This window comes from Echiichthys vipera, assembly GCF_963691815.1.
Source record: "Echiichthys vipera genome assembly, chromosome: 9".
Taxonomy (NCBI): domain Eukaryota; kingdom Metazoa; phylum Chordata; class Actinopteri; order Perciformes; family Trachinidae; genus Echiichthys; species Echiichthys vipera.
Window position 1 is genome coordinate 3302023 of NC_139834.1, and position 72089 is coordinate 3374111.

At 45.2% G+C, this 72089-nt stretch overlaps 1 protein-coding gene across 1 annotated transcript; it reads left to right on the top strand.

The window, feature by feature from the left end:
• Positions 1-15951: 15951 nt before the first annotated feature.
• Positions 15952-58236, top strand: ntsr1 (neurotensin receptor 1 (high affinity); the record flags this gene model as incomplete). Its single annotated transcript, XM_083920135.1, has 4 exons — positions 15952-16614; positions 43892-44093; positions 48450-48534; positions 57981-58236. The coding sequence occupies 4 exons, from the start codon at positions 15952-15954 to the stop codon at positions 58234-58236; spliced, it is 1206 nt and encodes a 401-aa protein (XP_083776261.1).
• Between the last annotated feature and the right edge of the window lie 13853 nt (positions 58237-72089).

A 72089-nucleotide genomic window follows, 5' to 3' on the forward strand; every position in this document is an offset into this window, starting at 1 on the left:
GCGTATGTTTTTCTGTATTTGTCTTGGATTGGTAAATCTACAAGCCCGGTAAGTCGTGACCCGTGGAGACGTACACGCCTCGCTGTAGCACACAAAAATGAAAAAGTAAGACAAATATCAGCGTTTACCACAAATATAAAGTGTCAGTATTGGATACACCAGTAATTGGCCTCTGTATAGGCATTATTAGATTTACTAGAAATAAATCTAAATAGGTACTAGATTACAATAGGCTCAGTCTCAAACAGATGCAAACGTGCACATTTTAGGTATTTTTCCGTGAACACTGGTTAAGTATGGCACGCTAATGTTTGCTTATTCATTAGTACCAAACACGAATATAGCTAAGGACAATATGAATGAGAGGATCATTGGACAAATACAAATTTTGACCAGTAAATGGACCTAGAAGTAAAGTTAAGTGAACAATTCATCCTCATTCATTCATTCATCTTCAACCGCTTGTCCCTGTCGGGGTCGCGGGGGGGCTGGAGCCGATCCTAGCTGACATCGGGCGTGAGGCGGGGTCCACCCTGGACAGGACGCCAGTCTATCACAGGACACAGAGAGACGAACAGAGACAGACAACCATTCACACCTACGGGTGATTTTAGAGTCATCAATGAACCGAACACCTGCACGTCTTTGGACTGTGGGAGGAAACCGGAGAACGCACGATGATGCGATGTTTGATAGGGAGACAGTGCAGTTGTTAGAAGACAGGGGTGACGTGTTCGATAGATGGGGTTTTGGTGATGAGCCGGGCAGCTGCGTTCTGGACCAGAAACTAACTTTTTAAAATGTAACAGTCTTCGGTAAATAACAGATTAGCAACACAGAACTGAATGAACTTTTCAAATAATGAAATAAATAAGCTCAAATAAAGAAATTCATGTGGTAATAAATGATCTGTGCTTCAGTAGTTTTCCAAAGAGAAAAAGTCCACAGGTAAAAACAGCAACTGAGGGGCGAGAAGGCACCTTTAGGTTGTTGTTGTTGTTGTTGTTATCAGAAGCTAAATGAAGTAACTTGAACATTAAAGGTAGATTTTTCTTTACAATGAGGAGCATCTCTGTCTTTTTCTCATCTACCTGTTTCTGTTTATAGTTGTTGTGGAATCCGCCTGTAGCAGGTCAAAGGGTGCACCTGAATGCACCGTGAAGTCCCGTCCATGCACTATCGTTTGTGGTTTGTTTACATAACTCCCAGAGCAGGCAAACATGTTTCCACACCGGTGACTTAAGGGAAGCAGGAGGATAAACCGATGTTTGGCCAGTTAAAAGCCTTTAATGTGAAGCTGCAGCTGTATCATGTTGCATTAGCAGTAACATGACTGCGCAATAAAGATACAGTAGCTTGTTTGATAAAAGGTTTAGAGACCTGTTTTATAGGAAAGGTAAATTACTTCTGTTGTGATCAGGCGCATGTTAGACCTAGGCGTTTGAGGCTATAGCCCCGGACCTCTGTGCCGTGAAATGAAATAATAATAATAATAATAATGATGAAAATAGCCCCGTACAGTAGACTTTTATGTGTTTGCATTACCATTAGCCACAGATGCAACATTGTAGTAAGTGAAAATTGACTTCAGCACATCTGCGCCCACAGAACATCACTAGTTTCTCACACTGCTTTGGTTTGATCTTGGTCCGTTCTTCTTCAGTCTCTTTCACAGTTCAGTAACTGTAGTGGGTTTCTTAGACACTACTTTGTTGACAAGGATTTTCTAGAGATTCTCTATTGCAGGGTGTCAAAGTGATCCAGTAAAGGGTCGCTGTGGCTGCAGGTTTTCATTCCAACCAATCAAAAACACACCTGGTCCAACAAATCAACTGTGTGAAGACAGTTCAGTTGATTGATTAAGTTGAGTAAGGTGTGTTCTTGCTGGGTTGGAATGAAAACCTGGAGCCACAGCGGCCCTCCTTCCTTACACACTTTGGGTTCAATTGGATGGATAACTTTGGAAAGCTTGCAATCACAGGTGATCAGGAGCTGCTGGGTGCTGAGTGGTGATCTCCCTCAGCTAGGTGCAATGAGCCAGGTGACTGCAATTAGTCACCCTGGGTATATAAGGGAGTCGCAGATCCCTGTTCAGGGTTTTGGGTGTGTCCAGAGAGTCAACGTCATCAGTTGGCTCTATGGCTTTTGTGTTTGAGTGAGTGCTGAGTGTGTGGTATTAGTTAAGCCATTTGTGTCCCCCTGTCTAGTGACTCCCACTTCACCTTTTGTTTTTCTGGGTCAGATTATTTTGGTCATTTTGATCAGATCAACTTTATTTATGTGGCATTTTTTTTATACTTTACAGTAGCACAAAGTGCCCCACAGAAAATAAAAGCAAAACAATATATGAACAACAAAGAAACACCCTGAAAACCCAAACTTCCCACACACACAAATAAACACAAAGTCATACACTCACGCGCATACAGTGCATAGCCATACGCACAGACGTACACACTCACATACACTAGCTGTTGCTGAGGATACATGGCTAGGAACCGAGATCTGAGGAGGGCAAAAAAAAAAAATCTACCTTTGGGGGCCGCACACACCGAGAGGAGTCGTGTGGGTGACTGTGGTTTTATTTTTACAGTCACCGTGTCAAAGCCCACTTGTTGACCTGGGGTTCGTTTCACAAAGGGAGGTGACTGTGGCTCAGTGAAAGAGTGGGTCATTCTCCATTTGAGAGATAGGCGGTTCGATCCCCACCTCCCCCGGTCGAAGTGACCGGTCTGTAGATGTCCACGGCCATCCGTGTGAATGTCTGCGTGAATGGGTGAATTTGGCAAACACTGTGAAAGCGCCTTGAGTAGTCAGAAGACTAGAAAGGCGCTTTATAAGTCCATTTACCATTTAGGTAACTTCAACCAGAGAAAGAGGGGTAACTCCGGCCTGTATCACAGTGAGAGGTACCTTTAACCTCTCGTTCAGTAACCATGGTAACATACTCTATGAACCTAACCTGGTCGGGACCAGGTTTTTCTCAGCAAACCTGGAGTTACTCTCTGTCTCTGCCCTCTTTCAGCCACACGCGGTGTTTGATTTCCTCATTCATTCAGTCAGCAGGCGAGTTTTGGCGTAGTATAGTTCTGTCGTCTGTTTTCTGAGGAAATCATTGCAAAAATCAGTCAGTTGGCCGACATCAGAAGTTATATTAGGTGGCGACTATTTTCACTACCTCTATGTATCCAATATATCTGCTGGGTGACAGGGGTTACCCATGTCGACATAGGCTGCTGAACCCTTACCCTGAACCAGGCCCCCAACAGAACTTCAACAGGGCTCACTGCAGGACGAGGGCCTGGGTTGAGATGACCATAGGCCTGCTGAAAACCTGTTTCCAGTGCCTGTGACCTCAGAGTGACCCCAGAGAGGGCCTGTGATATTATTGTGGCATGTGTTGTTCATTATATTGCCACTATTGGTTTTCAAAATCCCTTTATTTCACTATTTTAGAGAAGACACCAGGTGATTTTCACCTCAAAACACAATGAAATTAAACCATTAAACATCAATAAACAGATATTACAAATGAATGCTCAGCTCCCAATCGCTCCTCACAGAGCACAGCACCTCCCCAACAGCCCACATGTGGCTGAAGGCCTGCACATTATCCATCATTGTATAATAGGTGTGTTCCACCCTCAGTCTGGCTCTCACCAGTCCTGCCAGAACAGGCACCGGCTCCACACAGCCAGCTTCCTGGACCCGGGTCCTGTGGGTCAGCCAGATGGCCAAATTAGCAGCACCAGACAAAAAGTTAAGCAGGAGGTGCACAGCCTTCTTCTGAACAGAGTATTTTGGACCAAAAATAAACAAAGCAAAAGAAAACTCCTCCCCAAAACCCTCCACCCAACTTTTTAAAAGGTGAAACAAGGCTGTGAGACGAGGACATTCGACAAACAAGTGTTTTAAAGTCTCAGCTTGCGAACAGAACACACATCCCTCCTCCAGCTCCGGATCAAGGTGTGCTCTGTACCTGTTTGTAGCTATCGCCCCGTGCACAACCCTCCACTGGAGGTCAGCTGTCTGCTTTTCAACGGGCACCTTGTACAGGCAACGCCAACTGCCTTTCAGGGAAGAGTCCGGACCAAAGAACTCAGTCCACCTCGACTCCTTTACTCCTTCCAACGAAACAAGGTTCAACAGCTTCACCAGAAGTTGGTAAAGTTCTCTCTTTCCTGCTTCTTGGAACTTCTCGAGGAGAGGGGTTTTAAAAGAGAGCAGCTGGCCTCCTCCTTCCTGCCAGTCCCCCACAGTTGGTGTGATCGACAACGCAGGGAAACTGTAGTTGCCCTCCTCTATCCACTGGTCACACGAGGTGGCATCCTCAACGAAAGCCTTTAGGGATTGTGGCAGGGCGGCACGGACCTCTCCCACCACTCTGGTGACCAGCCTGAGAGAGGAGATGCTGCAGTGGGCTCTCATGTCATCTACGGACGATGTTCTCATCAGATGGCCCACCATTGTAAAACCAGCCTCCCTCAGACTGTTCCGCAGGTTTGCAGACTCCAGTATTTGTGGTCTTAGGCAGTTGTTAAAAAACAGCAGTTCTTCAAAAACCCACATACCTGGAACTCCATCCAAGGAACTTGCAGTCTTAACCGCCTGCCACGCCTGCAAGACCGAGAAGTAGAAAGGCGTCAGTGCGGTCAGGTCCACCTCGCTGAGCTGCAGAAGAAACAGCTGTTTATCGTAGCCCAACCTGCCAGCTCGTCTTAGCAGAATCTTGGCCGTGTCCAGCCAACCTGGGCCACAAGCATACAGAAGTTTCTTTGCGGTTTGCAGCCTAAAAACAACAATCTTTGCCTGGATATTTACGGGCTCCTATTGCCACTATCAGAGGAGAGCAACACCTTGCCCTACAAACTGAAGACCTTGATGATGACCAGCTGTGCTGGTGATGGCAAAGCAGTCAGAGACACAATATGCCGTCACTTTAGTGATTGAGTCAACACCACCACTACCACCACAGCAGTCACATAAAGACATACTGCTTCTTTATTTCCTGCAAATAAAAGAGCAGGTATAGTTAATGTTCCCATAGTTAACATAATTAACATGATTCACCTGTGACCATGCACCTACCTCTAACTTGTGCTCCAGTATTTGAATTTCTAGGTCTGCCTTCCTAATCTGCCGGTCCAAGAAATGCATTTCTTTGTCTGTTTTTTTGTATTTTTTTCAGGAGGTGAATTTTGTAGATGTCTTTGACCGGTAACTGGGAACACATACAAGGAGGATATTATACAGTTGCACATGAATTCCACAGAACGACTCTCTGGTGTTTACTGAACGTCCATCTCACTCTGTCAGTCTGTGCAGTGGAAGTTGAGGGACCCTCCTGCTGCTGCCCAGCCATGCCCTGTTAATGTGTTAATACTTCAGTGTAGGCTTAATGTCACAATCAGTAACAGATCAAGATGTTACCTCTACCTGTAGGCCACTCTGGATCCCCCTCTGTAAAGGCAGCAGATACTGTTTCCTCTTCATCTACGTGAGTGTTTCACTATATTTAAACCACCATTTGGCAAAATCGTTGGAGTATTGCCTACTTACAGTTACAAGGTCTGTTGTGGCGTGAAGGGGCTCCATGAGGCAGATAGCACCATCAGAATCTGTTGGGAAAAAAACTGAAAAAGTCATGAAAGGATAATATATATATATAGGCATATTATATTTTATAAAAGCACTTGTGTCTTGGGGGGTGAGCTAAGAGGATAAGCTCCCTCCAGGGATTCCCTCAGCCACTGGCCTTCCTATATACTGGCTTAGGTCCAGCTCCTCTGCCTGCGTTAGAGGTGGCGATGCTGGGCCACCACCCGTTTTACAGGCGTCTGCTTTCTTTCTGTTGGCTGAGTAGAAGTCTGTGTTAGTTTAAATAGGCTTGAATCATTAACAGAACATGATATAGATGAGAAGACATTTGTGTTTGTGTGAAAACCGCATTATGTTGGGGATAAAACAACTGTACCATGATATTTTGTTTAGGTTTTACCTGTTTGAACAATGTTTTTATGTTTCATCTTAAGCTGCTGCCAAGTGCGCTTCTGCCCCGCGGGGTTGCACGTAATGAAATAAATCAATACGCTCAAGCAGTTTCCCCTGTAATATTATTGTGATTGCAAAGGACTACATTTAAACTTACGCACTGACCCGAGCAGAAATATTCTCCCACGCCGTCTCCCTCTCTTTAGCTGCAGCAGCGGTGTTTGTTACACTTACGGCAAAAAACCTGCTCAAACTCACCGTATGAGTGCATTAATATTTCCAATTCTAGTGATGTGAAAAAACGTAGCACAACTCTTCCCTGTTGCCATGGTGACTCGTCGAATCAGGGCTCCATTGATGCTGTCTCTTCATGCTTGTGGTGCAAGCGCGTAACGCCAGATGAAACTACTCCGAGTTGATGAAACTAACGCAAATCAGCTGTTCTGGAACCCTCTGGCCTTCAGGCCTTTGTCCGGGATCTGAAATAATCAATTTTCCAAGTATTTTGACTTGTTCACTGAAAACGTATTACTCACTGGATCCTTGGATCCTTGGATCCATCAGTAAACACTTGCCTATACAGTGGAAGTTGAGGGACCCTCCTGCTGCTGCCCAGCCATGCCCTGTTAATGCGTTAATACTTCAGTGTAGGCTAAATGTCACTCCTTATTCCACCAGAATGGTAAGAAATGTAAAGACAATCAGTAACATAACATACATAACACATCGAGATGTTACCTCTACCTGTAGGCCACTCTGGACCCCCCTCTGTAAAGGCAGCAGATACTGTTTCCTCTTCATCTACGTGAGTGTTTCACTATATTTAAACTACCATTTGACAAAAATCTTTGGAGTATTGCCTACTAACAGTTACGAGGTCTGTTGTGGCGTGAAGGGGCTCCATGAGGCAGATAGCTCCCTCAGAATCTGTTGGGACAAAAGTGAAAAAGTCATGAAAGGAAAATATATATATATAGGCATATTATATTTTATAAAAGCACTTGTGTCTTGGGGCGTGAGCTCAGAGGATAAGCTCCCTCCAGGGATTCCCTCAGCCACTGGCCTTCCTATATACTGGCTTAGGTCCAGCTCCTCTGCCTGCGTTAGAGGTGGCGGTGTTGGGCCACCACCCGTTTTACAGGCGTCTGCTTTCTTTCTGTTGGCTGAGTAAAAGTCTGTGTTAGTTTAAATAGGCTTGAATCATTAACAGAACATGGTATAGATGAGAAGACATTTGTGTGTGTGTGAAAACAGCATTATGTTGGGGATAAAACAACTGTACCATGATATTTTGTTTAGGTTTTACCTGCTTGAACAATGTTTTTATGTTTCACCTTAAGCTGCTGCCAAGTGCGCTTCTGCCCCGCGGGGTTGCACGTAATGAAATAAATCAATACGCTCAAGCAGTTTCCCCTGTAATATTATTGTGATTGCAACAGGACTAAATTTAAACTTACGCACTGACCCGAGCAGCAATTTTCTCCCACGCCGTCTCCCTCTCTTTAGCTGCAGCAGCGGTGTTTGTTACACTTACGGCGAAAAACATGCTCAAACTCACCGTATGAGCGCATTAATATTTCCAATTCTAGTGATTTGAAAAACGTAGCACAACTCTTCCCTGTTGCCATGGTGACTCGTCGAATCAGGGGTCCATTGATGCTGTCTCTTCATACTTGTGGTGCCCGCGCTTAACTCCAGATGAAACTACTCAGAGGTGATCAAACGAACGCAAATCAGCTGTTCTGGAACCGAAAACTCAGAGTTTCCTATCTCAGAGTAGATCGACTCAGAGTTCAGGGTTAGACTCAGAGTTTGTTGAACCTGCTTCGTGAAATGGACCCCTGTATTTGTGTTATTGTGCCGTATTTTTGTGTTTTGTCATTGTTCCAAATCTGCACCCTCTGGCCTTCAGGCCTTTGTCCGGGATCTGAAATAATCATTTTTCCAAGTATTTTGACTTGTTCACTGAACACGTATTACTCACTGGATCCTTGGATCCATCAGTAAACACTTGCCTATACAGTAGTTACACTTCTCTAAACATGTCCTTGAACCAAACCTCCAGTGTTTTCCTCTTTCATTTCAAACTATTGTCTCGTCCTCCAAAGGTTGATAATCAAACACTGGGCACTGGACAAATCTATGGAGGAACAGTACCCCACACAGTATCAGGGCCCTAGTATAACACATTTAAACCATACTCTTCAGGAGATGTATTAATATCCCCACCAAATCCTTTATGTTTCCGTTGGTTGTGCATATCCCCATCAATCACCCAGCACCTTAGTGGCAGGCTGTTCCACTCCAGACCCCTTTAACTCTACTGTACTAACCGTACAGGTCAGGCCCGCGTGTGTCTTCCCTGTGTCTGGGTTAAGATTTTCTTTGTAGTGCAGGTCATCACTGATGCAATTCCAAAATGCGTTCAGATCATCCGGGTATCTCCACATGTTGCACGTAGGTCTTAATGACATAATTTTAAAAGTCTGAGGGCGCAGTCACACTGTCCCTCCGTCCCGTGCCCCGTGCTTTAGGGTCCTTGTCCCCCCCTCCAGGCCCGTTTGTACTCACACTACCTGGGCCTCGGAGAATGCTTCTTGCTGCCTATACGTCATCACGCCGTAACACGTCACACGCATCGATGACATCATCGCGTTGCGTGGCTTTGTTTACAAATCTTTCCATAGACCTCAGAGTTTTTGTGCGTCTTGTCGACTGTTTTTGAATCTTTTCATCGACCAAATCTGCAGTAAACACTCCACCTCCGCATCACACCAACGTGAACCTTTCACCGCCATTGTTTTAAATGTCCGCGCATGGTCCCTCCTTCTTTTTTCTATGTCCCAACAGGCGCACAGGAAATTACGTCAGAGTAGGTAAAGACCACACTCTATGACTTATTTATGATTTACATAGACCCAACAATTCCCCCGTAGAGTACGGTGGCGTTGAAAACCTTCACTATAACAGACAGGAACGTCAGACAGACCCAGCTCTGTGGAGGACGCACATCTGTCTGCACCGGAGAGAGGAAGAGAAGGAGAGAAAGACAGACAGATGGACAGAGAGAGACAAAGACAGACACAAAGACAGAGACAGACACACTTCCAGAGATGCAAGCAACCAAAGCGTAACAGTAACTATAATAATATCTATAGTAATGTGAATATATCGTATATGTTAAGACAGTTAATACAACAGAATAAGAATCGTCAAGCAAATAAATTCAGTGTTGATCCGCGAACCTCCGAGTCCCCATTCCTGCCTGGGCCTGACACTCAGAGCCTGCTTTACAAACTTGAGGAATGATGGTTGAGAGAAGTGACAGTGGGGTGGGGGTGGTGAGGGGTCTACGGACCGATTATTTCACTTTGCATCGTGGGAAACGTAGGGTTGATCTGTTTTGCTTTGTTTACTCTGTTATCTCAAAACCAACAAAGATAGAATTGAATCTATTTTGAACCAATCCAGCCCATTGAGAACAGTAGACATGAAGATCTCCGTTAATAACATGGCTCATTAATTGTTCCCGCTCTGGGACTTCCCTTCCGATGTGTACATTAACTGTATGCCGTCGGTCTGGCATGTTTTCTTAAAGGCTGCAAAGGAAATGACTGCAAGTGATCCAGATTAGATAGCAGATCTTCAGTCGTTCGTCTTCCGTTGCTGCTGTCAGGAGAAAACCAGGTCAAGGAATTTTCATTGTTCGTGAGTCCAGTTATGACGACTATCGGGCTCCTTGAGCCATTTGCCAGCTGCTAATTTATATTTCATATTATTAACCATAATTTAAGGACACATGAATTTGGGGGCGGTGATTATGTAACATCACTGAAATGTAGCCTGTGTGTATTCACTACACATTGTGGCACAAAGAAAAGAGGTGCACACTTAAAACCGTATGACTTACACCAAGTTAGCAGCTGATGCACAAGGGAGAACGTTAAATGTGTATTAAGTGTTATATACAATTATATATTATTCATTCATCATTCATCTTGAACCGCTTGTCCCTCGGGGGACGTCTGGGTCGTGGGGGGACTGGAGCCATTCCCAGCTGACATCGGGCGTGAGGCGGGGTCCACCCTGGACAGGACGCCAGTCTATCACAGGACACATAGAGACAAACAGAGACAGACAACCATTCACACCTACGGGTGATTTAGAGTCATCAATGAACCGAACACCTGCACGTCTTTGGACTGTGGGAGGAAACCGGAGAACCCGGAGAAAACCCACGCAGACACGGGGAGAACATGCAAACTCCACACAGAAGGGCCCCAGGCGGGATTCGAAACAGGAACCCTCTTGCTGTGAGGCGACAGTGCTAACCCAACACACCACTATGTCGCCCAGAATAATATATTATTCTATACATTAACTGCATTTGTCGATTTGATCTGCATAAACCACCTAATGTGGGGATTGGGTAACCACATGGGTCAAAAATCCCCATATTTTTTGTTTACAAATTTTCAGTTTCGGCCTGATCTGGGTTTTTTCGCTACTCCGACAAATTTTGAGGAATCATCAATGAATGAATGAACGCTTTGTGCCACTGCAACCACATTTGGTGGATATGTGTAGATATGATGTCTGAGTGGACGTGACACAGTTGGTACCATTTGGACATATACTGTATATATATTTATATATGAAGAGCTCTTTTCCAAAACAAGATAAAAGCCAAATTTAAACAAATGAGTTTGAGCCACTTTGCTGTTACAGGACCTTTTCACTGCTTCATCAGTGTTTCTGCCAAATCTCTATATTTCCTTGTTTAAAATGGTCTCAAGATGCAGTTCCTTTCCAAACCGCGAACAGCGCCAAACCTATTTTTAGCCTAAATGCGATACGTCCTCTCGACCAATCAGAATTCAGTACACGTTCTATGCGATCCAACATGGCGGCGCTCTGAAGCAGGAGAGTTTTTGGTGTCGTCCGTCTGTTCAACATGTTAAGACTGAGCCATAAAAAACACTTTGAGATAAGAAGATAAAGTGAATATTAACCAAATGTGTGGGTCTAGGTAAAAAATGTTATTTTCCTGAAAACTATTAAAATGGATTAATAGCGTTTTGGAAAAGAGCTCCTCAAATATTGGTCATAAATATGCAATTTTCATCCACTGCTGCACACATCATACTGCATTTGTTCTGGCAAATAGATATTTCACCCCATTTATTAGAAGATCGGGGGTGTCTGATGATAGAGATATATATATATATGCATATTTGACTGTCCTACCTATACCTTAAGAACAGTAAACAAAAAACTTCTACTCCCAACAGAACGATGAAGAACTCCTGGATTGCGCTCTTCTTCACGCCAACAGCAGGTAGATAAAAGATAAAAAAAGTGCAGGAACTCAGGTTGGGTTTGAAAACGTTTAAAGCCCTTTATTTTAGTGGGTCAAAAACACCAACACGTGTTCAGGGTGTAAGGAAATGCCTGCATGTATGTATGTGTATGGTGTATGTAGCAGGTAGATAAGGTTGAGTTGTGCTGTTCATGGCATCAGTGGTGGTCCTGGATGTTTGTTCCACTCTAAACAATAAAATATTTAGTTAAGTTTCACTGGAATAGAAAAGAATAAATACTTAATTGATCCCTCAAGGGAAATGTGGAGAGGTGGTGGAGTGAAGGACGGCCACGTAGCGGCACCCTGGTTGGGGTTAGGGGGGTTCGGTACCTCGGCAGTGCCCAGGAGGTGAACTGGCACCGTTCAAGCTACCAGTCCACCTTTCATACTTTGGTCCATGTTGGATTAGAACCAGCCACCCTCCGGTTCCCAAGCCAAATCCTCACAGTCTAAACTACTGCCCCAAGACATGATGAGGGAGAAATATAGTGTTTTCTTCCAACTTTACAAGAACAACAGCTGTTTCAGAAAGTAAAGTAAAGAGAAAAACACTCATGTAAGATATAATTCAAACCTTCTTCAACACGACAAGAGGCTTCTCAGCTTGGGATGCAGACACCTTGTTAGGCCTTTTCCACTTATTTGATTAAACAATCATTTTACAGTTTAAAACAACCATTCCTTTAAAGTTAAAGCGTTTAAGCAGGTCAAAGTTAAAACCATAGAAAAAGATTATTAGGAAAATTAAAGTAGCAGAGGCAATAATGTCAATGACGTAGCCTCTGCACAATAGATCAGCTCTTCAAGGTCGCCTGAGGAAGGGAAGAGAGTCTTACTCTGCTGGAGAAATATTTTATTAATACAACATGGAAACAAGGGTGACACGGTGGAGTGGTGGTTAGCACTGTTGCCTCACAGCAAGAGGGTTCCTGGTTCGACTGGCGCTTCCCTAGGGAGGTGTTCCAGGCACGTCCAGCTGGGAGGAGGCCTCGGGGAAGACCCAGGACCAGGTGGAGAGATTAGATCTCCACACTGGCCTGGGAACGCCTCGGGATCCCCCAGTTAGAGCTGGTTAATGTGGCCCGGGAAAGGGAAGTTTGGGGTCCCCTGCTGGAGCTGCTGCCCCCGCGACCCAACCCTGGATACACTCCTGCTACACTCGAATGTGGCTGAATTTATAAAAAATAAAAATCTTAGCTCATAAGCAAAATAAAGAAATCATTTTGGAATAAATCAAAAGCATTTTTTTCTCATTCCGCACAAAATGTGTACTGAAACAGACCCAAAACCGTAACCCAAGAAGCAGAGTACATATAGAGCTGTGGACTGCCTTTATTGTTGCATCACTAGAAAACACCTCTCTAATGTTCAGTCATCTTCAACCACTTGCGGGGGGGGCTGGAGCCGATCCCCGCTGACATCGGGTGTGAGGCGGGGTCCACCCTGGACAGGACGCCAATCTATCACAGGACACATAGAAACGAACAGAGACAGACAACCATTCACACCTACGGGTGATTTAGAGTCATCAATGAACCGAACACCTGCACGTCTTTGGACTGTGGGAGGAAACCGGAGAACCCGGAGAAAACCCACACAGACACGGGGACAACATGCAAACTCCACACAGAAGGGCTCCAGCCAGGATTCGAACCCTCTTGCTGTGAGACGACAGTGCTAACCACCACATCACTACATACAAGTCACTATAGTCAGTAGAGGACAGAAACAGAAGAACAACACTTTTTTGAGTCGAGCGGGACATTAAGGTGCTGCGAAGATGCAACTAACCTCCTCTTATCCATAACTGTAACTGGAAACAGTCCACACAGGGACCAGCTGACAGTCACCAGTGGTACACGTTGTATTCCTCAGTGACAGCCTGTCAGCGAGAGATTTTCCATTTAAGAAGAAGAACATTACAGTCTGAAGGATTTCACCAACGGGTTGTCGATTCCAAGCAGAATCATCATTTTGATCAATCAATCGTTTTGAGTAAAAATGTATTAGTTTGTGTTATTTTGCAAAGATATTTCACGTCTGGGGTGTGAACGGGTGTGTGTGTGTGTGTGTGTGTGTGTTTGAGTGCGCATGCGCAGCCTGGTATCACCAAAAGGCGTGTGAATGACACGCTATTTCTCTCAAGCCATCTTGCGTATAATTACAACGCATTTCATGATTTTTGCGTGTCAATTCATGATTTTTGCGTGTCATTTTTATGATTTTTGCGTGTCATTTCATGCCATTTAGTCTCAATTGACTTGTATTGTGCAGAGATGGCGTTGTCATTTCACGCACAAATGTCATCGAGGGAAAACCCACGTGTTCGTATTTCTCCGCAAGGTCTCCCATGAGACCACGTAGGCATGCGTGCTTGAGGGAGAGAGAAAGAGACAAGCTGTTTGTTGAAGGCAATACACTCACAATTTACCACGAATAAGTTTGATATTCAAACAATTCAGTTCAAGAGCGACTCACTCTCTTTCTGTTACCGTAACAACAAGCAACGTACAAAACGCCGCTGACACGTTTACTCAAACAAAACTATAAAGACCGATCAGGTAGGTGAGGTTATGTTTGACATTCAGGAAAAACAAAACAACAAAAGAAGCCTTAACAAGGACTTTCCCCTCCGCGTAAAGATGTTATTACACTGCAGCATTTTAACAAATCCGCGCTTTAACGTGTTCCGGTGTGTGAGCGCCTGTGCATGCAACACACACGATTAATAATGAGCTCCGAGGCGGAGAGACGTGCCCACCAAAAGGGTCGAAATCATATGTATAAATGAACATTAGCATCATTTGATGGACCACTTGGTGTTAAACTATTCTAGAGAGAGATGAGTGTGCGCGGTGTGTGTCGGAGAGAGAGGGAGGGAGGGAGGAGGACCTGCTTTGCTACATTGGGTCCCAGCAGTGGCAGCTGTGAGGAACCATTAGAGGGACGTTTCCTCTCCACCCATCCAGTGATATTTCTCCAATCTGAGACGGGATCATTAGTGCTGAAGGCACAGTCCTAAGCGCGGCCTCTAACACAACCTGGTATACCGTAGAGAGGTCTCCTGCTGTTGCCCAACATTACTTCTTACCACTTGTGTCCAGGGGTGCAGATTCAATGTCAGGATTAGGGGGGGGCACAATAGGGATAGGGCCCGTATGCAACCATGCCAACATAAATCACAACTTCATAGATGCTCGCCATAATATGGCCATATCATTCAAAATGTACTGCAGGTGGAATCATTTACTGTGCTCACCTCTCTCTTTTATTTGTACTGAACTGCCGACAGCTCGTGTCACTGCTTACTTTACCGTAGGTGTGAATGGTTGTCTGTCTCTGTGCGTCTCTGTGTGTCCTGTGATAGACTGGCGGGCTGTCCAGGGTGGAACCCGCCTCACGCCCGATGTCAGCTGGGATCGGCTCCAGCCCCCCGAGACCCCGACAGGGAGAAGAGGCTGAGGATGAATGAATGAATGAATGATTATTATCACTGTCTACTCACCCCAGTTCTTCTCACCATCTTCCTTTTCTCCCAGTGTACGGGATTATTTTATCATCTCATCTTTATCCTCTTATCCGGGGTCGGGTTGCGGGGGCAGCAGCTTTAGCAGGGGACCCCAAACTTCCCTTTCCCGGGCCACATTAACCAGCTCTAACTGGGGGATCCTGAGGCGTTCCCAGGCCAGTGTGGAGATCTAATCTCTCCACCTGGTCCTGGGTCTTCCCCGAAGCCTCCTCCCAGCTGGACGTGCCTGGAACACCTCCCTAGGGAGGCGTCCAGGGTTCATCCTTACCAGATGATCCTGAACCACCTCAACTGGCTCCTTTCAACGCAAAGGAGCAGCGACTCTACTCCGAGTTCCTCACGGATGCTGAACTTCTCCCCCTCTCTCTAAGGGAGACTCCAGCCCCCCTCCTGATTAACTGATATGGATGAATATGAAAATATGAAGCCATAACCAAGTTGTGTAAACTAAGTGATCATGTTTGTACAGTGCTCAGCAGCTCTTAGTAACACCGTTCTCAGGGCACACAAAAAACACACAACACAAGTTGACACAGCAAAAGGATTTGTTCCAAAATGTCAATCATTGCTTTTTAGATGTGTATTGAAATGTGTTCAATTTTGAATTATATCGGGTATTTTAATTGGGGGGACAAGTCATGTTTTTCAGATACTGGAGGGGGAGAAACCTGATGCATGCACACACACACACAAACACACACACAGTGAGAGAGTTCAGTGTCATACACAAAAAGAAAAAACTGAGTCCCTAAGAAAGTCTTTCTGAAATGAAACACGGTTTTCAGTTTGTTGGTGTGTTTTTTCTGTTATTTCCAAGGTGAAACATGAACGGACACATTTGCGAGGCTCAGCTCCCTGAATGGCCGTGCGTCACTGCGGAGGATCCAATAGCGAGCCCGCCTCCTGTCGTGCCCAATATAAAAGCTGCTCTCCTCCGACTCACTGTCACAGGCGGAACCCGTCCTCCTGCTGCTGCTGCTGTGGAAGAAGTGCAAATGAACACGTCCACTCAGTTTAAACAAACATACTTTGTGTTCCCGTCTGTTCACACATGTGAATCCGAGGCGTCATGGATCTAAACTTCACTCTCTCCGGTCGAGACCTGGGCGCGCTGGCTCAGAGACTCTTTGGGAATAACTCACTGTTTCCACTTGATAACAGCAGCACTGTTGATCCCAACACGGAGGAGGAAGACTTGGAAGTCAACACGGACGTTTACTCCAAGGTGATCGTCACTATTATCTACGCTGCTCTGTTCGCCGTGGGCTGCCTTGGGAACTCCATCACCCTGTACACGCTGCTGACCAAAAAGACCCTGCAGAACCTCCAGAGCACCGTGCACTACCACCTGGCCAGCCTCGCCATCTCCGACCTGCTCATCCTCGTCCTCTCCATGCCCATCGAGCTCTACAACTTCATCTGGTTCCACCACCCGTGGGTGTTCGGAGACGCCGTGTGCAGGGGTTACTACTTCCTCCGGGACAGCTGCTCGTACGCCACCGCGCTCAACATCGCCAGCTTGAGCGTGGAGCGTTACATGGCCATCTGCCACCCGTTCAAAGCCAAGAGCATCATGTCCCGCAGCCGCACCAAGAAGCTCATCAGCGCCATGTGGATCGCGTCCTTCGCGCTCGCCGCGCCGATGCTCTTCATCATGGGCCAGGAGGTGCGTAAAGGCGAGAGGATATGCACCGCCATCGTCTCCCCTGTCACCATGAAGACCGTGCTACAGGTGGGTGTTGGAGAGAGCGTCTGTGGTTTGTGTTTGCTCTGCGCACAGATGTGTTCACACACTTGGATGGATTAAAGAGGGGGTGTTGATGTCACTCTGGAGCCTCATGTTGTGCGCGAGGTGGTAGATTACTTAATTTACAGTGTACACACACGTGTGCCATAGTCCTTTACGCACTGTACGCTTTACGCACGTCTCCAAAATCCCGGTTTGTGCGCAACGATGTGGATTTGAACTGGGAACCTCATAATTAAACTATATCATAGCCCACTCGAAATAAGATTGTTATTAATGTGTATTTAGGCCTTTCGGTTTCTGGAGAAGTAACGCAGCCTTATCAGTAATTCCACTTCAGTGCAGGTTCATTTCTGAGTGGAGATGAGCACAGCAGACTCTCGCCAACGTCAACAACGTGATGATTTCGGCCAAATCAGAGGTGGAAGCCGGAAACACTGCAAAAGAAAATATGTGCACACGTTTGGCAGCGTGCAGGGTGCCACAGGTGTGATGTTGTCTGGAGTTGATGTGTCCTGTTGGCTCAGCTCCAGGGCATTTATTTATGTTTTGCCCAGTGACTGGTGATTAATCTATTAATCCCTGACATAAAATCAAACTATTTTAGTTATAAATCAATCATAAGAGACAGATGTTCCAAAGATCGGCTCCTGAAGTGTGAGGATGTGTTGCTTTTTCCTGTTTGTCCATGATGGGTTTTGGATAATTGGTCAGGCGATTTGGATTCAGCCACGTTGGTCTCAGGCCTCAGTCTGTGCCTCTTGTCATGATGATGCTTTCCCTAAGAATGAATACAAGACATTCATTGAAAAAGCCAGAAGGTCATTTTATCAACAGTGTTCTCAAGATGTGGCGACTGTGACTCAGTGGAAGAGTGGGTTGGGTCGAGAGATCGGCGGTTCTATCCCAACCTCCCCCTGTCCATATGTCGAAGTGTCCTTGGGCAAGACACTGAACCCCGAATTGCTGCGCATTGGTGTGTAAATGTGGTGTGAATGATTAGATTAGTTGGTCTGTAGACGTCCACTGCCATCAGTGTGAATGTGACAAACACTGTGAAAGCGCCTTGAGTAGTCAGAAGACTAGAAAGGTGCTTCATAAGTACAAGTCCATTCACACTGGTTGGAGCTCCTCCTCTTCATCTTCCTTCTCCCTCAGCCTCCTCTTCCTCCTCCTCCTCATCATCTTCTTCCTCTACTGCTCCTCTCTTCCTCCTCCTCTTCTTCCTCTTGTCCCCCTCCTCTTCTTCGTCCTCCTCCCTCTCCTCTCCCTCCTCCTCCTCTTGCTCCTCTTCTTCCTCATCCTCCTCCTCTTCCTCCTCCCCCTTCTTTTGCTCCTCTTCTTCCCCCTTACCCCCTCACCATTTACCAAGATGTTTCCGAAACCCTCAAAAATATTTTTCTCTGTTTCTCCTAATCCAAACAAAAACGGTGACCAGAAATCACCTCCTCATTCAATAAAACTGTGAAACAAAATTCAAACTTTTTTAATTTTAAACTATCTTTTTTCTGTCAAACTAAATTAAAATGTATTTTATTGACGCTCTCAATAAACATACACCGAAATAAAATAAAAAAACAATGAGCTAAAAACAAGGACAACAAATGTATCGAAGGTAAACAGACTTCAACTACTATATACAGATATACCCTCAGCGGCCACTTTATTAGGTACACCTGTCCGACTGCTCGTTAACACACATTTCTAATCAGCCAATCACACAGCAGCATCTCAGTGCATTCAGGCATGTAGACCTGGTGAAGGGTGTGTGTGTGTGTGTGTGTGTGTGTGTGTGTGTGTGTGTGTGTGTGTGTGTGTGTGTGTGTGTGTGTGTGTGTGTGTGTGTGTGTGTGTGTGTGTGTGTGTGTGTGTGTGTGTGTGTGTGTGTGTGTGTGTGTGTGTGTGTGTGTGTGTGTGTGTGTGTGTGTGTGTGTGTGTGTGTGTGTGTGTGTGTGTGTGTGTGTGTGCTCGTGTGTGTGTGTGCTCCCTCTTCCTTCTCCTCCTCCTCTTCTTCCTCTTCCTCCTTCTCTTCCTCCTCCTCCTCTTCCTTTTGCTCCTCCTTATCCTCTTCCTCCCCTCCTCCTCTTCCCCCTCCTCCTCTTCTTCCTCCTCCTCTCCAGACTGGTTGGAGCTCCTCCTCCTCCTTCTCTTCCTCCTCCTTTTGCTCCTCCTTATCCTCTTCCTCTCCTCCTCCTCTTCTTCCTCCTCTTCCTCCTCTTCAGACTGGTTGGAGCTCCTTCTCTTCCTCCTCCTCCTCTTCTTCCCCCTCCTCCTCCCCCGTCCTCCTCTTCCTTCTCCTCCTCTTGCTCCTCTTCTTACCCCTCCTTCTCCTTGTCCTCTTCCTCTTCCTCTTCCTCCTCCTCCTCTTCAGACTGGTTGGAGCTCCTTCTCTTCCTCCTCCTCATCCTCCTCTTCAGACTGGTGTGAGCTGAGAGCATCTGTGAACGTACAACACCACCGACTTTCTACAGAGAGGGAACAGCAGCAGACGACCACACTGACTCTTTATTAAGCAGCAGGTGTGCCTAATAAAGTGGCCGCTGAGTGTACGTATAAGTTTAGGGTGATCACATTGTAAACAAGGGTGCAGGGTGCTGTAATACATATGGGATTGTTGATGTTACAGATTGCTGCATAGTGATTTTAGTAGGAGCTATGGGTGTGAACTTCTCATCACAGCGACAGCATGCGGGAAGAAACTGTCCCTGTGTCTGGTGGTTTTTGTGTACAGTGTTCTGTAGCGCCTACCAAAGGGGAGAAGTTGGAGCAGGTGATGTCCAGGGTGGAAGGGATCTGCAGACTCCTCCTCCTGACTCTGGAGGTGTACGGGTCCTGGGTGGTGGGCAGGTTGACACCAATGATCTGCTGACTCTGGAGGTGTACGGGTCCTGGGTGGTGGGCAGGTCGACACCAATGATCTGCAGACTCTGGAGGTGTACAGGTCCTGGGTGGTGGGCAGGTGGGCACCAATGATCTGCAGACTCTGGAGGTTTACAGGTCCTGGGTGGGTGGGCAGGTGGGCACCAATGATCTGAAGACTCTGGAGGTGTACGGGTCCTGGGTGGGTGGGCAGGTCGGCACCAATGATCTGCAGACTCTGGAGGTGTACAGGTCCTGGGTGGTGGACAGGTGTGCACCAATGATCTGCAGACTCTGGAGGTGTACAGGTCCTGGATGGTGGGCAGGTGGACACCAATGAACTGCAGACTCTGGAGGTGTACAGGTCCTGGGTGGTGGACAGGTGTGCACCAATGATCTGCAGACTCTGGAGGTGTACAGGTCCTGGGTGGTGGGCAGGTGGGCACCAATGATCTGCAGACTCTGGAGGTGTACGGGTCCTGGGTGGTGGACAGGTGTGCACCAATGATCTGCAGACTCTGGAGGTGTACAGGTCCTGGGTGGTGGGCAGGTGGACACCAATGATCAGCAGACCCGAGTGTCCGTTGGCGCCTGTTCAACATTTCTGCGGTTTGCAGAAACGATAATGACAACATCTTGTTTATGGCAGCTGGGCCGCCTATGTTTATCCACCATCAGTTCTGGGCTTTTATAGCTTTGTCACTAATAATAACCACAGCTGCTCGTTGCCGCCAAACAGCAAATGTAAATATGGATCGTTAAGCTGCTCGGAAAACTGAACAATGCGCTCGTTCTTTATGTGAGGATGATCCGTCAGAACAGCCGTAAGTGGTGTTCGATGTGTTTTTCAAAGCAGCTTTTATGTTTTTTAGAAAATTAGATTTGACTCTGATTGAATCAATGATTTAAATAGTGCACACAATGGTGAGAAACCAATTACTGAGGGAGCATGTGGCTTACTTCATCCATATTAATCCAGGTCTGTGTCACGGCGTTGTGTTCAGATGAACGATGTTCGGCGAGTCTATGTAGAGCAGGGATGTCAAAGTCAAACACATCAGAGGGCCAAAAAAGCAAATTTGCTACAAGCTGAGGGCCGGACTGGTTCAATGTTTATTAAAACATATTAAAATGATTGCATATCACCTATTGCACCAAGACCTAACACGGAGCCGTACAAAAATGTTTGGATTTTTCATTTATTTATTAAATAAATTACGGTACACTGTCAGTAATTTCTGGTGAAAACATTTTCAACAGGCTCACAGACAAAAACAAACTTGTCCTGTACATTACATGAATAAAGCAAGATTTTCTTATGACTTTAGTTATTTCAAGGAAAACATTTTCAACAGGCAAACAGCAAAAAAGTCCTTCAAAAATAAAATGTGTTCCTTAATATTGAGATAAAGACACACAGCTTTGCCTGTTACCTCTGTGAACATGCACTCTGCCTCCCACGTAGCTTGAAACACCCTGTTCTCATCATCCACCTTCAGTTTAGCCATTATTGGGGGTGCTGAAAGTTGACATCTGCCCTGAATGCTGACGAATAATGAAGCCGAGGCGACCCACTTGCGGCGCTGCAGTGAGTTACCGTTACCGCTACCGTTGCATTATGGGTAATGTAGTTTTGCTGCGTGAAAAACACCAGCAGGCGGCTGTGGCGTGTAGCCGGTTCTAATACTAATCAAATATCATCCCGGGGGCCAAGATAATTCATTCGCGGGCCGGATCTGGCCCATGGGGCCTTGACTTTGACACCCATGCTGTAGAGGAAGTCCCTGAGCAAGGGAGCATCAGCACGTCATCACTCTCTGCAGCATCTCCATCCAGTGGGTTTGGGGAAATCTCTGTGGAGGAAGTCCCCTGAGGAACAGAATCAGAGACAGACCAAACACCATTCATCTGGACATAACGTCCGAAGGGCTGCAGCCAGCGAGTCTTTTTGTAATTGAGTATTCTACCGATTTTTCCATCGAGTAATCGGATAAATATATATATATGAGCGTGTGTGTGTGTGTTGTGTTTGAGTGCGCTTGCGTGCTTGAGATCGAGAGAAAGAGACGAGATGTGTGTTGAAGGCAATACACTCGCAATTTACCATGAATAAGTTTATTATTTAAACAATTCAGTTCAAGTGGTGCATACGATTCTACTCAAAAAGATTTCAAAGATAAATAGATTGATAAGAGATGGATATCATCAGGAAGAGCCACTCCCTCACTTCCTGTTACCGTAACAACAAGCAACGTACAAAACGCGGCCGACACGTTTACTCAAACAAAACTATAAAGACCGATCAGGTAGGTGAGGTTATGTTTAACATTCAGGAGAAACTCAACAAAAGTGAGGCCTTCACGAGGACAGCTACGCATTCTCTTCCTATTTTTAACATCTGCCGTCACTACGGCAACTGGACTGGTTAAAAACGGGCTGCTTTGGGCTCAGACGCTGAATCATCCGTGGTGGTAGAGCAGTTCTAGTTTGCAGTTGACACTTTGCACCTTTTTGGCTTCTTTTTTAAGTGTGAAATGATCCCAATCTTATTATTATCTTATTATCCTGTGAATGTTCTCATTTCAGTCAGAAGCACAGGAGGCCTCCTGTGACTCCAACGACTGTCGTTCAGACTCAATGGAGCACTAACGAAGTCCAAACCTACTTTCCACCAACGACTGTCACTCTAACGACGGTCGTTGGCACTTGGAGCACAAAGGGTTCTAGTGACATCATCGGCCTTGTGAGAGGTTAAATAACTGCATCTCACACCAGTAAGGGCGCACTCACACTGTCCTTCCACACCGCGCCCTGGGCTTTAGGGTCCTTTTCCCCCCCTCCCTCTCCCCCCGCGCCCCAGGCCCGTTTATACTCACACTACCTGGGTCTCAGCGAATGCTTCTTGCTGTCCATACGTCATCACGCCGTAACACGTCACACGCATTGATGACGTCACCGCGATGCGTCGCTTTGTTTACAAATCTTTCCGTAGACCTCAGAGTTTTTGTGCGTCTTGTCGTCTGTTTTTGAATCTTTTCATCGACCAAATCTGCAGTAAACACTCCACCTCCGCATCACACCAACGTGAACCTTTCACCGCCATTGTTTGAAATGTCCGCGCATGGTCCCTCCTTCTTTTTTCTATGTCCCAACAGGCGCACAGGAAATGACCTCAGAACCACCGTAGGCCTCGTGCTCGTACACGTGCGCACGCTCGTGCTCATACATGTGCAAACGCGCTTTACAAAAGCCCACCTCTCCTAAACGGGCCGTGGACGGCCAGCTTGCTGCAGCTACGCGTGGAGCGGGTGCACTCACACTGGTCAAACGCGCTAGGCTTTAGCCAAAAAAACCTGTTTTGGTCCGGTGCGGAAGGACAGTGTGAGTGCGCCCTTAGTTGGACCAGTCCAGTCAGCCGGGTCCTGGTCCTGGTCCAGTCCCAGCCTGGTCAGATGCGTACATGAACTGATGAAGCCTCTTGGTTATTTGTCAAGGAAGACGTTTCACCTCTCATCCAAGTCCAGTTGCTTTTGACTGAAATTGCTTTGAGGATCTTATTATCTTATTTTCCAGATGTAGTGGCGTGTATCCGCAAAAAGGTCCATGTGGAACAATGATCCCTGCGCAGTACAGGCCGCATAGCGCGCAAGAAAGGAATTAATCGAGTCCCAGAGGCAGAGATTTTGCCTCGAGGATTTTTTGTAATCTGTTACTCGAGTAAATGTTTAACCATGACACAGACCTGGATTCAAATCTCCAAATCATCTCTCTAATGTAAAGAGCCTGTGAGTCATCAGCAAGTGCAACAGAGAGAGGCTCTTCACACATGTCTTCCATTCTCTGAGCACAGCCCCCCCCCCCAACAAAAAAGCCCATTTCTCAAGTCTGTCCCCTCTGCTGCCCAAGATAAATGGTATTGCGCGGGAGGTCGTAGGTCGTATAAATGATTAGGACAATCTGCCCCGCTTTGTTTACAATACACATACTTGGCAATGACTCCGAAGCCCCAATGTTGTGATTTGGATTGTGAAGGAATCGGAAATGATTAGACGGGGTGTTTTGTGGACGCGCTGTCGCTCCGGTGCAGCTTCACAGATTACAGTCACCATCATCGCTATCGTCTGCCGTCTGTTTTAGCTGTTTCATGCTTCCCTACACCGCGCTGATATTATAGCATCAGCATCTGTTTGCCTTGTCGTTTGTGGCTCCTTCCATGTCTCATCTTTTGTTTTCAATTTTTATGCCTTCGCTATTCATCACTCCTGCACGGCAGTAACCAACTGAAGTGCTGCCAAGGCTAATGATTGTTATCTTCTGAGGCTTTCATTGAGGCTATTGGCGTTCAGCAAATGCTCCGTGAGAAAAGAAACATTTTTCCACACAAGGTTTTACCCTATAAATATCACATAGGATGTATCAGTTTCCTCACTTTATGTAAAAAAAAAAAAGCAGAACAATCGTTAAGTAGAGGCAGTTGACAAGGACAAAACACTTAGGGCGTGATCACACTGTCCTCCCGGACCACGACCCGGACTTTAGGGTACTTGTCCCCCCTCCCTCTCCCCCCCGCGCCCCAGCCCCCCCCAGCTACCTGGGCCTCGGCCAATGCTTCTTGCTGTCCATACGCCTTCAAGCCGTAACACGTCACACGCATTGATCGCGTGTGTGTGACTTTGTTTACAAATCTTTCCATAGACCTCGGAGTTTTTGTGCGTCTTGTCGACTGTTTTTGAATATTTTCATCCGACCAAATCTGCAGTAAACACTCCACCTCCGCATCACACCAACGTGAACCTTTCACCACCATTGTTGTTGTTGTTAAATGTCCGCGCATGGTCCGTCCTTCTATTTACATGTCCGAACAGGCGGACATAACGCTAGTGCCGTAGGGCTCGTGCTCGTGCTCGTACACGTGCGCACGCTCGTGCTCGTACATGTGCAAACGGCTCCGCTAAAGCCCACCTCTTTCAAGCGGGCCGTGGCGGCCCAGCTGGCCCCAGTTGAGCGCGGAGCGGGTGCGCTCACACTACTTAAAGGTACTAGACTTTAGCTGAAAAAACGGTTTTGGCCGCGGCCAAAAGGATAGTGTGATCACGCTCTTAAATTGCTCCCATAACATTTTATAAACGTGTGTTTGTGAATATGTTGTGCAGTACAGTGTGTCTGTGCAGTGTGTCTGTGACGCAGTATAAACTGGTTCGGTAGGTGTCCTGCTGCTTTGGAGGGTCCCCGAACACTCCACCTGTTTGGACAACAGTGAGTGACACTGAGGAGAGTGAAGAGGTGTGTGTGTGAGCGAGAGTGTTTGTGTGAAAGACGAGGAGAAGAAAGGGGCCAGGTCCTGCGGATTCATATAATCAGAGGAGCTACATGGGGAACAGACGTGCAGCGTACGTAGGTGGGGTGTAGCTCCGCACGCACCGCTGCCAGTTTCACTGCACGGTTTTGTCAAGTGATAAGTCGGTTATGCAGGGTTTGAACGTGGAGGCTGTGTTAACTGGCACTGATTGGAGTGGATCTTACAAAATGAAGTTTGTATTTTTATCATTTTAAATAGATTGTTGATGGTTCAACTATTGCAGCTAAGAAAACCGGGACGATCGGCACTACTTCTGCATCGCTGCGCCCATAGAGCAGGAGCACTAGAGACTTTTCAATAAGGAGAAGAAGAATTCCTTTATTAGTCCCGCGAATGGGGAAATTCAATTTTCACTCTATTATTTTTCATGTTACAAACACAAAGGCCCGAAATACACACACATGCACAGACAGGACCTATATACATGCAACCAATGGAGAGATGTTAGAGCGAGGGGGCTGCCAGTGACCAGCGCCCCGAGCAGTTGGGGGTTCAGTGCCTCGGTAGTGCCCAGGAGATGAACTGGCACCTCTCCAGCTTCCAGTCCACGCTCCATTCATGGTCCACACAGGGACTCGAACCAGCAACCCTCCGGTTCCCAGCCCAGTCACCTATGGACTGGCTAACTTGAATTAAATGGGATTAAATGATCATGCGGCTCTTCTAGTTCCTTTCTTTCCTTGTAGTTCATTTCCAAGTGTTATCGGACTGAATGGATCAAATTATGATATTGATCCGAGTCAGTCACTTCTACTAGTAAATAAATATTAGATTCACCAGGTAGTTGCCAATTCGATGAATATAAAGGACTTTGCGGGAGGACCTTCTTGGTGTTACGATTCATGCATCCTCAAAAAATGCAACTTATAGTCCAGTGCTACTTATATATGTTCTTTTCTACTTCGTTATGCATTTTAGCTGGTGCGACTCTGGAGCAACTTATAGTCCGGACAATACGGTACATTGACCGTCCTCTACCTCAGATGAAGACAAAACTCAGGAGCATGTACATATGTAAACATCTACTGAGACACAGGGCGAGCGTGTGAGGGAGGGAGAGAGAGTGAATGAGAGAGGCTAAAGGACTTGATGAGGAAGAAGTTCTTAAAGGCTGCAGCATGTAAGCAAACTGGAAGTGGTGTTAACGCGTTGCAGTTTAACAGTAAACTCAGATGTTTCCATTACATTCATATTTCATGCTGTGCATTTACTGCTGTGCACTGACCTTGGCCTGCGCACCTGGGCGCTTGTTTGCTGTCGTTGCACTGAGTGGTCTCCCGCTGTTCAGGAGGCTCTGCTTGGGTACTGCTGGGTCTTGCTGTTTGTGCAGCAGGATGAGTTGGAGCTGCAAAGCCGACCGATTCATCCACACAGGAACTTTTTTTTTAACCTTTAAAATGTTATTTTCTTCGATTTGTCTGATCCAATTTCTCTCCCGTCCTTGTGGCAGACACAGTTACTTGCCCCCCCCCCCCCCCCCCCCCCTCCAGGCCCGTTTGTACTCACACTACCTGGGCCTCGGAGAATGCTTCTTGCTGCCTATACGTCATCACGCCGTAACACGTCACACGCATTGATGATGTCATGACGATGCGTGGCTTTGTTTACAAATATTTCCATAGACCTCAGAGTTCTCATTTTCTCTGCAGATCCATCTGGGAATTTTCGTTTGGAGATCTTTTGGGAAGGGGCGAAAACACTGATTGATTAATTTGGCCCGTATGTTGGTGATAGCACGTCACACGCTTCGTTGATCTGATTGTCTAACAGCGTTGAGGCAAAGCTCGGAAAATATCCAGTACCCTCATGTTGTTTACTTTCTGTTTGTGTATCGTGAATTTACGGATAAAAGACCCAATTTCAGGAGCCCGGTCCATATTCAACAGAAGGATCCAGAGAACAAAGAGTTAGTGAGATACTTGCTTGATAGCTGCGCTCATTTCATCCATGGAAGCCGCCATGTTGTTACCACCGAACCTTTACTTCTCTTTTTGTCACACTTTGAGCCGCCTCAAAACCAACGCTGATCGGTTCGGTCGCTTGGGCAAACTTCTCCAAATTTTCTCTGCCGCAAGTTACCGGACCAATCTAGCGAGGCTAACTTTATTGCTGCGTAAGCAAAAAAAAACAGAAAACACGGTTGTATCTGATGGATTTCAGAGTGACATATTGAAGCCGACAGCCACCCGGTACAGCTGGTACACCTCCTTCATTACAGCAGCTTTGTCTGCCTCCGGTGCCGCTGCAGAGGGATGGTCACCCTGAAGCGGGTGCGTCCAGCATCATGTAAACAAACGGCGCTGTGAACCAGTTTTTAGTCTGTTTAAAGTGCGGTTTCGTTAACAATGGTTGTGTGTCCCTCTTGCGCGCTGCAGTGGCCCGCGGCAGATTTATTTCATGAGAGAGTAGAACAGTAGTAAGCTCGCAAGGAACGTCTCAGCTCGTGAGTAACAGTTGTTGGTAACTGCAGTTAGCTCTCTCCACTACAGAGCCCCCCGGTAACCACAGGTGTCTCCCAATCAACCAGTCCGGAAACCTTATCTCAAAAGATTACAAGCTTATTACCACACTATGTATGTGTTTGCATAACATTATTGTTCATCGCACTATTAAATTGTGTTTCACAATTTAGTGCACATCGCAGGAAAAGGCATGCGCTCTGCTCTGTGGATGTTTGAAGAGATGATGTTGTTGCGGGTGATTGCGTGGTCGTAAAACACTACATGACGTGTGGCATGCGGCCTGTGCGGAGACCTTTGTCTTCACAATGTCACGGTGACGCAAATATTTGGATCGTACACCGCTGAAAGTGAGACAGGTGTTTGTTTAGCGGCAATAATGAGAGCGGTGCACGGAGAAGATAAATAGACTCTGTGTGCAAACACTCACTTAACGGATATTATATTTTATTCATGTAATTTATGAGGGCAGTAAACTCCTTTTCATTTCAAATGGGGAAGGATGAATACAAGGACGTGTGATCGGTTGTTTTGGTTGTCATGCAGAATGATCTTTCCCGCGCAATGAACAAGCCAAAGTGTTGCATTTAAAAGCATTGTATTCATTAGAGACATGAGGATGTTTCTTTTTCCTTTCTTTCCCTTCACACCTGTTCCCTTTGACCTCATCAGCCCTGACGCCCCGCGTGTCTCCGCAGTTGCACCCCATCGGCTCATTAGTCTTTGTATACAAAGTTGGGTACGTCTCAATTCACCGACAGCTCGAACACGCCGAACCCTTTCTGTCCATTCAGGACGTAAAGTGTCACTTGTAAGGTCAGCATTGTTGTGGAAATCCGTGGTTTATTTTGCCAAAGCATTTTCTTCTGCAGACAAAAATACGTTCACCCCTGCGTCCTCACTCGTCCCAGAGTCTAGCAGGAATGACCCCGAGCCGAATCGTGCCCAGTCTTTTAGAGGAAGGGACAGGACGCGATAAGCCTCGGTTGGGTGACGTCTTTAGACGAAACAAAAACATGCATTACAATTCTGAACAGTCTGAACCTCTCTCATCACAACGTCTCTAACACAGGGTGCAGATGCACAAATATGCCGTTATACCATCATGAGTTAGTTATTTGCATAATCCATTAAGAAGCAAAAGACAGAGGAGACAGTGAACTGTGTCTGACCTGACAAAACTATGATTATGAACTACAAAATTCCCACAACAGCTTTCTCATACAGTCAGCTGTGTCACTCATATTGCGTTATCATATTTGATATTGGCGCTATGTGTTTCACTCCAGCCTGGGAATGACTACCTTTAATGTGGTGCCCTTAACTCATGGGATGCTCTGCAGAACAACTTTAAAATGACTGCCCCTTCTACTTTTGGTTTATTTGAATCTATGATTTCAGATTTTTACACGTCCCACTGACGCTCTTTTAGCTGAACTCTTTACTCATTTAGTATTTCTTTCTATTTTATTATAGTATTTTTTGTTTTGTTTTGAATCTGTTTATAATAGAATAGAATTACTTTAATAATCCCAGACTGGGAAGTTATTTTGTAACAGCAGTAGTGGGTCAGCAAATAAAACACTTTGTACATAACATAAATCAAATCCAATATATACATAGTGTATATATACAGTGCACAGTGTGCTATAAACATTCATTCATTCATTCATCTTCAGCCTCTTGTCCCTGTCGGGGTCGCGGGGGGCTGGAGCCGATCCCAGCTGACATTTTCCTGTTGTATCCACTAGTTTTTAAAGAGAATGTCATCGCTGGTATATATATATATATATATATATACACACACACACATCCTGTTTTTGCTTCAATGTAACTGGGCTTAACTGGAACACAACACACTTTGTAAGGAAGTGAACATGTAAGTGGCACTGTAGCTAATTGAATGTTGTTTTCTCAGCCATTTCGGCGTAAATTGGTTTTGCTGTTCCTATTTAATAGGAAGGTGAGGAGTGCAACGGCTGCCATGGCCATTCCTGAAATTGAATGTGTACAATCAAGACGGAGAAAAAGAGACAGACAACCAATGTTACATAACCACGGAGATGAACAAATGTACAAAAAGATAGTATGATGTAAGCTCGGGTAGAAACCATTTATAAGGAATGCGCAGAATGTCCTTCTGGCCGTATGACTGGCATCGCTGAAATTGTATTAATGTGCAATGGCATTGACTCCAGAAGCCATGTGACATAAGGTTAGAGACAAAATGAGAAACAGTACGAGGTTCGGGTAAACAACATCAGTCAAGATATGAATATGACTGTGGAGCGAGGAAACTGAATTACACTTTTGGACTGGATTTTCTGCCGTGCTACCTTTTGGCAGAAACTAAGTCAAACATTTTTTAACAATGACAGGCAGAGCTTGTGGGACTGTGTGTGTGTGTGTGTGAAATGTGATTTATTTGTCTCTCTCAGTTGTACAAACAAAGATGAATGGCACTCTGCTGCCAACAGCAAATTAGTCATTTGTCTTTAAGTCAGGAACAGTGTGAGAAATTGATGAGCACACGTTTGGAGGATGATACTGTTATCACTTCTGCCAACATTACTTTGGAAATGCTTTCCTCTTCCAATATTTCCCAATTGAATGTCAACACAGTTCTGTATTAAGTCACAACAACGAGTCCTAAAACCTTTTTTGCAAGCTATACCGGCTGCTCATTATCACGAGCGGCACCCAAGCTCCTCCCTTTCCTGTCCCTGGTTGCAAAAATTCAAGATGGCGGCGCCCAGCAAGCCAGACTCGAGGCTTCATAACTGAGGTTTCACAAACCTCTGAGTGACGTCACCCTAGTTCAGTCCGTCGTTTATACAGTCTTTGGTATACCTATGTGACACAACGGAGGACACTGGGATTATAAAGGGATTTAGGTGTGTGTTTTATGGTGAATAAGGACAGGAACTTTAAAATGCTATCGCTGTCCTGCTCACCTGATCTGGAGTCATTGTTAGTCAAATGCAGACGCCACTTTCTACCAAGAGAATTTACATCAGGCATAACGGTGGTGTAGTGGTTAGCACTGTCCCAGAGTTTGCATGTTGTCCCCGTGTCTGCGTGGGTTTTCTCCGGGTTCTCCGGTTTCCTCCCACAGTCCAAAGACGTGCAGGTGTTAGGTTCATTGATGACTCTAAATCACCCGTAGGTGTGAATGGTTGTCTGTCTCTGTTCGTCTCTATGTGTCCTGTGATAGACTGGCGTCCTGTCCAGGGTGGACCCCGCCTCACGCCTGATGTCAGCTGAAATCGGCTCCAGCCCCCCCGCGACCCCGACAGGAACAAGCTTCAGTTCCTGATTCAGTCCATTAGTCAGAGGATGATGTCCAGATCATAGGCCGACGTATGCTCCAATAATGGGTGTTAAGGCCGTCACCACCCTGGGAGAAATGAGCTTTATTACACTAATGGGAAAATAAATTCCCACAGTTTATTCAAAAGATATATTTTTACAGTCAAATCTGCAAACCATTCTTCTTTTGTGGAGCACTGTATACACCGACAGAGGAGGTTAAATCAAAGGTCATATAGCTAATATGACTTTCCCTTCAATTCTGGACTCTTAGGCTTTCCATTACCTCAAAGGTCAACATTGTCAAGACGACTCGCAATTGGTTAATAGCATGAATTTGAGGACAAAAGATTTATTTTGCCCCCGCCAGCAAATCCACGAATGGTGGCAGTTCAATTGGAATTAATTGAATGTGCTGCACAATGTTGCCCTTTTAAATGGTGGTGTGACCAGGCAGACAAAATGGATCAAATTACAATAAGACATGTTTCAGAAAGATTCATTCATTCATTCATCTTCATCCGCTTGTCCCTGTCGGGGTCGCGGGGGGCTGGAGCCGATCCCAGCTGACATCGGGCGTGAGGCGGGGTCCACCCTGGACAGGACGCCAGTCTATCACAGGACACATAGAGACGAACAGAGACAGACAACCATTCACACCTACGGGTGATTTAGAGTCATCAATGAACCGAACACCTGCACGTCTTTGGACTGTGGGAGGAAACCGGAGAACCCGGAGAATATTAAATCTTATTTTACATTGGTATGAAGGCTATATTGTTCCTGTTGTACTGTAGTTTACATTTATCTGTACACGTCCCTACACTGAAATCACTATAGTTTACACAAGTATCACACTCCGGCCTAGAAAGGCTGACTGGAAAAGGGGTGGTTTAGCCTTAAAATGTTGACAAAAAAAGGTCACAAGACAGAGTCCACTTGAAGAAAAAATTTAATGTTTTATTGTCCCTTTACATTTTGCAGCGCTTCCACCAGAAAGCCAAAAAAAAGATATTCACAGTACTTGGGTCCACACAGCTACACAGCCCTTCACCGACCCCCTAAGCAGTGTCAAACGCCTCAATTTAAAGGCCTAGCCCCTCCCATGGACCATACCATCTTTAATTGAAATCGATAAAGTCATCAATTAGTTATCTGTCATATACATACATTACATCTAACCACCCTTAAAGGCAGTCATCACCACATTACAAAAGGCCTCGATCCAGAGATGTCTGTACAAACCAATTTTTACCCCACAGTAGGTTTGGTTCGGGCACTATAAAAGCCAGCCTGACACAAGGCTCGGGTCCTTTGTCCCTGCCCAGCACCAGGAAATACTATGGTTAGAGAACAACAATTAGTTAAACTCAGGATTACTTATTCTTAAATAATAATAAAATACTCAAAACAGTACATGTTTGTGTGTGTGTGTCTATGGAAAACTATGAAAATACATAACACAGGAAACTTACTAGGATGTTAACTGTAGTTCAGTGTGTGCACCCACCACACCTGGCTAACATGTGGTATGTGAACTGAATGATGGTGTGGTGTGCTGGTGTGGTGTTTTACCAGTGTCAGGGGAAACTGCCACAACAAGCATACTGCATATATGACCAGACAGCTGTCATTATTGGGTAGATGATTTCAGTCGCTTCCACAATCCAGTTTTTATCCTCATACCTCAAAAAGTATTCACAAACCATTCAAGGCGTATCGTGGCTCTTGCAGATACATACAGTATTAACTTTGCCTTATCCACATGGACAGCTAACAGGCATGGGAGCAAGTCTGTTAACACTGACCAAGCATCTGCGGTTTCCTGTGAGAGTTGTCAAACTGAAAACTGAGCTGTGTGGTGATAACATCCTGAGGTGTGAAGCACAGTAATCAAAACACGCCATACAAGGGGCAGGTGGAGCACTGACCTCGTCCTGTTGTCGGTGTATGTGAGTATGTTGAAGTCATGTCTGTGCTTGTCCCTGTTGTCATAGCACATGTGCATATGTATGCTAGCTAACACTTAATATGAGATGTCAGAGAAAGAGGAGTTTAGCAGTCTTGCAAATCCTCATCCCCCCAAATTCTCCTGTGTGGTTGAGGGATTAAGTGTTTCTTTCTAAAATTATATTAAAAAAAATGTAGTATTCATTGCTGGACTTCATGATATTTTAATATATAATCTGTGAGATTTTCATCTAGTTAATTGTCTGTTAAGTTAGCATCAATTGACTGATCATATGACCCGTTAATGAGGGCACTTGTGTATATATATTGCGATATTCCCTGCCTAAATGCAAATGCCCGCAAGGTTAGCGACACTGTTTACGTCAGTCAGCAGAGGTTGGCGTGTCGGCCCAGATCGTCACTAAAGGTTATGGTGCGTTTCATTGTAATCGGAAATCGGGAACTTCCGACTTCTGAGTCAGACTTGTAGTAAGGGCAGAAGTTTAATAGGAACGTGTATGTGTGTATGGATTTAAGAGGGTAACAGATACAGGACGGGCTGGAAGTAGAGAGGTACACGTCAATTAAGTTTACAAAAGTGAAAAAAAAAGTCAACACACATAGAAGAGGTGACCCTGAATAGTCGACTAGTTGAGGATTTGATCCGAGGAGCCTGATTCGACTGCCAATCTCAGTCGTATCATCGGAAAATGTGGATATGAAACAATGGATTATTCCATTCTGGCTCTGGGGGGGTGCTGAATGTCTGATTTTACATATAGATGCTTGGTTTCTCCCAATTTACCATGATAAATAAACTATATTGGTATTAATTCAGGATCCGGTACCGTCAGAGTGCATCTTGGCTGGGCTTTAAATCTAGCCGGCCATAAGCAATACAACAGTCTGCTACTGTTTAATCAACAGCATCATTTCATTTGAATATTTGCCCATTTGTTGTCTTTAATTGTAGACGTTCAATCCGACACAGTCTGACCGCGCAGTGCTGGACTCATATGCAGCTGCCGCTTCATGTCCATGGCTCGCCACCACAGATCAGAGGGTTTTTTGTGAAAAAAACCCAAAAACTGATTCGACGATCAGTCGACTAAAGGCGAGACGTGACTAATTACTATGAACATTTTTAGTCAGGGACACCCGTAACGCATAGCAACCGTAAACATGACAAGATGGAGGGCTCTGAGAGAAAAGGCTCTCCTACAACTACATCTTACTGCCAAAGAGGTCGCTAGACACAAGATATCACAAATTTTACGGATTACAGCGTTAAATCTACTTGGAGTCCGATCATACAATACTTGATCAATGTACATTTGAAAACTCTTTCCACAGATTCATAACTCGATCCTGATACCTTGGGCTCATTTGTTTTCTTCTTTATTCCCTTAAATGTAGTACCCTCCTGTATTTTATTAATTTACTTTGTATGCAGTCCTTGAGTTATTAATAGTGAAGGAATGAAATCTGAGGCAGTGCGATTTGGTCCGTGTTTACTAAGCCTGTGAATGTTCTCATTTGTCCAGGTCGTCGTTATCCCCAAAAGCAATTTCAGTCAAAGGCAACTGGACTGGAAAGAAAACCAAAGTGGTTGAGAAAGAAAAATAAAACAAGAGAAACAAAATAGTCATTCCGTATGTGGCTGGGGTATCAGAGAAACTCAGGAGGATCTTCAACAAACACTGCATCCCTGTGTGTTTCAAACCCGGTAACACACTCAGACAGAGACTAGTACATCCCAAGGACAGAACACCACACACCCACAGAAGTAATCTGGTTTATGCTGTTCAATGCAACGAGGAATGCAAAGATCTTTACATTGGAGAAACAAAACACCTCTGCATAAATGCATGGTCGAACACACGGAGCTCACTCCTCAGGCCTGGACTCTGTTGTCATCAAAGGAGTGGGCTTTCTCCTTGAAATGTGAGTGGACAGCAATGTCCACATCCTGGACAGAGAGGACAGATGGTTTGAAAGAGGAGTAAAAGAAGCATCTATGTAAAAGTAGAGAAACCATCGCTAAACAGAGGAGGAGGTCTGAGACACCACTTATCTCCAATTTACAATGCTGCCCTTTCATCCCTTCCCAGGAGATTCAACAATCTAACCTCAAAGGACAACTGTTCACACATGGCCTCCTCTGACTCCAAAGACTGTCGTTAAGACGCAATAGAGCACTAACCAAGTCCAAACCAACTTCCCACCAACGACTGCCACTCTGACGACGGTCGTTGGCACTTGGAGCACAATGGGTTCCAGTGACATCATCGGCTTTGGGAGAGGTTAAATACCTGGATCTGCACACCAGTTAGGGCGCACTCACACTGTCCATCCGTGCTTTAGGGTACTTGTCCCCACTTCCCTCTCCCCCTGTGGCCCAGGACCGTTTGTACTCACACTACCTGGGCCTCGGCGAATGCTTCTTAATGCCTATACGTCATCACGCCGTAACACGTCACATGCATTGATTGACGTCATCGCGATGCGTGGCTTTGTTTAAAAATCTTTCCGTAGACCTCTGAGTTTTTGTGCGTCTTGCCGACTGTTTTTGAATCTTTTCATCGACCAAATCTGCAGTAAACACTCCACCTCCGCATCACACCAACGTGAACCTTTCACCGCCTCCTTCTTTTTTCTATGTCCGAACAGGCGCACATAAAATGACGTCAGAACCGCTGTAGGCCTCACGCTTGTGCTCGTACATGTGCAAACGTGCTTTACAAAAGCCCACCTCTCTCAAACGGGCCGTGGCCGGCAAGCGTACCGTGCCTAGGAGATTGCACTCACACTGGTCAAACAAACTAGACTTAAGCTGTGAAACGTGCTTGGGCACCGTACGGATGGACAGTGTTAGTTGTCCAGTCCCAGCCTGGTCTTGGTCCTGGTCCAGTCCCAGCCTGCTCCTGGTCCTGGTCCTGGTCCAGTCCCAGCCTGGTCAGATGCGTACATGAACTGATGAAGCCTCTTGGATGAGAGGTGAAAGGTCTTCCTAGACAAATAACCAAGTCCAGTTGCTTTTGACTGAAATTGCTTTGGGGAGTCTGTGTTTAGGATAATTGGAAGCGTTTAGAGGTTGTTCGCCCTCATCTCCAGTAATTGTTTTGTCCAGTGCTGCATTATTAAATGGCATCTTACCCAAAGATTCATGTTGGCTGGCATGCTGTGTATGTCATCCACTTTTGAAAGTGAATCAGCAGTGTGTATGTCTCTGTCTGTTGGGGGTCTGCAACCTTTACTCTTCCCCCTCTTCCACCAGATAAAATTTGTCTGGAGCCGCAAAACATATTTGATGTCACAGCTTATAAAGGTTTATATATAGTTACTGTTGACATTTTATTCCTATTATTACCTGTCCTAATATTGTTGTGGTTCGCTATATTCCCACCACATATCAAGCATACAGGTAAGCAATCGTCATGTGAAAGAAAATGAATATGTCCATGCAACACTATTTTCCTCCGAAGTTTTTTGGGGTGATTTAGCAAACCAGTGCGGGTCACCAACTCAAGATTAGCCACCTGAAGGGAAAGGCGCTGGGCTGTAGACGTAGGATGTGACGCATCTTTTTAGTTTCACGTAATATTGTTAAAAAATCACCTTGAACTCTAAGATAACAGGTGTTCCCTTGTCCACTGTCCAAAAAACTTATTTACACGTCGTTTATGTCATTTTTTGGCAAAGCTACAGGGAGCCACTGAAAAGGGGCTGAAGAGCCGCGTACGGCCCAAGAGCCTTGCGTTGCAGACCCCTGGTTTATGTGTATGCTGGTGTTAATGACCATTGTTGTTCAGGTTGTGATGGTGGTAATGCTAGTGAAACTAATAGAGACATACAGTATGATTCATTTTGATTACTTTCAGTGTTTCAATCACTGGCACATGTTGTTGTTCATATGACAGGTAGAGGGTCGATATTTATTTCCAGTAACCTGCTTTAATTCATATTCCAGGCGAACGTTTCCGCTGTAAAGCAGTTATCTGAGTTAGAAAAGCACGTCTCGTTTGTTTGCTGTGAGCTGCTGCTCCCTCACACCCCGTTCAAATCCCATTTCCAGTCGCAGGCTCTCAGGATTTACACCCACAGCCGAGCACATTATAGCTTCTGCTGTGTAGATAACACATTAGGAAACACATTTTGATTTGGCGCCTCATCACACCACCACTTTAAAACAGTGTTTTGTCACCAAGCTTGCTGTCAGTTAGCACATTTAGTAAATTGTTGTTTACATGACTGATTGGGTAAGTTACTTGGAAAAAGTAAAGAGTACCTCATTGAACCTTAGGGCGCACTCACACTGTCCTTCCGTACCGTGCCCAAACAGGTTTTACGGGTAAAGTCTAGTTCGTTTGACCAGTGTGAGTGCAACTGCACCGCGCCTAGCTGCGGCCAGCTGAACGTCCAAGGCCCGTTTGGGAGAGGTGGGCTTTTGTAGAGCGTGTTTGCATATGTACGAGCATGAGCATGCGCACGTGTACGAGCATGAGCACGAGGCCTACGGCGGTTCTGATGTCATTTCTGTGCGCCTGTTCGGACATAGAAAAAAGAAGACAATGGCGGCGAAAGGTTCACGTTGGTGTGATGCGGAGGTGGAGTGTTTACTGCAGATTTGGTCGATGAAAAGATTCAAAAACAGTCGACAAGACGCACAAAAACTCTGAGGTCTACGGAAAGATCTGGAAACAAAGCCACGCATCGCCATGACGTCATCAATGCATGTGACGTGTTACGGCGTGATGAAGTATAGGCAGCAAGAAGCATTCTCCGAGGCCCAGGTAGTGTGAGTACAAACGGGCCTGGAGGGGGGGACAAGTACCCTAAAGCACGGGGCACGGGACGGATGGACAGTGTGAGTGAGTGCGCCCTAAGGCACGCGATAGTTTTCTGTATGAAAAGCGCCATATAAATAAAGGTTGATTTGATTTGATTTGATTTAATATATTATTTTAAAGCTCTTTGGGATGGAACTATCCCTTTGTAAATATATATGGCCCACAACCACCCTCACAGCCTACATAAAGTAAAACTTGCACCTCATATACCCCTATGGTTACGCTGGCTCTTACATGTAACAGTGCATACATACTATTTGCAAAAAGTGATCAGTGCATATGGGAGCGTCAGCTATTCATCAACCCGACGGCCTGTGGAAAAACACTGTTAGTGAGACAGATGGTGTGGGACTCGAGGCTCCGATAACGTTTTTTAAATGGAAGTTGCGAGAACGGGCCATGAGCAGGATGGATGGTGTCCTTAATGGTGTGATGGACGCTCTTTCTGCGGTGAGAGTGCGGAGTTGTCACATGCCATTGATTTTAGCTGCTGTCTGTGCCTTTTAGTTTTTTTAAACGTTTCATGGTTTATTGGCAAAAGTTCATAAGAACTTCACTTCCCATACAAAAGCTCCTCCTGAGGCACATGAGGCGGTGCAGCCCCTGCTGTGCTGCCCTGAGGATCCACCTGGTGTTGAGAAAGACCTTGTGAGTGTGTGATATAACCATGATACTGATAATTATATAATAACAATTCCCTCTGGTCTTCCTAAAGTGGACAATACCGTATTTGGTCTTAGTGATATTAAGAGAGAGATTGTAGAGTATGTTATATTGAGTAAGATACAATATACTTCATCCGCTTATCCGGGGTCGGGTCGTGGGGGCAGCAGCTTTAGCAGGGGACCCCAAACTTCCCTTTCCCGGGCCACATTAACAAGCTCTAACTGGGGGATCCTGAGGCGTTCCCAGGCCAGTGTGGAGATCTAACCTCTCCACCTGGTCCTGGGTCTTCCCCGAGGCCTCCTCCCAGCTGGACGTGCCTAGAACACCTCCCTAGGGAGGCGCCCAGGGTTCATCCTTACCAGGTGATCCTTAACCACCTCAACTGGCTCCTTTCAACGCAAAGGAGCAGCGGCTCTACACCAAGTTCCTTAACAGTTGTGTTTTTTCTGTTAATATTTTTATTTTCTATGCATGTTCTCCCCGTGTCTACGTGGGTTTTCTCCGGGTTCTCCGGTTTCCTTCCACAGTCCAAAGACGTGCAGGTGTTCGGTTCATTGATGACTCTAAATCACCCGTAGGTGTGAATGGTTGTCTGTCTCTGTTCATCTCTATGAGCCCTGTGATAGACTGGCGTCCTGTCCAGGGTGTACCCCGCCTCACGCCCGATGTCAGCTGGCAGCTGTGATGTGACCCCGACAGAGATAAGTGGTTGAAGATGAATGAATGATATGTATACTATGTATATATGTTTACTGTTCCTGTGCAGGACTCAGATAACCGGCTGCTGTAACAAAATCGTTTCCACATTTGAGATCAATAAAGTACATTTATCGATACACTCCTGAACCCAATCTTAAGAACGCTTTGCATTTCACACTGGTGGATGATAACCAAGTTGAATTTCACAATGTCAAAAAAAAAAACAGGAGCAAGAACATTTTAAACTAGTTGAAAACTGCATTTACCGTAGTTTCCGCACTATAAGGCGCACAGAATAGACGCTACAGTTGAGGCTGGGGTTACGTTAAGGACCGCCTCTAAACTCATTGATGTTAAGTTGGCGTGCTAGCGCTGTTGCCTTCAGTGGAATAGTGATTGTACGGACACTTCTACTTGCTGCTCTCTGTTCAACAACCCACTGTTGGAGTTCGTCCTCCAGCTGCAGACGTCTCGCTCTGTTCCCTCGGAAACTCTGTTTAGTCTTCTTTACTCGGCGCAGGTCGTCTTGTTGCTTCCTCCACTTCCGCACCATTGATTGGTTCATGTTAAACTCTCTCGCTGCTGCTATATTCCCGTACTGTGTAACTTTTTTCACAGGCGCACCACATTATAAGGCGCATAGAACAGACGCTACAGTCGAGGCTGGGGTTATAAGGCGCACTGCCTGCTTTTGAGAAATTTGACGTTTTTTAGGCCTTACAGTGCGGAAAGTACGGTAAACTGAAACAGGCTGATAGTTTATCAAGACTGTTGTCTTAAAAAGTCCAAATCCGAGCTAAAATCAGGCTTTCACATCACTTTCTGTCTGACATTCACACTGTCATGACCTCCTGACGGCAAAGGCAGAGAGGTTTTCTGTCGTTGAACGTGGCTGGAAAGACCATTACTGATGCTGATCTTGGCACCTGGAGAGGCTCTGACGATAGGCTGTTAATATATCACCAGTGCTGCTTATCAGTGTGCACACTGTGGTGTCAACAGCCCATTTTACTGTTGTTACATTTAATCTATGATGTAACCGGTCTTTGCAGGCACTTCACTATAAAAGAGGTCAAAGCAACAACGACAGTCATTAAGGCGAGTGACAGGTGTCTTGTGAGGACTTCCCATAAAGCTCAGATTGAGTAAAAACAAGATATAAGTAACTGTTTTCTTTTTCATGTTTAAAATACCAGGAGGAATATACTGACAGCTTAATAATATCTAATTTTAAGTGTTTATTTTTAGCCGTGTGCCCAGTCAGTCTGTCAGATCGGTCACTTGGGTCCAGACTAGTCTCACATCACTGGTTCAGGGTGCACGAGTTAACGTTATGGTATAGGTCAGGGGTGGGCAATGGTGATCCTGGAGAGCCACTGTCCTGCATGTTTTAGGTTTCTCTCTACCCTAACACACCTGAGTCTAACAATGATCAAACTGTGACGAGCATCAGCTGCTTGATAACGAGCAAATCATTAAAATCACTTTCCTCAGTGTTCTTAAGGCGCTAATACGAAAACACAGGAGTGAAAACTCGGTTTATAAAAATCATTTTGAGGAAATACATCACAGTCTATGGGAAATACAAGGTGTGTGTGTGTGTGTGTGTGTGTGTGTGTGTGTGTGTGTGTGTGTGTGTGTGTGTGTGTGTGTGTGTGTGTGTGTGTGTGTGTGTGTGTGTGTGTGTGTGTGTGTGTGTGTGTGTGTGTGTGTGTGTGTGTGTGTGTGTGTGTGTGTGATCTAACGTTAGGTATATGTTTGACCACCTGAGGATTAAATGCATTGGTCACAAACAGGTGATGTCATAGTCTGTGGTGCCTATGGTCCGTCCGTGTGTGTGTGTGTGTGTGTCACCGTCACCTCTGGACACTCCTTTACCCACTTCGCCTCCGGTAAACTGGACTAACATTCCCTAACTCTTTGATTTTATCCATTTAAAGCCGATCATCGCTCTGCAGCTACGTAATATAACTGTCTTCCTGACTAATTTGAGCCATTTCGGGAGGTTTCCAGACAAGTTAGCGTAAAATAGGCAAAATCAGGACAGATTATGGCGGAATTTGTATTTTTACTGCCAGGTAAATCAGGGTTTTTGTTTTCACCCGAATGGGGGCGTGGCCTCATGTGTTGCTCTCTTCTATGGGTTTTATTTTTACCTCTGAAAAAGAAAAATGGCATCTAATTCAATTAAGAATATACTGGTGTTCTTATCGGAGTGCCAGAAAAATAGACTCTCCACCTACTGTCAGAAAGAAAAGACAAGTGCTTCAACAGTTGGTCGTAAATCTCTGCTGACAAGGAGGTGATGTAGAAAAATGGGTTCTCAACGCTCGATAAGAGCTTTGCTGTGGCAGCAGTTAGGAGAGGGGACCTTCTGTTTTTACCTTCTGCGCGCATCACAACGTCAAACCCTTAAACTGCCAGAGTTACGGTGTTAACTGTGTCACGCCTCTCCAATCAATATTGCTTCATATCTCAATTTCCTCACACTCCGGTCCCGGTTATGTGCGTTAGCTCTGCATGTTTTCTGGCTAATTTTCATGTTGTTTCTTTACTCCCAAACCGAGGGTTCCTGAACGCAGCGTGCTGCTTTTCTTCTGCTCTCCCTTTCAACTGTAATCAGTCAACAATGTCTCGGAGGCAGGGGGCCTTCAGAAGTCAGCCAGCCTGTTCATTAAAGCCATTAACATTTTTCATCTGTGATTATCCCTGGGAAAAACAATAGGTGTGTGCGTGTGTGTGCGTGTGTGTGCGTGTGTGTGCGTGTGTGTGTGTGTGTGTGTGTGTGTGTGTGTGTGTGTGTGTGTGTGTGTGTGTGTGTTTGTGTTTGTAGGGGATGTTGTAGCAAGAACTCCTGTAAAACCTGTTAGGAAGCACTCACACTGTCCGTCCGTCCCGTGCTTTAGGGTCCTTGTCCCCCCTCCAGGCCCGTTTGTACTCACACTACCTGGGCCTCGGAGAATGCTTCTTGCTGCCTATACGTCATCACGCCGTAACACGTCACACGCATTGACGTAATTGCGATGCGTGGCTTTGTTTCCAGATCTTTCCGTAGACCTCGGAGTTTTTGTGCGTCTTGTCGACTGTTTTTGAATCTTTTCATCGACCAAATCTGCAGTAAACACTCCACCTCCGCATCACACCAACGTGAACCTTTCGCCGCCATTGTTTCAAATGTCCGCGCATGGTCCCTCCTTCTTTTTTCTGTGTCCCAACAGGCGCACATGAAATGACCTCAGAACCGCCGTAGGCCTCGTGCTCGTACACATGCGCACGCTCGTGCTCGTACATGTGCAAACGTGCTTTACAAAAGCCCACCTCTCTTAGAGTGTACTCACACTGTCCTTTTGGCCGCGGCCAAAACCGGCCTAGTACCTTTAAGCCATGTGAGTGCACCCACTCCGCGCTCAACTGCGGCCAGCGGACCGTCCACGGCCCGCTTGAAAGAGGTGGGCTTTAGCGGAGCCGTTTGCACATGTACGAGCACGAGCGTGCGCACGTGTACGAGCACGAGCCCTACGGCAGTAGCGTTGTGTCCGCCTGTTCGGACATGTAAATAGAAGGACGGACCATGCGCGGACATTTAACAACAACAACAATGGTGGTGAAAGGTTCACGTTGGTGTGATGCGGAGGTGGAGTGTTTACTGCAGATTTGGTCGATGAAAATATTCAAAAACAGTCGACAAGACGCACAAAAACTCAGAGGTCTACGGAAAGATCTGGAAACAAAGCCACACACGCAATCAATGCGTGTGACGTGTTACGGCGTGATGGCGTATGGACAGCAAGAAGCATTGGCCGAGGCCCAGGCAGTGTGAGTACAAACAGGGCTGGGGAGAGGGAGGGGGGACAAGTACCCTAAAGTCCGGGTCTCAGTCCGGGAGGACAGTGTGAGCAGGCCCTCAGACGGGCAGTGGACGGCAACCGTACCGCTCCTAGGCGTGGTACGGTTGCACTCACACTGGTCAAAGGAACCAGGCTTTACCTGTAAAACCTGTTTGGGCACGGTACGGATGGACAGTGTGAGTGCGCCCTTAGTTTGATTCTACACAAATGAACACCTTGTGCATCCAGGTTTTCAGTAGCTCTGGTAAAAAAGAAAGTCAGAAGTCATAATGAATGTCTGGCAGCAACTCGTCTCTCTTCTTTTCTTCCTTCAGGCTCTCGCTCTTATTTTCCTCTCTCATTAATCTTCGCCGCTCTCTCTATTCTCCCTCTTTTATGTTCCAGCAGCGAGGCAGCACACTGTGAAAGAAAATTGTCTGCGTCAAAAAACTTTCCATTCCAAATTTGATCAAGGTTGATACTCATAAAATGTAATTTCATTGAGTGTTTACGAGTGTTTCTCAATGGAACTTTTAAATTGCTTAAAAAATTGCTCGGGAAGTCAATATGTTTTCACAATTCCTTCGCCAGGGAAACAAAATAAGGAAACTATAGATGCATTCATGTCTGCCCAATTGATTTAATCAAAGGACGACTGCATTACGGCGGTTGCAAAAAGGTTTTGAAAAGCACACAAAGTGGCCAACTCAATTAGTTTTGCTGCAACACTGTTTTTCTGGTGTGTGAAAGTGCTACTTTCTTTCGCCTCTCGCGCTATTTTGGACCTGTTTTTCTCAACAGCTATTTAAATACCCTGTCCAGCATCCTGCTCTCTCTGTCCGTTTAACATTTTCTGATGCACTTTCCATGATTGGACACAATCGTTGTATTTGCATATCATTACATTTGTTTTGACATGACAACATTTATTCCCTGAAGCTGAATGTTCTCCCCGTGTCTGCGTGGGTTTTCTCCGGGTTCTCCGGTTTCCTCCCACAGTCCAAAGACGTGCAGGTGTTCGGTTCATTGATGACTCTAAATCACCCGTAGGTGTGAATGGTTGTCTGTCTCTGTTCGTCTCTATGTGTCCTGTGATAGACTGGCGTCCTGTCCAGGGTGGACCCCGCCTCATGCCCGATGTCAGCTGGGATCGGCTCCAGCACCCCCGCGACCCCGACCCCGGGATAAGCGGTTGAAGATGAATGAATGAATGAATGAAAGAAAGAAAAAGTTATGTGTAATGAATGAAGTGTTTACGGCCTTCTGCCTTTCCTCCCTGTGCAGGTCAATGCGTTCCTGTCCTTTGTGGTACCCATGGTGGCCATATCTGCGCTGAACGGGGTCATAGCCAATCAGCTGCTGAGAATGTTCCGCGAAGCAGAGCAGGAAAACCGCGTTTGCATCATCGGTGGAAATCCCACCACCCTGAATGTCACCGTGGAGCCCAACCGAGCTCAGTCGCTTCGCCATGGAGTTCTTGTTCTGAGTAAGTGAGCATACTCCCGTTTTACACACATGCACACACACACACACACACACACACACACACACACACACACACGCGCACATAAATAGAGCCTGGTACAAAAAATGGCCTTAAATAGGTTTAATTATGCTGTGAAAACGGCCTGTTTAACATGGGGTCAATGTAAAATTGCTCTATTCTGAAACCTACCTCTAGTGGACACTCGACGAACTGAAATTTTCGGCACTTCCTTATTGGATCAACCGGGAAGTCGCTCGTTCCAGGGTTACTAGTGAAAAGTTGTTGATACTTGACCTGCACATGCGCACGATAGAAGACATCCTCCAGGAAGAGTAGCAACTTTATGAGACAGAAGCTAAAGGGGGTCTTAAAAAACAAACAAACAAACAAACAGTCTTAAGCACTGCCTTTGGTGGTCAAGTTAGGTGAATTAGGTCGTGGGTACAAGCGGCCGAAATGTGTTTCCTCAGGAGGGGGGCTGGAGTCTCCCTTAGAGAGAGGGGGAGAAGTTCAGCATCCGTGAGGAACTCGGAGTAGAGCCGCTGCTCCTTTGCGTTGAAAGGAGCCAGTTGAGGTGGTTCAGGATTATAAAGTAAGGATGAACCCTGGGCGCCTCCCTAGGGAGGTGTTCCAGGCACGTCCAGCTGGGAGGAGGCCTCGGGGAAGACCCAGGACCAGGTGGAGAGATTAGATCTCCACACTGGCCTGGGAACGCCTCAGGATCCCCCAGTTAGAGCTGGTTAATGTGGCCCGGGAAAGGGAAGTTTGGGGTCCCCTGCTAAAGCTGCTGCCCCGAGACCCGACCCCAGATAAGAGGCTGAAGATGAAGATGTTCAGCGGTGTCATTTTCTAAGTGTACATTCATTAGTGTTAAAAATAGTAGTGTGCCATGATGTTTTTCCCTGTTAAGGAGTGTTAATGATTATAACAGCAATTAATAACTCACGACTATGTCAGAAAAAGGGGTATGTAGTTAAATGGTGTCCCCTCAATAAAGCTTACCACAAAGTAACTTAGTGGCTCACAATAATACATGTTTTACCGCTTACCAAAGAGCAATTAAATTAACAGTATATGAAAAATTCATATCATACGGGAAATTAAAACCGGTACCGCCCAGCACCAGATTTTATTCTCAAAATATCAGATGCTGTTTTAAATGCTGACTTTAAGGGACTCGAGCTTTGAAGTTTGACGAGTAACAAACATTTTTACTTGTCTTAAACCTCTTGAGTCCACACCACCGCACAGCAGGAGAAGCAGATAGCACACCCACTTTAAAGCTATCATTAACTTATGTGCTCCATCAAACTGTTAGTGATCTGCACTTCACTCACTCCAACTGAGAAAATGCTGCAAAGCCAAATATTCATCACTGTTATCTAGTGAGTTTTGGAGAGGTAAATCAAATATTGGATTAAGGGCGCACTCACACTGTGCCCCGTGCTTTAGGGTCCTTGTCCCCCCCTCCAGGCCCGTTTGTACTCACACTACCTGGGCCTCGGCGAATGCTTCACATGCATTGATGATGTCATGGCGATGCGTCGCTTTGTTTCCAGATCTTTCCGTAGACCTCAGAGTTTTTGTGCGTCTTGTCGACTGTTTTTGAATCTTTCCATCGACCAAATCTGCAGTAAACACTCCACCTCCACATCACACCAACGTGAACCTTTCACCGCCATTGTTTTAAATGTCAGCGCATGGTCCCTCCTTCTTTTTTCTATGTCCCAACAGGCGCACAGGAAATGACCTCAGAACTACCGTAGGCCTCATGCTCGTACACGTGCGCACGCTCGTGCTCGTAAATGTGCAAACGTGCTTTACAAAAGCCCACCTCTATCAAATGGTCCGTGGCTTCCAAGCTGGCTGCAGCTAGGCGTGGTTCCGTTGCACTCACACTGGTTAAACCAACTAGGCTTTACCCGTGAAACCTGTTTGTCACTGACACTGTCCATCTGTACCGTGCCCAGAGTGCGCCCTAACTTCCAAAGCAACCAACACTGTTTGACATGCTGACCCCCTCGCCAAAAAACAAAAGTAATATTTTGTGCCATGTTTTGGCCAAAACAACATAATGTACTGTATGTCTGACAACTCCCTATGTTTATGTGAATCAAATCACACTCTTACAATTACATTTGGTACATTTTGTAACTACAAGATTTAATGTTATTTAACATTTGATACCAGGAGATCTACAACGCTTTAAGCCTTAAAGTGTAATTCCAGAGTAAAATCATCCCATGGTCTTTTTCAGCTATTGCACATATATCAAATAAGCCATTTTCATGTATTAACTATTAACGGAGAAATCCTGGGCAGTCTCAAACAGCTGGACGTGGCTAACACTGATTAGCTCATGGCAGTACGCCGAAGGCATTAAAAGGGTTTTTTTAATAACTACCAACTCAAAATAACACCAAACCTCTACAGTAGAATGATAAGTATAAAACAAAGCACCAACAACGTAGTTAGCGAATCCAGAGTTTATTAAAGTGTAGATTACCAAAGTCAGTCCAAAAGGAAGGAGCCTATTGATGATTTATTTCCATAAAACACGTAAACTTTGTGGTTTGTGGCAGTTTGGTGAAACATAAGTTAATAATAGATGGAAAAGATTTGGGAAAAGTCCCAGACAGCAAATTTCCCTGCAACACCGTAGAGGTAGCATCAGTTGCGGTGTGTGGGCACCGAAGAAGAACGTTTATGCTGCCAATAGAGGGACATTTTTCGCCGTATCATTGAATACAGCAACACGCTGTGTGACTGCTATGGAAGATTCCCCATCCCTCAACAACCACACCATACTGGACACTTTTTTCCCATGTCTCCAGCATCAATAGGAATAGGCAACTGATTCCTAAATAAATCATCAATCGATTGGTTCACATGGAGGGGAGAGCGTCTGGGTAGGAAGGATGGTTTGGGGGCGAAATGCAATGCAATTGCAGCACCGACCCTTCGGTTACCAGGCTACAACCACAGCAGGGAAGAAAACACATCCATTTAATGACAATCCAATTAGATTCACGATGCCACGGAATTTCAATTATGATAAGAAGATAATTTAAAATGATTTTTCATCCTACTCTGATAGCGATTGCCGTCTTTATCGCATAGACGTCATGTAGAGACTGATTCATCGTCTCTGTAATGTGTCTCACGTTCTGTACTGACTGAGACATTGATCAGATCCCCCCCCCACCCCATCCTTCTTTCAACACCTTTTGATTTATGTGTGTGTGTGTGTGTGTGTGTGTGTTCAACTTGAGTACCTATCCAACGGTAGACCAGGGGACATTTGGAGTTTTTCCTTTAATTGTTCCCCTAAAAAAAACATTTAACATCAAACCTTTAATCCACCCCTCCCCAAAAACGACCCAAAGAAAGATGGAGGACAGAAGCTTTCAGCAGATGATCTGTGTGTGAAGGTAAAGAGCTGTTTGTCACCGTGGCTGTAACCAAAGAATCAAACAGAAGAAACACCACGACAAGAACAAGGACCTGCACTGGAAAGGTTCAACGTTACACATCTGGAGAGAAGGGAACACATGCACATTTGCAGTCTTTTTTTTTTTAGTAGATATTTAGTTTGGCACCGCAACTTTGTCCCGGTTTTTAAATTTGGCCCACTGTGAGCTGGAGTTTGACATCTCCCAGGAGATTCAACAATCTAACCTCAACGAACAACTGTTCACAAACGGCCTCCTGTGACTCCAACGACTGTCGTTCAGACTCAATAGAGCACTAACAAAGAAGAAACCAACTTCCACCAACGACTGTCACTCTAACGACGGTCGTTGGCACTTGGAGCACAAAGGGTTCCAGTGACATCATCGGCCTTGTGAGAGGTTAAATACCTGGATCTCACACCAGATAGTTGGACAAGTCCCAGCCTGGTCCTAGTCCTGATCCTGATCCAGTCCCAGCCTGGTCCTGGTCCAGTCCCAGCCTGGTCCTGGTCCTGGTCCAGTCCCAGCCTGGTCAGATGCGTACATGTACTGATGAAGCCTCTTGGATGAGAGGTGAAACGTCTTCCTGGACAAATAACCAAGTCCAGTTGCTTTTGACTGAAATTGCTTTGAGGATAACGACGACCTGGACACATGAGAACATTCACAGGCTGACATAAAGATATAGATATTTCAGGGACAATTTATGCACAATACAAATCTACATGTCTGGTATTTTCAACATACACGTTATAATCATCTGAACAATGTGCACAATTTGCAAAAAAAGCCATCTACCTTTCTGCGTAAGTTGTATGTTGTTATGTGCGTATTGATACTTATCTGTCTACTACAGTATATTCGTCTTCTTGGCCCTAACACTATCTTTTTCTCTTTTGTTCAGGAGTGGTGGTCATAGCCTTTGTGGTCTGCTGGCTGCCCTATCACGCTCGCCGCCTCATGTTCTGCTACGTCTCTGACTGGTCTGAGTGAGTAATGATTTTTTCCAGCCTCTCATGCAAGGGAAGCGCGGGTGGTGTGTGTGCTCACTGCAGAAACACACTAATGCTTCCTATGTAGCAGGTGCAGATGGATGACAGTAGATATCATCTGATGCCACGTATTTTAATGTGTTTCCTTCGCAGTCTCTAAATAACAACAGGTGTGGTTTGTACGGGTGTAATGGCTTCAGGAAAACAATACACCAAAAATGTCTGTCTGGAAAAAAAAAACCTAGACAACAAATTTCTACACTGCACTTTTATCAGCTCTATCAGTGACAGGATGAGCAGCTGCTATACAACATGTTAAATACCCTCAAACAGCATTAAGGGCGCACTCACACTGTCCTTCCGCACTGGACCAAAACAGGTTTTTCGGGTCAAGCCTAGTGCGTTTGACCAGTGTGAGTGCAACCGCTCCGGGCATAACTGCGGCCAGATGGCCGCCCACGGCCCGTCTGAGAGAGGTGGGCTTTTGTAGAGCACGTTTGCATATGTACGAGCACGAGCGTGCGCACGTGTACGAGCACGACGCCTACCGCGGTTCTGACGTAATTTATGTGCGCCTGTTAGAAAAAAGAAGGACGGACCATGCACGGACATTTAACAACAACAACAATGGCGGCGAAAGGTTCACGTTGGTGTGATGCGGAGGTGGAGTGTTTACTGCAGATTTGGTCGATGAAAATATTCAAAAACTCTGAGGTCTGTGGAAAGATTTGTAAACAAAGCGACGCATCGCGATGACGTCAATCAATGCGTGTGACGTGTTACGGCGTGATGACGTATGGACAGGCAAGAAGCATTTGCGCTTCACTTCCAGCTGACGACTGGCTCACGTTAAATACTGTTGTAAAATTAATTGATCGGTCCAAATGATTGGTTCCCCTGTATGATTCATCACTTGGCATGGCGCAGGCTGATCGCTGACACATTCGGCAACTAACCTGGCAACCCGACTGCTGGAGTTGTTTTTTGTTGTTGCAACTACGATCTTGAGACGCTAGATGGCGGAGTTCTGCTCATTTTCCATAGTCAACCTTTAACACATGAAAACACACTTTGGGAAGACTATTCAGGAAGCGGATAACGACAACATATCCTCATGTTTCTATTTACCATATTTGCTTACGTGGGCGACACGGTACTCTGGTGGTCAGGCAGCGAGAAGGTTCCTGGTTCAAATTCCGGCTAGGGCCCTTCTTTGCAGAGTTTGCATGTTCTCCTCGTGTCTGCGCGGGTTTTCTCCGGGTTCTCCGTGCACATGTTAGGTTAATTGATGACTCTAAAATCACCCGTAGGTATGAAAGTTTGTCTGTCTCTGTTCGTCTCTATGTGTCCTGTGATAGACTGGCGTCCTGTCCAGGGTGTACCCCGCCTCACGCCCGATGTCAGCTGGGATCGGCTCCGGCCCCCCCGCGACCCCGACAGGGACAAGCGATTAAAGATGAAGGAATGAATATTTGCTTATCTCTAAATAACAGAAGAAAGACATTTAGATTGATTGAGTTAGTACTGGTGTAATGGCCGCGGCATAAACAGATATGTGCTCCAAGCGCTCTGGTCACTAAACGCCATTAACCAGGAATTCAAATTCATTTCACACTACTCTGGTCTTTCCTGGCTGTACATCTTAACCTCTCGGTATGGGGAATCTGACACATGAACATAAAACTATAAATGAGAAAACCGTACGGGATCCTTATAACACAGATTCACTATTAACCTACTGCCTTTATAAATCTATAAATCAGGCGGCGCCACACATACATGGTGCACACACCCGCACATAGACCTTCACATGCAAGAGCATTTACACACACTATCACTGAAAAAAAGACCCTATTATGCACCAGCACACTAATATTGGCTGTAGCCGTCATTTAGAGGGTCATCAGTTAAGAGCGTCTGACAAAGAGGAGCAGGACAGATACATCTTCCTGATGAGATTGCCTTCATTTAACTCTCTCTCTCTCTCTCTCTCTCTCTTTCCTGGTTGCTAATCCCTCCAATATACTATATATTGTTCCCTAATTAAATCAAATGGACACGTTTTCAGTAAATAACTGTTAGTGCTGTAAAAACCTTGTATTTCTAATCTATATGAAGGATAAACAAAGAGCACGTTTCCTGTTTCTGGGGTTTCCTCTTCTCCTCTCTGTCGCTGCCTGAGGACGAACACTGAACACACATTACTCATCAGCCCGCTGCTCTAATTACAACTCTGGTGTTTGTCTTTGGCTTTTTATACACTTCTGTGTATTTGTTCACAGTTGGGAATTTTCTATTCTTTGCAAAGAAGAAGCAGGCATTAGTTTGGTTTTGTGTAATCCCATTGTGTGACACTAAAAACATTTTGAGCATTCATTTCTAATTCACCTGAGAAGCAACACAACTTTAAGGGTGCACTCACACTGTCCTTCCGCACCGGGCCACAACAGGTTATTCGGGTCAAGCCTAGTGAGTTTGACCAGTGTTAGTGCAACCGATCCTCGTATAACTGCGGCCAGCTGGCCGTCCACGGCCCGTCTGAGAGAGGTGGGCTTTTGTAGAGTTCGTTTGCACATGTACGAGCACGAGGCCTACGGCGGTTCTGACGTAATTTATGTGCGCCTGTTCGGACATAGAAAATAGAAGGAGGGACCATGCGCGGACATTTAACAACAACAACAATGGCGGTGAAAGGTTGACGTTGGTGTGATGCGGAGGTGGAGTGTTTACTGCAGATTTGGTCGCTGAAAAGATTCAAAAACAGTCGACAAGACGCACAAAAACTCTGAGGTCTATGCAAAGATTTGTAAACAGAACGACAAATTACAATGACGTCATCAATGCATCAATACCCCAAATAGTTTTGAGAGGGGATACAGGTGAAAGTTTGCATGTTCTCCCCGTGTCTGCGTGGGTTTTCTCCGGGTTCTCCGGTTTCCTCCCACAGTCCAAAGACGTGCAGGTGTTCGGTTCATTGATGACTCTAAATCACCCGTAGGTGTGAATGGTTGTCTGTCTCTGTTCGTCTCTATGTGTCCTGTGATAGACTGGCGTCCTGTCCAGGGTGGACCCCGCCTCACGCCCGATGTCAGCTGAGATGGGCTCCAGCCCCCCGCGACCCGACAGGGACGAGCGGTTGAAGATGAATGAATTTGTTAGAATACATAACTTATTCATAAGAAATTGATGTGCTTATTATATCACTGTGCAACTTTTTGCCTCCAACGTTGGCTGTTAAACTATGAGCAGCCATTTGTCTTTAGAAAATGTGGAATATGCTAATACAGTGTTTGTGTGTGTTTTCTGCATCATGCCGGCAATGGAGGCATTGAGGCAAACAATGTTATTATTCAGGCACCCAACCACAGAGTTCAGCACAGCCATCATAAACACAGCATCAACTCCTGCAGAGAGTCAACTCCTGCATATTAAAGCCTTCTTCAGTTTTGCTACATTTCAGATGCAAATAGGTGCTGTAGGGGGAACTACCACAGAGCCTGTTATAAGTCATTATGCCAGGTGTTAATATACCTGTCTGTCTGCGGACAGATTTTGTCATATTTGTGCAAGATGTGGTCCCAAAACTCAGTGGAGTGTAATCGAGAGCAATGGCAATGGAAGTAGGAGGGTAGAGAGTTTGGCAAGGACCTCAGCTCCCCCACTGTATGCTAAGTCGATTTGGCACTGCTGCTGGTGTGATTCAAGACAAGATGGCCTCCGGTTACCAGCAGCAACAGGGAGGCTGGTATCATTTTCACCTTGTGTGCGCGTCAACAAGCATGGCAGGATAGAAGAGAGCAACCCTACGTCACGTAAAACGCTGCGCTGAGAAGAGCTCAGTGTTCTTTAGGTGCTAATATGAAAAACAGGAGTGAAAACTCAGATTATAAAAATCAATTTGAGGAAATACATCACAGTCAGACAGGAAATACAAGTAATATTTGTGTGTGTGTGTGTGCGTGTGCGTGTCATCATGGTACAATGTGGTCCTGAAGACACCTGCTGTAGTGGGAGCTACCACAGAGGAAGTTTTCCGTATTTTTGTGCATCATGTTTTTGTCTGCATCTCCTTGCGGACAGATTTTGTTGCCGCGACAGGGACGCAACTGTCCAAGACACAGTTCTGAAGCTCTGAATTGGCGATCAAATAAAGGTCACGGTCGAAGTGGCATGAGCTACGGTAGCAGAAGTAAAATAAGGTTGCTTTGTCAAAGTCAGTTTCGGAAAGGACATTTCTCCTCTTCTCTTCTGCTTGCCTGTCGGGATGTCCTTGACTATTAATCCAGTCAGACACTTATGGAGACAGGGTAGACAGAGACAGTGACTGAGTGGATTGGGTCTTTGACCAAATCTGTACTTTGACAATGAGTCATTGCACTGAACACAATGGAAGTACGTTTGCAGAAATGTCCTTAACTGAGGGCGCACTCCCACTGTCAGTCCGTACCGTGCCCCATGCTTTAGGGTACTTGTCCCCCCCTCCAGGCCCGTTTCTACTCACACTACCTGGGCCTCGGCGAATGCTTCCCTTCCTATACGTCATCACGATTTAATTTGTGACACCTGTTAAGTGGGTGTGGTTAATAAAAGGCCTGCGCGCAGCTGAGTCTGTTTGAAGCCATGAGAAGCAGCAGAATGTGTCGTGTTGTTTCTTGTTTTCTGTCCAAGTTCGATCGGTGCTGTGAAAACTGGGTTTGCAACGAGTAGCCGCTGTGAGGTGCTGCTCTGCCGACATAAACTAATTGTAAATACTTTTCATATGCATATATCTGTACGTCCATATTATCCTAAAATACATATTTAGATGGACGTTGATGGCTGTGTGGCTTTAAACCTGCCCCACAGGAGCTAAGTGGGCCATCAGATCTGAAGCTGCCGCGAGTGTGTCTGAGTGTGAGGGGAGCCAGACGTACCCGATAGAACGAAATGAAAAATAAGCTTGGGTCCAGGCTCGGTAATAGCAGCGCTCTCTGTTAAATGTATGCCAGTGAGATCGGTCCTGGACGAATCTGCCACCAGAGGAAATTGACGGATGAATCACCACATTTGAAAATGCTGCACCTGTTTGTGTAATTACAATAAAAGATATCTGCAGCTTGAGGGATTGTGATCAAAATTTACCAGCGCAGAGACTATCATCATCATCATCATCATCATCATCATCATCATCATCATCTGTCATCCGGACCCACATATATATACTTGAGTATACGTAATGAAAAGGTCAGCTATCGTCGTCGTCCCTCTCCCTCGATTCTTCCCTCATCCATCTTTAATGGAGTCCCTGTATGCAGACAGACGCGCACATGATTGACTTTCTGCACACTTCAGTGACCCAGAGAAGCACAGATCAATACGCCAGATTCTAGTAACTGAGATGACACTCGGGATTATTTACACTGTGTGTGAGGACGTTGATGTGTTATGACTTGTAACCTTTTGCTTTACGTGTGTTAAGTCGTCCTATTCTTCTTCTTGTGATACACACCCGGCTATTTTGTGTCCGTTCACCCTTGCTCTGTCTGTAAACATAAAGAAATACAATCAACACTGAGTCATCTCATGAGACGTATGGATAGATGAGAGTGTAAGATCTCTCTGGTGCTCGCTCTGGTGCTCGCTCTGGTGCTGTAAACTGAAATCAGTATATACTGTGTATCGTGTACTGTATGTTTTTGACCTATTAGGTTACACGTACAGTGAAGATCACGATTAGAGGACACAGTATCTGTACTAGCATGTTTTTTGTGTTTAAATAACCAAGGGACTTCAACAAAAACCTTTATTTTGTGATCGAAATTAGAGAACAAAGTATTAATTCTTGATTTATTCTGAAATACTGTTATTTTTTATTGTTCAGAATTTGATACCAAATCTGCAGTAAACACTCCACCTCCGCATCACACCAACGTGAACCGCCATTGTTGTTGTTGTTAAATGTCCGCGCATTGTCCGTCTTTTTCTCTTTTTTTTTGACGTCAGAACCGCCGTAGGCCGCGTGCTCGCACACGTGCGCACGCTTGTGCTCGTACATATGTAAACACGCTTTAACAGATGTCCACCTCTCTCAAACGGGACGTGGACTCACACTGGTCAAACAAACTAGGCTTTACCCGTAAAACCTGTTTGGGCACGGTACGGAAGGACAGTGTGAGTGCGCCCTTACACACGGTGACATCTGTTGGTCGTAAAACACTGATAACATCTACTGGTGTTATAAACATTGGGAACTGTGTTTGTTCTTGTTGTAACTTGATGTCACTGTATATATGGTCAAGCTATCTGGAGGAACGATGACAGACCTTGTTGTTGAGCGTCTCTCCTCCATGCATGTAGCCTAGTACAGATATGATTCACTCAACACCGATGAATCTATTTTTGGAAGAATTTCTTTCACACTGAAACTCTGTGACAACAGGTTGCCCTGTCAGCAAGAGAGTGTGGGCGTTCCAAGTCAGTGATTTTAAGACAACATTGAAACTTTACGCACACAGATTAATTTAAGTCCCTTAAACAAGCAGGTCGTAAATGTAAAACACGTGCACGAGAGGAAAGGATTATGTGACACCTCTAAATGGGGAATCTGTTCAGCACTGCAGCTGGAGTTGCTCGCCAGTTCAGTGCTGAACAGTACAAGGATCTGTCTCTGCACACAGTGTCTCATCATTGAGGACAATATTGACTGAAAGCCCACTCTGCAGTGACCAAACCTCTCACTAGCAGAAAGAATGAGAAGGCTAGACTTGCCTTTGCAGAGGAGCATGTTGTGTGGACAGAGTAGCAGTACTAGGTAGTAGCAGTACTCGGCATTTTGAAAGACAGGAAGTCAATGCCTTGTATCAACGTTCAAAGGATATATGCTAATGATGTGCTCCAGTTAGTAGCGCGCCACTTAAGGTCAAAGCATGACTCCTTGCTCTCAGGTATCAGTCTACCACTGCCACAGGAAAAAGGGACTCTGACGCTTGAAGCTGCTCACACAAATGTGTCAAAAAGCGAATTATGTTCAAAGTCATGAATCTAAATCTATCGCTCTACCTATCTATGTATGTTATCCCACAACTGTATCTCCACTAAACTGACTTGTATTATTATATATTTATATGTTGTAGTCTCTTTAATTCTCCCCTCAGCCTCCATTTGATTTTTTCCTTACCATCTCTGGACCCATTTCCTGTTCCATCTTATGTAATCTTTATATCCTTAATGTCCCTCTACCCTCCCGCTGTGCAGCTTAATCTCCCTCTTACTTCTCTCCAACAGCAATCAGAGAGTCAGATCACTCAGTGAGAGTTTTTTCTAACTGTGTATCGCAGAGCAAACATACATTTCCATATACAGTTTTTCTCAGTTGGGTCAATCCTCGAAAGACCGTTTGTTACCAGTTTACAACAGAAATAGCCTTTTTTCCTACTTTGGTACAATTTTCAAGTGTTTTAAGATATTTAGGCAAACGAAAGCGCAGTTGTCTAAAATTTAAACAAGTATTGGTTGTATACTGTATGTCTTTATGATCAAAAAAGATTGTTTCTATTTGTTTTTGAATAATTGTACTCTCCAAGATATGTTTGAATTATTTCATTGTAAGTCATTACATGCAGAATATTCCATCGAATAGTGTGTTTCATAAATCGCATTGATATGGAGTGGCTGTAGAGTCGGCTAAGGGCGCACTCACACTGTCCATCCGTACCGTGCCCATACTGGTTCCAGGGGTAGAGTCTAGTTCGTTTGACCAGTGTGAGTGCAACCGTACCGCGCCTATTTGCAGCACGCTTGCCGTCCACGGACCGTTTGGGAGAGGTGGGCTTTCGTAAAGCACGTCTGCACATGTACGAGCACGAGGCCTACGGCGGTTCTGACGTAATTTAATGTGCGCCTGTTGGGACATAGAAAAAAGAAGGAGGGACCATGCGCGGACATTTCAAACAATGGCGTTCACGGCGAAAGGTTCACGTTGGTGTGATGCGGAGGTGGAGTGTTTACTGCAGATTTGGTCGATGAAAAGATTCAAAAACAGTCGACAAGACGCACAAAAACTCAGAGGTCTATGGAAAGATTTGTAAGCAAAGCGACGAATCACGATGACGTCATCAATGCGTGTGACGTGTTACGGCGTGATGACGTATAGGCAGCAAGAAGCATTCTCCGAGGCCCAGGTAGTGTGAGTACAAACGGGCCTGGAGGGGGGGACAAGGACCCTAAAGCACGGGGCACGGGACAGACGGACAGTGGGAGTGCGCCCTAAATTCATACCCAGGATTCTTCCTCTGTTGAATTCAGAGAGTGTTACTGTAGGTGTGAGGTGAATGAACATCTGTGACCGCACAGATCAGGGCAACAGGATGTCCAGTGATTTAGCACTGCAATCTTATTTTTCGTTAATGTAATATTACTACCACATTCAACTGGTCTGTATGTAATGTAGTGTAACCATTGCAGGGAAAATTAAAGTGTCTTAATTGTCAGATTACATGTAAATCCATGTAATTTTGGTACACAATAAGAAACAGTTAGCTTCAGATAAATTTCAGTGTCATTGGAACATGTAACAAGATAAGGAAAACACTTTTCAACATCTCAACATGTTGACCACCTAGCTTTGCACAAAGTCAAAGGAAAGAGTCGAGAGAGATGTGCCAAAGCAATCGAGAAAAGCTGTAATTTCAGAGGCTGGAGGGAAGCCCACGCTGCAAACTTGGGTCACTTGCTCCGTAGCTGATCTGTTAATGACGTTGGAACTTCTGGTAGTGGACCAGCAAGGCGTCAAATGAGCAGATTATCGTGTTAGTGTAGTAAATGCTGACCAGCCATTAGTGCTCACCAGGCATCACTCTCTGGTTGGCTGAACAAATCTTTTCGCCTGTCGATTCTTAACACTTGAATTATCTGCCCAGTGGATTAAAGCAAACTTAGAGCAGCACATTAAATATTACTATATTTACAGTTAAACAAGGAGAGGCCTTACCAGAACTGTAGTGTCATTTTTGCTTCAGTCCCCCTCGTCTACATCTTTACCACTGTGTGTATGTTTATGCATTGTTGTTTAATGCCATATATTTATATTGTGGTGTGGTGGTTAGCACTGTTGCCTCACAGCAAGACGGTTCCTGGTTTGAATCCCGGCTGGGGTCCTTCTGTGTGGAGTTTGCATGTTGTCCCCGTGTCTGCGTGGGTTTTCTCCGGGTTCTCCGGTTTCCTCCCACAGTCCAAAGACGTGCAGGTGTTCGGTTCATTGATGACTCTAAATCACCCGTAGGTGTGAATGGTTGTCCGTCTCTGTTCGTCTCTATGTGTCCTGTGATAGACTGGCGTCCTGTCCAGGGTGGACCCCGCCTCACGCCCGATGTCAGGGACAAGCAGTTGAAGATGAATGATGATGATGACCTGTGTTAAACATGTCGCACCTACCAATGGCTCTCTGTCTCTCTGTTTTCTTACAGTGACTTGTATGATTTCTACCACTATTTCTACATGTTGACCAACGTCCTGTTTTACGTCAGCTCCGCCATCAATCCGATCCTCTACAACCTGGTCTCGGCCACCTACCGCCAGATCTTCTTCTCCACGCTGCGCTACTTCTGCATGCCCTGCCGCCACTCACCCAGGGGGCACCCCCACCCCTTAACCCGTCACTCCATCAGCATTTCCAGCAACCACACCCTCTCCACCAACATCATCAAAGAGACGGCGTACTGATCGGACTGCAGTGAAATACACCGTCTCTGTTATAAACCCATCCGCCGCCACTTTGTGATTACTGGTGTTACTTCATCAAGGAAATTCTGGAGCTAGTTTGGAGACTGTTGGCACAAGCTGATCCAGATCTGGAAATTCATTTCAGACGTCACAATGTGTTAATGTGTGTTGTGTCTTTATTCAATTAATGAGTTTGTAGAATATAAAAAAATGGAATTGAATAAAGAAGTAATGGGGAAAAAAGGACATTCAGATAGTAAAAGACCATCTTTTAAAAGGGAAACTGATGTAAATGTTTTATACAGTTTAGTTCTATGTGAATGTTTTTAGTGGATCAATCATTCACACTCGCTCGGTGCTGTACAGCGAATTCTACTGTTTCAGTGTTTTTTTTACGAATCAACTTCAAAACCTCTTGAAAGTACTTTCTCTACGACACTGGCCTCTGGCGACGCTTACCACTTCTACAAAGGTTTGGATGTAACCTGTTTTTGTGCTCTTTTGGACTTCACAGGGTAGTCTATAGTTCATTTCCCTGCTCATGATAACTGCACTGGGGGGTTAGAAGGTAAAGATAAGGTATTTCCGTTTGAAAACCTGTATTTTTAATTTAACCAAGCATCCAGTATCAAATGTCTACGCGTCTGGCCTTTGTAAGATACTACACCACTTGAAATTTCAGCAAGAAATTATCCTTTTAACAGTGGATAGACCTCCTGCCTCAGCAGTTATACATGCATTTAGAGCATAGACTGTATAATGGACATAGACGCCGCGACGTCACCCAGAGCCAAAATGAAACTCAAAATGGGCGGCTCCCAGTGGCTCTGGCCGTTGCCATCTTGGCAACTTGACTCCACCGGATCCCAGCTTATCCAAAAAAGGTGGAGCCAATGTGGGCTGAATGAAGCCGAGCTCAAAAGCTCTAAGCTAGCAAAAGCTAACAAGCTAGAAAGACCAATTTCACTGAAAAGGAAAACCGAGGGCGTGGCCGGGAGATTGAGCATCTGTGGATAAGAGAACTGATAATTATACATTTTATTTGAGGGCGCCTTTCAAGATACCCTAAGATATATATACTAAAATGTAAAAACATCTAAAACACTTAAACATCAGTAAAGGCAAACAAGAGACATGAGAAGGACAGACATGTATAAAAACAAGTGGCTCGGTATAGGACGGGGTAGGCAACTCCGGTCCTAAAGAGCCACTGTCCTGCATGTTTTAGGTTTCTCTCTGCTCCAACACACCTAGTGTCTAATGATCTGCTCGTTATCAAGCAGCTGATGCTCGTCACAGTTTGATCATTGTTAGACTCAGGTGTGTTAGGGTAGGGAGAAACCTAAAACATGCAGGACAGTGGCTCTCCAGGACAGGAATCACCCACCACTGGTAAAGGACAGGGGTGGGTAATTCCAGTCCTGGAGAGCCACTGTCCTGCATGTTTTAGGTTTCTCTCTGCTCTAACACACCTGAGTCTAATGATGTGCTCGTTATCAAGCGGCTGATGCTCGTCACAGTTTCATTATTGTTAGACTCAGGTGTGTTAGGGTAGGGAGAAACCTAAAACATGCAGGACAGTGGCTCTCCAGGACCGGGATTGCCCGTCCCTGGTCTCTTGCATCCTCTTGTCTTTGTCCCGAGCAGCCTCGAAGCAAAGCTTTTGTTGAACAAAATCAGATTAGTGGGTTCTTGTACTCTAAAATATAATTTTTATGTATACAGAATGTACGATCATGTCTTGTAATAGTTCCCTGCATTCATTTAAAATGTGAATGTGAGGAGAAGTAGCTGTAAGGGACTATTTGAATGAGCATACATTAGTGACCACAAAGGGCAAATAACACATTGGAGATTAATTTATGCATATACACAAGCAAGGTAAACGTAACATCGGGCCTGTGGGGGCAGAGAAAAAGGCACTTCAACACCCACTCGAACTTCTGCTTGAGTAGTTAGATGAAGGGAGAGATCTGCAGACTCAAGCGTTTCCTTTAGGAGCGACGTCAAACTGCGGAACAATCCGGATTCTTCTTCAGTTAATAATCCAACATGCACTTTAGCTCAGAAGCGTAGTGTTACCTTAACGTCAACCATACCTTAACCGCAGAATTCTGAAAAGATTCGCAACGGACCTCATGAACATTGTCACTGAATGTAATCAAGGCTTGTGCAAAAATGTTCACAACGTACGTGTATTTTACAGTTTGTGGTGTTTGTAAATGTGCTTCTGAACAAATCACAGTCTTGTGTTTTTGGTTTTAAATAAGGGCAAGGCAAGGCAACTTTATTTGTACAGCACTTTTCATACACAAGGCAGCCTCAGAGCGCTTCACAGCACAACACGTCATGAGTTAAAATGCGTTACAGAAAGACAAAGAGAATAAAAACATAGACAATAACAAAAACAGTGCGGACGTTAAAAGTGCAAAGATTTAGCAGAAAGCTAAGGTGAACATAAAAGTGGTCAGAGTGGGTGAAAGGGAGTTTATTCAGCTGTTTGTTGCATAATGACTGAAAGATGCTTCCACTTGATTTGGGTTTACTCTGTGAACCACTAACAGATTGGCCTCAGAGGATCTTAGGGCACACTCACACTGTCCTTCTGCACCGGGCCAAAACAGGTTTTTTCAGCTAAAGCCTAGTGCGTTTGAGCGCACCCGCTCCACGCATAACTGCGGACAGACACCTGAGAGAGGTGGGCTTTTGTAGAGCCTGTTTGCACATGTACGAGCACGAGCGTGCGCACGTGTACGAGCACGAGGCCTACGGCGGTTCTGACGTCCTTTATGTGCGCCTGTTCGGACATAGAAAATAGAAGGAGGGACCATGCGCGGACATTTGAAACAATGGCGGTGAAAGGTTCACGTTGGTGTGATGCGGAGGTGGAGTGTTTACTGCAGATTTGGTCGATGAAAAGATTCAAAAACAGTCGACAAGACGCACAAAAACTCTGAGGTCTATGGAAAGATTTGGAAACAAAGCCACGCATCGCCATGACGTCAATCAATGCGTGTGACGTGTTACGGCGTGATGACGTATAGGCAGCAAGAAGCATTCGCCGAGGCCCAGGTAGTGTGAGTACAAACGGGCCTGGAGGGGGGGACAAGGACCCTAAAGCACGGGGCACGGTGCGGAAGTGCCCTTAGTGATCTAGAAGGCTCATGTAGTGGGAGCATATCAGTGATATACTTCGGCCCTAGACCATGTAGTGATTTATATGTGAGCAGGAGGATTTTGAAATCGATTCTCTGAGGTACAGGAAGCCGGTGTAATGATTTAAGAATTGGTGTAATGTGCAATGTAATGTGTAATGTATAAACACATAGGATCATTGGATGATCAGCACTTGAGGTTATTTTTCAGCTGGTGCAGAGAGAACCTGACCTGTTGCTCACTTAAAAACAACAACAACAGTTCACTGATTTGTGTTTACAACAAATGGAAATCAATGGATTTTTATTACAAAGGGTTGTAGCAATTATACAGTTCCAGGGTCTAGTTTTTATGTTTGCCAGGTTAAAAACCAAAGCTTGAGATGATGGAGAAAAAAGAGAGTCTACTGCCATGCTAGCAGCTCCGTGAGGCTGTACTCGGGCAAAGAGCTGCTTTGAGCTGAATGCTAACATGCTAACATACAGTGACAACACTAACACGTTGATACAGATATATACTGTACGTACTGTTTCCGGGCTTGTGAGATCAGCTCAGAAAAAGCTATTTTTCAATATTTTATTGTTATAAAAAATGTTGAATTTGATATATCACAAGAGGAAGGCTAATCCTTTTGTTTTTAAGCTGACAAAGTTTAGTGACTGTCCCGATACCTAATAAAGCTAACGCTAGCTTATGTTGGATTTGATGTCTCACAAGAGGTTGGCAACTGAAAAAGTTCAGTGACTGTCCCGATACCTAATTAAGCTAACGCTAGCTTATGTTGGATTTGATGTACCCCAATAGGTTGGCAACTGAAAAAGTTCAGTGACTGTCCTGATACCTAATTAAGCTAAAGCTAGCTTATGTTGTATATTTGGGTAATATACTAAAAATGGTGTTGGTCACCGTATGAAATTTAAGCAGCAAAGTCTGGGCTGACTTGCAGTACCTCAAATGGCCACTTGAGAAAGTCCCCATAAACCACAATGTTCAAAATGCCCGACTTCACAGGGTAGTCTCTATAGCTAATTTCCCTGCTCATGATAACTGCACTGGGGGGTTAGAAGGTAAAGATAAGGTATTTTCTGTAACCTGTATTTTTAATTTAACCAAGCATCCAGTATCAAATGTCTACGACGTCTGGCCTTGGTAAGATACTACACCACTTGAAATTTCAGCAAAAAAATGATCTTTCTAACAGTGGATAGACCTCCTGCCTCAGTAGTTATACATGCATTTAGAGCATAGACTGTATAATGGACATGGTCCCCGCGACGTCACCCATAGGTTTCTGAAGAGCCAAAATGGGCGGCTCCCAGTGGCTCTAGCCGTTGCCATCTTGACTCCACCGGCTCCCAGCTCATCCAAAAACTGGCAAAAAGGTGGCGCCAAGGCGGGCTGAATGAAGCCTGGCTTTAAAGCTCTAAGCTAGCAAAAGCTAACAAGCTAGAAAGACCAATCCGCTAAAAAGGAAAACCGAGGGCGTGGCCGGGAGATTGAGTTAATTAGTGGCCGTATCGATGTAAATTCAGGCAGCGCAAGCCGCAGCACTAGGGTTCACATTAGACTGGATCTAACTTGAGTCAGATGCAGTCCAGGATCCGGAGTCCGACCCCGATGATGTGGTTTGCACTGACTGACCAGAAAAGACCTTCAGTTCAGATTCAGTTACCACCACAAATGAATCTAATTATGTGGGAAACACTGCCCTTAATCCATGATTTACAAACAATCTGAAGCAAATCAGCTCACCTGAATTTAAATTACACTGACGCATCATCACTTGAGGTAATGATAACGTTTATGATAATAATCCTCAGATCCCGGTGCAAACATTGCACATATTTGTGATTTTGACACTGATAGGAGTTTGCGGGGGACTAAAACCTGTAACATTGGTATTGGGACACCCTGTGTTAGCACTATATACAGAATACAGTAGTGCATGGGTGTCAAAGTGATCCAGTAAAGAGTCGCTGTGGCTGCAGGTTTTCATTCCAACCGAGCAAGAACACACCTGACTCGACTTACTCAATCACCTGAACTGTCTGCACACAGTTGATTTGTTGGACCAGGTGTGTTTTTGATTGGTTGGAATGAAAACCTGCAGCCACAGCGACTCTTTGCTGGATCAGTTTGACACCCATGCAGTAGAGGCTGATGGGAATGTGATAGGATTTGCAGGTATTTAGTATAAAAACCACCAGAGTCATTGCAATTCAACCTGAGGGGACATCCATCCAATTTCCATCCATGCTGTTAGCGTGGCTTAAATGCAAAATATGAAATAAAACACTTACTATGCTCACAATACTTCTGAAATACTACAGCAGTTTCACATCTGTGTATTCAGTATTAACCACCTTGATGCATAACATGTCATTTTGCCCAGTGAACTCACAACAGTGCCCTGGTACTGTTGTACGGTAACCGTACTTGACGTTCCTACCACCTTCTCAATGCTTATCACCGCTGTAAATTTACCGAAAAAGCTGGTGTCGGTGTTTAATTTATACCATGGCTGGTCATTTAAATATGACGTACTTTGTTACTGGTGACAGTTATTAGCGTTGTACTGTATTGGTTGATATGATATGTGTTATGTACAGTATCCGTGTTCTTGTGACGGCTTTAGCCACTTTATATATGCCCCATTTAAACGTAATTCAGCCAAACATTCAGATTTCCTAACCCAAAGAGCCGCCAGACATACTGAATGAAACATGATGAACTAATGTTTGTATCACAAACCATTCAAACTGCACATGCACTTAGAGACCTGTTTGTTGTGCTCTTCTGCACAGAACCTGTACATGGATGTTATAACCTGAATGTGTCTCCCAGTGTTCACTGTATTTAAATCAAATAAATATTTTTGCTTATTTCTAATGATGCTTTTAACGTTTAACTCTGTATAACACGGATGTTCTATCTTTTCATTTCATTAAAAAAAGAATAATAAAAGAATTAAGATATAAACATGCCGATGTACTGACTTTGCTGTATGTCTCTCCACTGTCTTGTTCCTGACACACACACACACACACACACATCACTTAGCAGTCTTTGACCTTTTCTAACAGCTGTAGCCTTGAAAATAGAAATGTCATGTGTATGTGAGTACACAAGGCTGCTGTCTTATCACAACCCGTATGTCTTAAATAAGATGTTAACTGAGCAAAAACATCGGACAGTACCATGTTCCCCTCTGGGAACAAACCCCATAACAGGGAGTCACACCCCATAACAATAGAGTATATATGTGCAAATATGAATTTCTGAAACCGTCTTTTGTTTGGATTTACAGCAGCGGGCCTGGCCAACAAAACTACAGACTTAAAGAAACTGAGCTAAGTCTAGTTAACCTGACTCCTCCAGATGGATTGATTCACATTTGCTCAGCATATCTATGTGGGAACTCTCGTTGGAGATCTTTTGGGAAGGGGCAAAAATACTGGTTTCTAAATTGGATAAACCGTCTGTCTATCACCAACATATGGGCCAAATCAACCAATCAGATTAACAAAGCGTAGGATGTACTAACAGCGTCAAGGCAAAGCTCAGAAAGTAAACAACATGTGGGTAAAGGAGATTTTCCCTTTGTGTTTAACGTGAATTTACGGATAAAAGGCCCAATTTCAGGAGCCCGGTCCATATTCAACAGAAGGATCCAGAGAACAAAGAGTTAGCGAGCGACTTGCTTGATAACCGCGGCCATCTCATTCGCAGAAGCCACCATGATGTTCTAAAGGCGCACTCACACTGTCCATGTGTACCGTGCCCAAACAGGTTTTACGGGTAAAGCCTAGTTCGTTTGACCAGTGTGAGTGCAACCGCACCGCGCCTAGCAGCGGCCAGATTGACGGCAACGAAGCGTTTGGGAGAGGTGGGCTTTTGTAAAGCACGTTTGCACATGTACGAGCACGAGGCCTACGGCGGATCTGAGGTCATTTCCTGTGCGCCTGTTGGGACATAGAAAAAAGAAGGAGGGACCATGCACGGACATTTAAAACAATGGCGGCGAAAGGTTCACGTTGGTGTGATGCGGAGGTGGAGTGTTTACTGCAGATTTGGTCGATGAAAAGATTCAAAAACAGTCGACAAGACGCACAAAAACTCTGAGGTCTACGGAAAGATCTGGAAACAAAGCCACGCATCGCCATGACGTCATCAATGCAATTTTGAAATCAGGTTGCATGACTCACATCAGGGGAATCTTCACTGATGTTCTCCTCTCTCATGTCAAACATGCCCACGCTCCAACATTAGAAAATAACGGAGCATCACGCACTACATCATTGAGCTTATGGTGCCAGAGGAAGCACGCACCATCTCACAGGATCTCATGGGAAAGCAGATGTAAACAAAATGGAGACCGATGTGTTGTGACAACGTGCTGTAACTATGATTTGCAGTGCGTAAAAAGCCTAAATGAGTCTGGATGATAAAGTGGCTGGGGTGACGTGGTCAACACCGGCTGTCCTCAGCGAGAACTGGAGGTGAGATTTGAACTGTCAGCTTTAATGCCTCAAGAGAAGAAGTATGCTAACTAACATTAGCTTCAAGGGCTAGAAGGTTTTACCACCGCACCCTCAGCTACTCTCTCATTGGCTGTCGTGAAAGCACTGACGTAATCATAACCGTAACCATCCAGGAATGGCAAAGAAGGGTTCGGATGGGCTTTAGAAAAAGAAGAATTACTTTATTGATCCCGTAACGGGGAAATTAGATTTTTTCTCACTCTATTATTGTTATTCATGTTACACACACACACACACAGGCCCGAAATACACACACATGCACAAACAGGACCTATATACATGCAATTAATGGAGAGATGTCAGAGCGAGGGGGCTGCCAGTGGACCGGCGCCCCGAGCAGTTGGGGGTTCTGTGCCTCGTTCAACAGCACCTTGGCAGTGCCCAGGAGATGAAGTGGCACCTCTCCAGCCACCAGTCCACGCTTCATTCATGGTCCACACACGGAGCCGAGTCACCTATGGACAGAGCTACCGCGCCACCGCACGGAAAATTTCCACCTCCAGTCGTTTCAATGAGGCGAAACCTGATCACAGGAGAAGCGGTAACCATAACCATCCAGTTTTTAATTGTCAAACATGTTTGAAATGATCGAGGCGGCCCCTCATGACTCTGTGAGCAGTTCGGGAGTTTTAAGACTGGATCTTTTAGTCCCATTACCAGATAGTCTGGCTGAAGACAAAGCCGACACTTGATGGTAATTTTCTACGTATAAAAGAGCTTTTGACTTTGGTAAATCGGAAAATAAAGAATACAAGGACAGTTTACTTCTCGACTAAAACACAATCCCCAAGCTCTGTCTAGCAAAATCAATCAGCTTGTAAAATCTTCTCCCGCTTGTATCTTTGCCACCTCGACAGAAGACTGCATTTATAAGTATATTGTATTTATAATTTCTTTATCAATGAGAAACAGCATCACATCCAACATTGTTCTTTTGATTTATCTTGCAGTGTTCCTCATCGACTAACTCAATTTGTCCCCGTTGAAATGCACAACATCATAGAGACAAGTTGTCATCGGTGCCTGAGCTCCTGCCATGTTGGGGCAGCAGCAGCTCAGTCCATAGGTGACTTGGCTGGGGAGCGGAGGGTTGATATATCACAAGAGGTAGGCTAATCCTTTTTTTTTAAGCTGGCAAAGTTGAGTGACTGTCCTGATACCTTATTAAGGTAAAGGTATAACTAGTTTATGTTGAAATTTTTAGGTAATATACTGAAAATGTTGTTGGTCACTGTATGAAATTTAAGCAGCAACGTCTGGGCTGACTTGTAGTACCTCAAATAGCCACTTGACCTGTTCTCCAAGAGAGTCCCCATAACCCACAATGTTCAAAATGCCCAACTTTACAGGGTAGTCTCTATTTCTAGAATATAAAGATAAGGTATTTTCGTTTGAAAACCTGTATTTCTAATTTAACCAAGCATCCTGTATCAAATGTCTACCACGTCTGGCCTTTGTAACAAGGCTCGAGCCCCTGTGTGGACCATGAATGGAGCGTTGACTGGTGGCTGGAGAGGTGCCAGTTCATCTCCTGGGCACTGTCGAGGTGCTGTTGAGCAAGGCACCGTACCCCCAACTGCTCAGGGCGCTGGTCACTGGCAGCCCCCTTGCTCCAACACCTCTCCATTAATTGCATGTATAAAGGTCCTGTCTGTGCATGTGTGTGTTTCGGGCCTGTGTGTGTGTGTAACATGAATAACAATAATAGAGAGAGAAAAAATCTAATTTAATAAAGGAATTCTTCTTCTTATGTTAATATTTTACCCTTCTATTGTTTCAAAGAAGACCTATCTGTCATTGCCCTTGATCTACTCAACGTTATAAACCTTTCCCCTTCCTCAGGCTGCATTCCTGATCAATTTAAGACAGCTCCTGTCCAGTCTGGATCCATCGGTTGTGAACCGTTTTAGACCCTTTACAAAAGTCTTTCATGTCCAAAATGCTGGGAAATTTAGTCGATTGCTCCTTCTATAGCCAAGAACTGTTTAGAAACAGCTTAAAGAGTCAGAAATTACATCCTTTCGCAGGCTGATAGGGGGAACACTCCATATTGGTCTTAATCGATGTTAGTGCTGCCTTTTATACCATTCATCACACCATCCTCATTAATTGTTTAAATTGTTAAATTGGTTTCTCAGGGAAAGCCCTGGAGTTGGTTTGTGCCATCTTTGACAAATATACCTTTCTTGGTCTCCATCGGTAACTTCGTGTCCTCAAAGGACCCAGTCCTCAGACGTATTCGCTTCTCTGCGTTTATTCCCTTGGGCCAGATAATCAGTCAGTTTGGTTGTATGTTCTGTCATTGCTATGCTGACAATACTCTACGTCAGGGATGGGCAGTCTCCCTGCTCGAACACACCTGATTCTACTGATCTGCTTATTAGCAAGCAGCTGAAGCGTGTCACAGGTGTGCCCGTGGGCCTGCGGTGTATTTATGTTTGGCCCGCGAGATCATATCAAGGTTCTCTGAGAGCTGAGTTTAAAGCACACACACGTCTACTTTTCTGTTAACAAACATGAGCATCCATGCTACCAGTCTCTGCGGACACACTTAATCCACCCCTCCCCAAAAACGACCCAAAGAAAGATGGAGGACAGGAGGTTTCAGCAGCGGTGGGAGGCAGATGATCTGTGCCTGAAGGTAAAGAGCTGTTTGTCACCGTGGCTGTAACCAAAGAATCAAACATGAGAAACACCACGACAAGAACAAGGAGCTGCACCGGAAAGGTTCAACGTTACACTTCTGGAGAGAAATTGTTTTAGTAAATATTGAGTTTATCCCGCAACTTTGTCCCAGTTTTTGAATTTGGCCCACTGTGAATTGGAGTTTGACACCGCTGCTCTAAGGCAAGGTTGGGAAATTATTGATTTAGTGTGCTGTGTGGCAAGACTGCCTGAAATGCTGGCTGTAAATCGCAGTTGAATCAAATACATAATGACGTACATTTATATTACATACTAGGTGGAGGGATTAGATCTCCACACTGGCCTGGGAACGCCTCGGGATCCCCCAGTTAGAGCTGGTTAATGTGGCCCGGGAAAGGGAAGTTTGGGGTCCCCTGCTAAAGCTGCTGCCCCCGCGACCCGACCCCGGATAAGCGGTTGAAGATGAGATGAGATGAGATGAGCTGCATAAACACAAAAACATGCATATCCTAAAGCTAAGGAGGAGCTAGTTAGTTCAGTGGTGAGTGATGCTATTTCTGAGAATAATCCTAATCCTAGCCTAGAGCTGCTGATCTACTGACAACAAACAGTCGACACGGTTCGGTTTCCAAAGGAACTCTGGGAGATGAGGTCCCGGAGGCTCGCCTGCAGTTACATCTCACCACCAAAGGGGGCGCCAGAAACAACACATCTCAATTCTTACGGATGCAAATTTAAAGGGATATTTAAATTGAATTTGAACCAATTTCACCTTGAATATTCAATTTTCAGAGGGTATTTCTTTATCCAGTTTGATAAATAGGGAGATATGTTTTCCCTCTTTTGCCACGCGGAGCTAGATGTGGGTGTGAAATTACAATTTCCTCTCTTGTACCTTCCTGCCCACTCTGTTGTACTCCGCCAAATGGAAATTTAAGCACATGACAGGATACAACTAATCGTCCCATATATCACTTCTGAGTGGGGGAATGCTTTCTTTAATGAACAGCTGTGGAGTACAAGAATTTGGCAAAATTTTAATTGGCTGATCACGACAGGCAGACATTCACACACACACACACACACACACACACACTCTACATCCTTTGAAACAGGGATGCTAATCAAACCATTTGGTCCAACTGAAAACAACAATGTCTCACTTGATGTTGTTGTGTTTTCCTTCTTCTAAATCCCACCTGACTGTGGAAATCATCAGTACTTGGGGGACCTGGAAAATGCCACAAATGGGGAAACATAATCCCTCCATTCTTAGTCAGTCACTCGCATGGCTGGTCCTACTCGCCCAGCTCTAGGGAACAACTCAACACATTCCTGCACGGGTAAGCCGCTGTACAGTCGAGACCAGTGTTAGGTCCGCTGGTGAGAATGAATGGCATGACAGCTTTCAAAGCAGCCTTGTAGCCGCTGAGCAGTGATGCACTACCATTTGTGGCTGGCTGACACTGAGGCGTGATACTCATGATGATGCACTGCAGGGTGCGAGTGTTGTCACTCCATCCATCTTTGTATCACACAGAATTCACATTAAATAACCAAACTTTTATTTTTTTCGTCTCATATTTAATTCATCACCCAGTGATCAGTAAACGTCCTTGTACTCACGCGTCATTTCCTGTGTGCTACATCTCAGATTCATGCTAAATGTCGAAATAAAACATTTTTATTCATCTTTTAGACGTGTCACTGACGCTCGAAGCCATTTAAATTCCATTTATCGCCTGAGGAGAGAGGAGACATGAGATTTGAGTATTTCTTCGTCTCATGCACCGGCCCACTTCTTTGACTGACCAGCTTTGCCGTTTTTGTTGATTCTGATTAAACCTTTTGAAATCAGATGAAAAAAACAAGCGACGGAAGAATCCATCAGGTTTTGTAAGACAAGCTAATCAGCCCTTCTAATGTGAAAAACTGCGAAACGTGGAAAAACCAGTTCAAAGTTGTTGCTCTCTGATATCCAAACACACATCTCTTCCTATTTCCATCTTGCTGTTTTATATTTTTGTCTGAATTACAACCCATGAACAGTTAAATGTGGTTTGTGTGACAGCTGTGTCAAGCTAGTCACATTTGATTAGATTCATTTGTGTGCAGGATTAGTCATCAAACATTCAAAACCATTTTAACTGGTTGCACGGGAATGGCAAAGAAGGATTTGGATGGGCTTTAGAAAAAGAAGAATTACTTTATTGATTGCGTGACGGGGAAATTAGATTTTTTCTCACTCTGTTATTCATGTTACACACACACAGGCCCGAAATACACACATATGCACAGACAGGACCTATATACATGCAATTAATGGAGAGGTGTTAGAGCGAGGGGGCTGCCAGTGACCGGCGCCCCGAGCAGTTCGGGGTTCGGTGCCTTGTTCAACAGCACCTCGGCAGTGCCCAGGAGATGAACTGGCACCTCTCCAGCAACCAGTCCACGCTCCGTTCATGGTCCACACACGGAGCCGAGTCACCTATGGACAGAGCTACCGCGCCACCGCACGGAAAATTTCCACCTCCAGTCGTTTCAATGAGGCGAAACCTGATCACAGGAGAAGCGGTTTAGATCATGGCGTTCACGGTGACCACTCAGCGGCAGTAGCAGCTTTTAGAAACCCTTTTTTGTGCAGGAACGCTCTTAAAGGTAGGCGTGTGTCGGGTACAGTTGCCACTGGGAAAACGTATTTTTCATTTCACTAAGACTTTAAGAAAATCTCATCTCGTCTTCATCCGCTTATCCGGGGTCGGGTCGTGGGGGCAGCAGCTTTAGCAGGGGACCCCAAACTTCCCTTTCCCGGGCCACATTAACCAGCTCTAACTGGGGGATCCTGAGGCGTTCCCAGGCCAGTGTGGAGATCTAATCTCTCCACCTGGTCCTGGGTCTTCCCTGAGACCTCCTAACAAGCTGGACGTGCCTGTAACACCTCCCTAGGGAGGCGCCCAGGGGGCATACTTACCAGATGCCCGAAAGAATATTTAATTTAGGAAAATCCTGAATCCTAAATATTATTATATTTTCATCTAAGGAGCCGTGTGACCTTCATGGGTTTGTTCCTCGTTTCCACAATAAATTCACATAATAATGCATTGTCAAGTCACAGTAATTACTCAGCGTTAACAATAACAACATGCTTTTTGCATAAGCAGTGTGGAAGTTTGGGGGTTCGATTTAAATGAAAATGAAAGTTAAAAGGTTAGACAGCAGAGTCGAGGTGGGTGAATGGATGGTCGTGCCATGCAGGATAGTTAAAACATCGTAATTATGGATCCGGTCCAACTGGGCTGAATAGTTTTCCATAAATTGCATTTTTGGGGTGAGGAGAGCGAGCCATATGTCATATTTCTTGAGTTCCTTTTCATTTGCCTCACTAGCTGAGTGAATGAGCCATGACTTCTCTCCTTCTCCTCTCCGTCCTCCCGGGAAGGTCTTCAGTGAGGAAAACGACACAGCCCAGCAGAGAACTGCCTCGAAACCCCCCGCAAAGATTAATTAATG